This window comes from Rhipicephalus microplus, chromosome 4 (assembly GCF_043290135.1).
Source record: "Rhipicephalus microplus isolate Deutch F79 chromosome 4, USDA_Rmic, whole genome shotgun sequence".
NCBI lineage: Eukaryota > Metazoa > Arthropoda > Arachnida > Ixodida > Ixodidae > Rhipicephalus > Rhipicephalus microplus.
Genome location: NC_134703.1, coordinates 6,443,393 through 6,515,481, shown reverse-complemented (window position 1 = coordinate 6,515,481; position 72,089 = coordinate 6,443,393). Strand labels below are relative to the sequence as shown.

General features: G+C 44.6%; 1 protein-coding gene across 1 annotated transcript; it reads left to right on the top strand.

Annotated features, from left to right (window-relative positions):
* Positions 1-21,477: 21,477 nt before the first annotated feature.
* LOC119171356 (uncharacterized) lies at positions 21,478-50,771 on the top strand. The gene is made up of 5 exons (XM_075892126.1): positions 21,478-21,599; positions 28,149-28,233; positions 31,877-31,987; positions 48,676-48,795; positions 50,342-50,771. Exons 1-5 carry the CDS (start codon positions 21,507-21,509, stop codon positions 50,431-50,433), a joined length of 501 nt encoding a protein of 166 aa, XP_075748241.1. The 5' UTR covers positions 21,478-21,506; the 3' UTR covers positions 50,434-50,771.
* Positions 50,772-72,089: the final 21,318 nt, after the last annotated feature.

The window sequence follows — 72,089 nt, the reverse complement described above, 5'->3', positions numbered from 1 at the left end:
TTTTCAGCATTGCCTACCACATAGCACAACGACCACGCGTCGCCAGATTATCACGACTTGGCAACGCACGCTGATGTGTTCATCTCTCACGCATACATTGTCACGTGGAGAGGGGAGGGGGGGGAAGACGCTCACGCGTGGGCACGCTTATATCTCGCGGTGAGAATCGTTTGTCTTGGGCTTTTACCGGAATGATTCTGTTGTAGTTACCGGGCACAAAAATGTCACTGCACTCACTGCACAGTCTCCGTTTGCGATAAGGGCGCGCTTAGAGCGAAATATCAACTGAGACGCCTATTCACGTTCATCTGTGCTTGTGAGCACGTTTAGTGCGCCATTTGTGCGTGAGCAACGTGGGGCATGTTTCAATGTACTTGCCATTCTTTGTTTGACATTCCAGTTTGTTGTTATTGTATTCATTGCTCCACCTTTGTGGCAGAGCTGTGGCATTTTACATATCGTGTATTTCTGTTGTTCAGTCTCAGTGTTGTTCAGTGTTAATTTTAACGAAACACCACTTGGATAACTTTTGATGAACACTTGTTCCAAGACGCCAATAGGAGAATGCTCGTCACTGTTGAAGCATACGCTACAATAACATACAAAGGCAAAGCATGCTGAAAGAGCCAACAATCGAGAGAGAGAATAAATAGACAAAATGCACTATGGTTATCTATATTGCGTCTGGTTTGCTACTGTAAACGTGGGAGGTAAGACATAATTAGGGAGCAAATGAAAGAGATATAAATAGAGGCACATATCATAACACGCACACACTGTACCGTATCACAGGTGGTCACTCAATTGTGTTGCGTTCAGGAACTACAGGGCTTTCTGGGATGCTGTGCTTTTAGACTAGGCTCCCTATATCTTTTTTTCCCAGTAAAATGCCTATAATCGAGTCTTCTGAAGGCACCTTCGATAGCTTAGCGATACTGTTCAAATTGGAGACAATGACCCAAGAGATGATCAATAGTCCTTCCACAGTTGCAGTTATTGCGCATCGATGAATCCACCGTATCAGTGCAACAGCTTAATGAATAATTTAACGCTACAAACCGAGCCCGAGGATGCCGTTGAGCATGAAGCTTTGAACGTGACGATGGTCGATCGAGATGGTACCACGAAGCCGCCCACCGAACTTCCCGAGACGGAACCATTCGTGTAAACATGATTTTGGTTAGCAAACCACATATGCAAAACGTTCAATTAGATCTGTTTGAGAGCTGCAGATGACAGGCTAGCCTTCTTTGGATATCCCCGACACTGCATGGCACACAATTGGTCTTTTCAGGCACCACTTCGGAAATAGCGGTGTGGTTGCGGACGACGTCTCCACGAGATGAAAAGCTGATTGTCCGCTTAAACTTTGCAAGGTTCAGCTTTCAGTCTTTCTTGCGGTAAGCTGGTGAGGAGATGGCCAGGCACGTTGAATGACTCACGAATATGCGACCAATGTGAGACGACAGTTATACACAACGAAATGGGCGGGGCTTTGACGATGACGATCATAGCTACATGGCGCACTTTGACAACCCAAACCTAGTGCGAATGACTTGGCGTTGAATGTTGCGCAGGACCCGGATGTTAGTTCCTTTACGTTGGAAAGCACTGACTTACCCCAAGATGACTTGGACGTGTTCCACGTTTTACCAGCGATAAGTCTCATTACGTGTTAGATAAAGGTGAGCCTCTTCGTCAAGTGCGAGATGTGAGTACTCCATGAAAGCACTCCGTCGTTAATTACGCCCAGAAATTGGTGCCATCTCGTATTCGAAATCCTTACGCAATCATCGACTGAAATGGAATACCGCAGATTCTAGGATTAACAAACACAACATTATAGTACCCTGCGAATGTGGGCGCTGATTTATGTGACGAAGACTCATGGCGGTGGAGCTTACACAGCCCGGGCTTGGATTTACAACTACTGGGTGTCCGGAGGGCGTCGGTCATCGCGGAAGGTTTTCACCTTTCTGAGCCGACCTGGGTGGCGCCGCCGACTACGCGGTTGAGAGGGCCTTAGAACCTCGTTAAACTAGTCTCTCTGGTGTTCAAATAAACTTCTTTGGATGCATGTACACGCTATCTCAGCAGCCAACTCTTTTTCTCGGTAGCGGTGTAAATGTTTGGGATCGGTGCGATCGTAGACAAATATTCTTAGAAATCTGTCCCTTTTTTTAGCAGGAACAATGATCGAATTCGAGAGAATGTGTCTATAAAAAAAAACTGCGGCTAAACGAAGTACGAAGGTACTCGGCTGCTGACCCGCATGTCGCGGGATCAAATCCCGACTGTGGCGGCTGCAATTTCGGTGGAGGCAAAAATGCTGTAGACCCGTGTGCTCAGATTTGAGCTGGCGTTAAAGAACTCCAGGTGGGCGAACTTTCCGGTGCCTTCCACTACGGCGTCTCCCATAATCATATGTTTGTTTTGGGACGCTAAACTTTAAATATTATCAATGAAGCGTGATATGATGTTGCTATGTATGTCCGGTAATCCATTATTCCGCTAACGCCATTACATTATTTCAAGTACCAGACTCGCTAAAACAATTCGCATGCGCCCGCTTCTGTTCGTCCTTTTCAGCCCAGTATCTTCTTTTGTTCTTTTCCCGTCGGCGCTGAGCTAGCTACCGCGTAACGGCGGTTGAAGTGAACTCTATCGCGAAAGCACGCTCTTCCCCAGCCATGGTACCAGCTTTGAGCGCTAAGCCTCTTACTTAAGTGCCGTCTTATGAAGGCTTCGAGAGCTTTGCTACTGAAACTGCAGTTCCTCATCTAGACGTCGGAAGACTTCTAATAGTGGCTCGTCGGAACTGCATGCGATATGCGAAGAAAGCTGAAAAATATAGCAAAATAATGTCGAAAAATAAAACTACGCAGTGGGTATTTCTAAAGAGCCTGGGGGGAGTCATAACTCATTTATATGTCGCACTTTCCTTAGGCGCAGTATTGAATATTACAATGGGTTATGGCGGTCAGCACTACTCCTCCCGTAATGATCGATGCAGTGAGACTGTGCGCTTTTAATTTTATAACTTGGTGAACCTGAAAGGAAAGAAGCTATAGAACGACAGTCAACCATAGCTCATGTGCATACTGATGCATGCACTTAGGCGGAAGCATGGGGGTGCGTTTACTTAACTGTAAGCAGGTGGTACGCATAAAGTATAATAAAAAAGTGAGAGAATGCGTGTTTTTTTTATTTGGTTAGCTAAAAGAACGTCGCACAGTGCAGCAGAAAGGGAAATAAAGAATGATCATTTACTTGTGACGCTTGCAGCCATTGGCACGTACTTTTAAGGTGTCGCAGCACAGTGCGCTTAGTACTATCCTATTTCCATGCTCTACAAAATCTAATTGATTGAGCACACCTCTGAAACTTTTTTTAAACAGAACTTATAAATAAATGCGCTTGTACACTTTCGAACACATGCTCGAGAAGTGTATCGCGAAAGCTGTATTCTTTCGATAAACAGGCATTTGAGAGCACACACAGTAGCACGCTTCAACGCGGTAGCGGTAAAGAGCTAGTTTCGCAGAAAATATGGTGTCGGCACGCGCGTCAATGTTTGTGAGCGAAAAATCACCATTTTATGCATGACCAAAAAGTCGAGTGATGCAAATAAAATGAATAATCGGTAAAAAAAAACCCTGGAGAAGAGTGGGTACTGAACCAGGGTTGTTTCCGTGACATGCGAATGTTCTGCAACAAGGCCACGACTCTGCTTGTGCGATCAGTTAAAACGAGTTCCTTTGCTTGTAAAAGCAGTGAAAGCTGCTCTCATGCTTCACAAACACACGCGTCCTGTGTGCATGCTTCACAATTCAACATGAAATATTCAAGTAATAATGCGCAGTACAAGCATCCACTGCCAACGGGCGTCAGAATGTGTGATTATCATAATGTTGAAAGCCGGTACCCCACAAACAAAAGGCACACACACTACTGCGCCATTTATAGTGGGTGCATAGCAAATTTTGAAAAGGTTCCATGCACCAAGTATTTGAAATAGGAACATGATCTCGCTATCACGTTCAATTTCTAAAGGCGAAGCTTCAGGGTCGCCTAATTTTTTTATCCTCACTCATTGGACAAGTTTGATCTTGAAAGTGACATATCGGTGCACGTAAAACTGCATACTGTAATACTTCGGAGCAGTTTTGTACGAAATTTATTGTGAATGCTTAAATTAACGACACATATTTCTGAGCACGCCTCTTAGGTCCACAAATATGAGCAGAGTACAATTTTCGCTGCTCCAAAGAAATCAACTACGAATGTCGTGAACCGAACGAATGTATAGAATTAACACGAGTGACATAATTATTTGCAACACGTTTTATTAGAACGTCAACAAAATATTGATTTTGTAACATATTACGTTTTCTATTACAGTGGCGCAGCACTATGGCATCGCAATGCCGAGGAAGCTCGCTTACATTTTCGTGCGCGTTAGAGAACACAAAGTGGTCGAAATTTTCGAAGCCCTCCAGTGCTACGTCTCTCATAATTATTGCGAGGCTTTGGGACATCAAAATGAAGAGTAAATAGTAACAGCTGAAGAAAAGAATGGTTGGCTCGTGAAAGAAGGTGCTGTTCTAAAAGAGCAGGCATAAAACTAACGAAGAAAAGAACCTAATTTTTTTACTAAAAAATTCTATAACAAGAACTGCAAAAAAGTTCTTTATTTATGTGCAAACTATTACGGCAATTAAGTATTCACAGCGTGAACATAGTGCCTTAATTTCGAAGCGCATCAGGATTACTCATGAACTCTCGGTATGTTTGGACTGGTGACAAATTACACAAAGTGTCATAGAAACCAGTACAATAAAAGCAAGAACAATAAACAAATTTTATAGAACAATTATGGCGTAAATAATCGACTTATTGTTTACGAGACAAATTGCAGGTGGTTGTTGCTGAAAACTGATTGATTGATCGATATAAGGGTTCAACGTCCCAAAACTACTATATGATTATGAGAGACGCCGTAATGGAGGGCTCCGGAAAATTCGACCGCCTGGGGTTCTGTAACGTGCACCCAAATCAGAGTACACAGGCCTACAACATTTCCGCCTCCATCGGAAATGCAGCCGCCGCAGCCGGGATTCGATCCCGCGACCTGCGGGTCAGCAGCCGACTACCTTAGCCCCTAGACCACCACGGCGGGGCTCTTGCTGAAAACTGGACATCTTATTTTGAACGCTACATGTTCCACAAATCTGTAAGCGTCATTTTTGTCTGGGTGTGCAAGCTTTATTGTCGCGTAGAATTGCCTGGGAAAGGTTTCAGTACAACTTAGTGACTTCAATGTATTTAAATTAAGACGGTTGCTTAATCTTGCTTGTGGTATTATGAAGCCTCCTTCACCGAAGGATTTAAGTTTCTAAGTTCCGCAGCAGTTCGTCACAGCTGCTCCAATTCAGGCGTTATTCAAACGGCAAATATTACGTAAGCCAAAAGAAGACATCTAAAACACATGTTGATTTAAAAAACAGAGTAAAGAATACAAAGTTAAATACATCGGTAAGGCAAAGAGACGAGATCTGAGCGAGTATAGAAAGTCATGGTCCCAAGAAATCACAGTATACTTCGTTAGTCAGTGCATCACTGTGAAACACGCTGTACTGTCGACAATTTATTTCATTACCTAAACGCTTTTAGTTCCTCCTTTGTTGCTCAACCCACTCAATCATCGTCACACTCGAATACTAAGGCAAACATTATTGTAGCGTACATTCACCTTCATCCATCATCTCTTGCCTCGTTTTCCAAACGACCAAGTCTTCGATAGTTTTGTGGCATGACAGCTGCTCAACTTTATACAGGGTGTTTCAAGAAATGTGTCAAAAATCATTTAAAACCACAGAAAGAAGGTACTTGCCGGCTACATGCGGTGTTCGCTTTACTTGGACAGAAGGCATCTTCAGATGTGTACAAACATTATATAGAGTAGTAATATACAGTGATTAAGACATCTAACATTTAAACCAAAGAAAATAGTTGATCAAGTCTAATCTGCGAAACTAAGTAGTTTCTACGAATAGTCCACAGCCACTGTAAACTTCTGGAAAGGCGCCCACTGGTAATCACCGCGCAGTGATGAGTTCTGACCGATTTAGCTGGCACAACCAACACCAACGCCCCTAAGAGCGCATTTACCATGCACTTCGAGAACGCCCTCAATGACGACACTGTTTCCCTCGCCGTTATCAACCATCAATTTATACACTTCGCTTCGTGGCCACTTATCGACGCTCGCTTATTATTCTCCCTTAATGCGAAGGAAGCAGTTTCATCATTGGAGGCATTGCCGAAGTGAATGGTAAATGCGCTCTTTGGGGCGTCGGTTTTGGTTTCCTGTGTTCCGTGTGCTAATATATATTTTTTCCTTCCCCAAACTGCTAATATATGTTTTGAACCTGTGTTCGAAACATAAATTAGCAGTTTGGGGATGGAAAAAGAAAGAAACAGCTCGACAAGAGACTACACGAGAGAATTTGCTATTCGAGAAACGCTTTTTCTAAAAAATATTTGCTAATACAGCTTCGAAACTTCTTGTTTTCATGTTGGGCTTTTTCGTGTTAGTTGCTTTCTAGACCTTTCAACCACAAGCACAGTCTCCGACCACAACGCAGCCTTTTGACGTCGGTAGTGGCACGTTTAGAAATAACTTGCATAGTAACATCGTTTAATTTCAGCTGGTTGGTACATCTACCGCGCGATTGAAGATGCACTGGTAGTGAATCTTCAATCGCGCATATAATTTGTCGTGCACATTTTAAGTACAACGTTTTTTTTTTCTTGAAGTTACCATATGGGACGGGTGCCTGCTGTTACTTCTAAAAACCTGTGATTTCCTTGGCGGCAAACGAGAGCTCTTTGTAATTCAGTTTATTATGTTGTTGTACCCTTGATGCAGAGCTTGGCTTCATTCGTTCATCATTTTGTATTTTTAAAGCATCCTGCAACTAATAAATATTTAAAAATAACTTTTTCTACCTCTTTTACATCATAGCAAGGTACTTCTTTATCGAATTGGGCATCTGGAACTACATTTCTAAAGAATTCTTCGTTCAGTATATCGAAGGGCATTGCAGATATATTGTAATTTAAGTAACTTATTTACGACCTATAACATCACGGGAGGTAAGATGGTTTACTCCATTAGCATAGTATACGAGTATTGTTGTAACAAAATATTTAAGCTTCCATGAAAAAGAAAATTAAACCATGTACGTCCACATGAAGAAAATTCAATATTCAAGTACTCGTGAAACTTTATTCTTTCACACATTCTTCCCTTCGCTTGTTTTCACTCTCGACCTTGATTCGGGGTGACTTAGGTGAAAGCAACATCTAGAATTTAGTTGGAGCTTTACGCTACGGAAAGCAACAAAATGTCGCCTTGCGGGTTACAAGAGACAGCAAGGGGTTGTGCTACCGAGTTTGGCCAAGCTTAGTAGATGTGACGGCATGTGAAGGGACAGAAAAAAAAAAACCCTCATTGAACTGAAGCAGGCAGCCACGCAACAGCTGACAGGTCTCCAACCTTTGTGTCAGGAAATGGATGTACACCCGCTTTTACAGCAGGAAATTAACTGGAGTGACTTAGTAACTGGGATGAGCGAGCCTTACGAACGGGGAACTTGATTTGTCTTCGTTTCTGTCTTTCGGATGAAATTGTTCAAGATGGACAGGCGTTCTACACTCGTATAAACATACCAGCAGTTCTCATACGTTGCACTTTTATTTCTTCATGCTCAGGGTAACCAATGAAAGCCTATGGATAATTCCGACACAAAATCACTCAAGTTTGAAGCTTACAGGTTTACTTGGGACAGTTTTGCACCACAGTCAAAATTTGAAGAACGCTAAATTTAGAATCAAACGTTCTCTAAAAACTTACCGTCGTGCAACAACTCGTCAGATAGAGGCAAAGAGGATTTGTAGGCATCTCGCATTATAGAAGAGGAGTGCTTATATAGGATTCGCTAAGAAGTGCTCACACAATAGCATTTGCTGAAGGTCCTTTCTATTAAACACGTAAACCTGGGAAGCTTCGAAAAACTAAGAAATTCAGACAGTGCGAAAGCATGAAATAAAAAAAGAGGGTTGGGCAATTGTCACGCCCATAGTGATAAATTAGGTGGTCTAAAGGTCACAAGACGTGGCAGAAGGGCCACAAAACCAGTGTAGCTGCGTCATTTAAAATTAAGAAGTGCCGTTTAAGATGCAGCTGCAGAGACCGACGGATACCTTTTTTCTGACGGAATTGAAGAAAACGCATTAAGAAGCTTCGTACCTGGCTATGGTTATCGGATTTCCGGTCATGAATACGGACAACAGATGCACCAAGACACAGAAAGTACATCTGGGACTCTGGGACACATGCACTATCGCTGCATGAGGCTTATCTCTATTAAGTAGTACTCGATAGAACGATTTGGCATTCTCTTCTCTTATGGGCAATAAATAAGAAGAAAATGATCGCTATTGGATGTAAACAATACAACAGTATAATTGGATGTAAACAATACAACCCTTACACTACCACCAATACCCAATACCGACACACACACACACACACACACACACACACACACACACACACACACACACACACACACACACACACACACACACACACACACACACACACACACACACACACACACACACACACATGCGCACACGCACACACGCACACACACACACGCACAGACAGACAGACAGACAGACAGACATGCATGTATTCACACAATAAAAAGAGAGACATAGTTTTGATTGCTTTTGTTTATTTTTAAGGAGTATATCGCACTCGTCGCGTCGCTGAACGTGACAGGCCACCTTATCTTTCGGGATTGTCGCCAGAACATGCAGTGACATTCTTCGTAAACCCAGGGTGGCACCGCAGGCCCTTTTCGGCAGGGAGCCATTGAAGTTCGCTTAGAAGAACGACGCTCGCGGGCTCGCTGGATGCGTCGTGTTATTCGCATCAGAACACAAATGGAAACACTGCTTGGCGCTCACTCGCATAGCATTGAAGTCAGCGCGACGTGCGGCACGAGTGACAGCCTTGCACGGGGCCATGACGTTCTTTCCGAGAATCTTGAAGTAGTCTGCGACGCGTCCCTTGATGTTGCGGTGCACCATAGTCGTTTCTTCGATGGCGAGGAGAAAAAAAAAAGCCTTCGTTTTTCTTTCGTGTCCTTTCATGTTGGTGGAGGCCATGGTGTGGAATGCCCAAAGAAGCCATCGAAGAAATGGAGCGCAGTCTTGCTGGAATCTTCTCTCCTGGTGACAGTTTGAACGAATTCGGGAAAAGGAACACACGAAAGTTAGAACTTAGACATCATGGCAAACAGACCAATATAGGCAGTCCAAAGTGACAGTCAAGTGACCTGCGGAAATGAACGTGGTGACGGGTATACTGTCAGGTGGAGTGCTTGTCTGTCTAGAGGTAAGGATTCAGCCAATAATATTTTTTATTGATCTTATTTTTTTTCCTACTCTTTCACATTCGTATTGCTGTGAAGAGCTGGAACTCGGAACTTGTTCCTATCGCGCACTTGTGGGTGAAAGCCAAGAAGTGCGTGCTAGAAGCAATGCTAAAACCAGCGCTGTATATGTGATCCCTGTCGCCGTAACGTTTCCCTAACGCGCTTTTTCGTCAAGATACACAAATATCAAGTATATATGCAGCTCTGGTATTTGGATACATATTGCAGTCTAGTTGACGCTGCAAAGCGCGATGTACGTTATCAAAGAACACTGCAGGTTTTCTGTAACGGTCATGGAAGTGTGGTTTATAAAAAAACCATGTAGCATCATCGCATCAGCCGTATCGAATACTTATAAAATAAATAAATAAAGCGTATAGATACAACAAAACAAAATGTCTTCCCTAATATATATATATAATAAAGAAGTGAAAAGGTACTACACAGAATTCTTGAAAGCTTGTTTCTCTTTGTTTCCCATGAGCTATACAGTTGTGCAAATGACGTTATTTTTACATATATTTATTAGTAGCATATACAAAAGAGCAAATAAGCTGCAAAAACGGAAATCCTAGCTTTATTTCTAGAAGAAAACGAGTGTCCACATTTGTGGACAGTAGGAACACCAGTTACACAAGGTGAAACTGCTCAAAGCAGTTTGTGGGCCTATTTACCTCAATGCACAGGTAGACTTTGCATTTCTTGCACTGCATACGGGTTTTTCGTTTGCACTGTGACATTTTGCAGCGTTGAGCGTTCGGTTGGGCGATTTTCACAGGTATGTGATTTGCACAGTCGTACCGCACTGCACCAGGAATGTCCGAGGCTCGATTGGAGAGTGAGGTGGAGCTGACGTCTCTTTCTTCTTCAACATCCTCCGCTGCCTGCGCAGCTTTCATCAAGCCCAATGCAATCTGCAGCTTTAAGTGAGCCAGTTGCATCACTGATCCCTTTGTGGCACGATACAATAGCCAACTGTTTACGACGGCTAGATCGAGCAGGCGAAAAATGATTCTCTTATACCATTTTTTCGTCTTCAGGTCGTTCCTGTAGAAGGCAAGCAGCTGGTCTGCCCTGTCTACACCACCCATACTTTGGTTGTAGACTTTCACAAGGCTGGGTCTCTGGACATCAACGAAGGATTTCTTCTTTCGGTCATACCTCCGACAAGACCCCACAGGGTTCACACTGTGCTTGTTTGATCCAATCGTTACAGTTCGGTTGTCATACCACTGACAGATCACAATTACACTGTCTTTTTCGTGGCGGAAATCAAATGAGCCACGCCCATTTGTTTTGAGCTCCTTTTCATTTTGCAGGGGACAGCGACTAGTCCTCCCGCTTCTGAGAGTTGAAGTGCATCCCAGATCACGCTGTTTCATTTCAGCAAGGAGTTCAGCAGACGCGAAGAAGTTGTCGCAGAACACTTCTTTTCCTTGGCAGCCTTCTGTCAGACGCACCACTATCTTCCCACTTTCGCCAATTGCATGATGAAGGTCCGCCGGCTCAGAGAAAAGGTTGTCACCATACAGCTCGAACCGGTACACGTAACCTGACCTACCAGCTAACGTCCATACTTTGTAGCCCCATTTTCTTGGGTTTTTCTGCATGTAGACTTTCAGGCTGTGCCTACCCTTGAAAGGAATCATCATTTCGTCCACCGCCAAACATAACTCCATTTCTGCGGCAGCCAAGAAGTTTCTGTTTAGGCGTGTGAGAACGGGGCGCACTCTGTACAAGCGGTCATACCCATCCTCTCCTTTCTTCTTCTCGTCGTCTTTGTTTGCGGCGTGGAAAAGAGAAATGATTTCATCAAACCGGTTGCGAGACATACATTCTGCAACGTGGGTTTGACGCAGGAGTCGCGACCAATACATCCGCCTGAAAGGTAGGCACACAACTGACATGTACAGAACTATTCCTAGAAATTTCCGGATTTCATCCACTCTTACAGGCTTCACCTTCGTTTTGTTGTTCTGAACCCGGAACCGATTGGTCTCAAATGTTAGGTGCTCAACTAAACCATCGTCTACGAGCTTCGAGAACATATGGAGGGGTGTTTTAGCCTCTTCCGGGGTAACCGGCGGCACAAGTTCACTCTCGGGAAAGCCTTCGTTGATAGGGACGTCTTTTTTCACCCAATGCCAAATCTTCTTCACCTTGTTTTTACTGTGGACGATTGCTGCAGTTCTAAGTCTTCATCGTCCGATGAGTCCTCTATGTACTCGTCGATGGGGCCTTTGCTTGATGGCTCTGCTTCAACGCGTTCATCATCGGAGCTGTCCAAATCAGAACACTCGCTTCCACTGGGCCACTCGAAAAGGATAGCTTGTATGTCTTCATCGCTTAGCCCACGTCTGAAATAAAGTAGATAAAGTCTAAGTCGAACTTATAAATACCGTAGTTCACCCCATTACAGATAAAAGTTTGTTAGAGTCGCGATGTAGCGAGGCGCACTCCAGTACCGTGCGGCGTTCTATCAACATTTCGCGCAACTCGCTTTACAAAAGATCTACCGCTTGTACTGCAACAAAACTTGGACATAAACAAGATACACGCTTCCGTTTTCTGTTTATTACCAAATATTTCACAAATTCTTAGGAATTTAGAGGTAATATACCAAAAAAGTAGAGGTACCCACCTTGCGGCGCGGCTAGAGGAGGACGCCATGTTCCTGTGTGCATTTGCTGCTGTTTCTTGACAGCTACCGCCATCTGGCGGTGTTTTTATAAAACGCCCGATTGGCGCGAACATTTGAACTCGATTTTGCGGTGAGGCGTTCGCTACAACAGCGAAAATTCACTGATATGTTTTGTCCACATATGTGGACGCTGGGATACAAAGGGCCACAATTCTTTAACGCAGTTCTTGTACACAAAAGAAGTACGCCCTTGCAATTCTTGGAGTGCTAGATATGGTAGCTTTCTACCATATTAGCTTTCTACACCTCCTACCCTTATCTACCATATTAATACCATATATATATATATATATATATATATATATATATATATATATATATATATATATATATATATATATATATATATATATATATATGTAACGGATGAGACATGGCGTCAGTCAGAACACCAGTTTATTCTGACCCTTCGTCTTCCTCCTCTTTCTTCCCCACATTCACTTGTGAAGCGTCACACGTTTCCCCCTCCCCCCGAGAGAGCGTCAACTTATTGGGACAATAGTAGCGACGCAGTTTGTTGACGTGCACAATATCAGTAGTTCTGCTTAACGGAGCTACACATCGGTCGATCTCATAGTTCACAGGAGAGACTCTGCGAAGAATTGTGTAAGGTCCTTCCATGACTGAACTGAGCTTTCCTTTGTTCGGGTGCCAAGGTGTTTCGTAGAGGTGTTTCGTAGAAATTTTTTGTCGTAGATTATCTTGTTCTTCTCATGATAGGCAAGCTTGTTCTTGATTGCACTTTTCCTTGCTTCTTGCACACTCTCCATTGGTGCGTCTAAAATTGTGTCGTATGAAGGAATTCCATACATTAGGTACGATGGTGGATATCGTGTTACTTCATGTGGGGTTCTGTTGTATTCATCGACAACATCCGAAAGATGTTTGACCCAAGACTTCTGTGGCTGCTCATTCATTTTGCACTTTAGCCGGGTTACAATAGTCTGATTTGTACGTTCGTTCATGCCATTACATTCAGGGTGTTGGGAGGATGTGAACAATTGGTGGACACCATTGCGTTTTAGAAACTGCTTGAATTTTCCAGCTGTGAAAGCTGGTCCACGATCAGATAGGAACTTCCTGGGTTTTCCTGCTGCAAAGATGGCGGTGATGCACGAAATGTATGCGTCACAAGTTTCGTTCTTGTGGGGAAACGCCCAGACATACCGCGTAGCGTGGTCGATCGCCAAGTGAATAAACTTCTTTGTCGAGCCATATCCTGAAAAGCCACCTATAGTGTCCATTGCTAAAAGATCGAAGGGTTGTTCTGCAGGTGGTAGTGACTCGAGAGATCCGAATCTCTTGGTTTTCGGCTTCTTGCAACGCTGACATATGTCACAGTGGCGGACGTAGGATGAAACGTCTGTGATGATTTCCGGCCAATAGTAGGATGATGACAACAAGCCCAGAGTTTTCTTTACTCCGACGTGTCCGAACTGACAGTGTGCTTTCTGCAGAAGGCCCAGTCGAAGCTTGAGAGGAACGTACACTTTGCGAATTCCCTTACGTGTCACGATAGTGACCCCGTTTTCCGTTGTGTACTTGCAGCGAGGGTGGTCATCCTGGTAAGTTTGAAGTTCTGGTAATGAAAGGAGTTGAACCATAGGTCTTCGCGAAAATGCGTCCGCCTCGATGTTTTCGCTGCCTTTTTGATGTCGAATGTTAACGTCATACATCGACAGCTTCAAAGACCATCGAAAAAGCCGGCCATGTGGGATTTTTTATGTTTCTGAGCCATTGTAAAGCAGCAAGATCGGTGACAACAGTGAATGGTCGTCCATGTAAGTAGCAGTGCCACTTGTCAACAGCGTCAATTATAGCGAGGCATTCGAGCTCTGTAATGGCATAATTTAATTCGTGCGCGAGTAGCTTACGCGAGTGATAGGCAACGGGGTGTTCTTTACCATCATGATCTCTTTGCTTCAGAACTGCACCTACGCCTATGTTAGATGCGTCGCAATAAAGAATGCATGGTTTCTCGCAAGAAAAAATTCGTAAAATGGGTTCTTTGGTCAGACAGTATTTCATGTTCTCAAAGGCTTGTTCACATGAGGAATCCCATTCCCATGGTGTGTCCTTCTTCAACAGCTTCGTAAGTGGGAAAACTATGTCACTGAAGTGCGGTATAAACTGGCGGTAAACGTTGGTGGTGCCTAAAAAACGCTGAAGCTCTTTCGGGGATTTCGGTCTTGGGAATCGCAAAACAGCTTCTATGTTTCTTCGTATAGGCGACACTGTACCGTGCGACACTCTGTGACCCAGATATTCAATAGAATCTTGGGCAAAATGGCATTTCTTCAATTTAAGTTTTATATTCTCCATTTTTAGGGCATGCAAGAGAGCTTGGAGGTGCTGTAGGTGCTCAGTAAATGTGTCGGAGAAGACTACGATATCATCAAAATAATTAACGACATTCTTTAAGTTATGTTTTCTGATAACTGATTTCACAGCTCTTTCGAATGTAGCAGGAGCATTTTTCAAACCGAAAGGCATAACAAGCCACTCATAATGGCCATTCGGCGTGACAAAAGCTGTTTTTGGGATGTCCTCTGGGTTCATTTTGACATGCCAATAGCCTGATGTGATATCCAATGTCGAAAAATATTTCGATTTTCCCAGGTAGTCTAGAACATCGTCTATACGCGGAATAGGTTGGTAGTCAGGCACAGTGACAGAGTTAAGCTTTCGATAATCAATGCATAAACGTGTGCGTCCTTCACCTTTTTTCTCTGCAAGAATGACTGGAGCCGCGTATGGGGAAAAAGATGGACGCACTACACCTTGCTTGAGAAGTAAGTCCACTTGCTTGACAATTTCCTCTTTGTCTGCCAGGGAGCATCGATACGGTGGTCTGTGGATAGGCACGTTGTTGCTGAGGGCAATGCAGTGTCGTTCCTCCGCGATACATCCGAAGTCCACCTGAGACTTTGAGAAAATGTCTCCGTAATTGTGAAGCACCTCTCTCAAAGCAGCTTGTTGCGATGGTGGAAGGTGCGTGACATCAACGGCTTGGAGAGGGGTTGTATCGGCGCTGAAGACACACTTTTGTGTTTGAAAGGAATTCTGCAAAGCTTTGTTGTCTTGAAACAAAGTCATTGTGTTTAAATCCAGTGATAGGTTGAAAAAGGAGGCGTTGTCCAGGCCTAGCAAGAATTCAGTCTTCATGCCTGGTAGAACGTGTGCTTGGACTGCCCGCTTTAACTTCCCTATTTCCAACTGTATGCGTACGCGGCCCAAAGTTTTTGTGGTTGAGGTGACTTGTTGGACACTAATGCATGAATCCTTGAGCAACTGCAGCTTGAGTTTTTTGAACACAACTTCATTGATACAGTTAATAGTCGCTCCTGTATCCAGAGTTGCGTTCACCATGTGTCCGTTGACAAGTGCACCAAAACGTATTAATGAGCCTTTGGGCCGCCCTCTTCGTTTCCCTGGTTGTCAGTTAGAGCAGACACCATTTCACGACGAGGGCACTCATTGTACCAGTGAAACTGATTCGGCAAACCAGCAGATGCACAATGTCGGCACTCACTGTGAGGGGTGCGCATCAATCTTGTAGGGCACCATGGTCGCGTAGAATGAGGCTCTCGACGCATGAGCTGCCGTTTTGACGAGTGTTAGGAAGCATCTCTGTGGACAGAGTCTTCCGCTTGAAGCGCAGCAGCAAGCCACTTGGCTGGGGTGGTGAGCGTCAATCCAGCGAGGCGCCTTTCGATCTCTTCAGGTACACCATCAGTCAATCCTGATACTATGTGAACGTCTTTTAAGTCTGCGAGGCGACCAAGGTGTGTCTTCTCTTCGTAGTAGTGCCTGATGCGCTGTTCTCTTTTGAGCCTGCAGTGTATGAATTGGCGGAAAGGCTCGCTAACAGGTGTAGAAAATCGTGATATCATGCTTGTTTTGGTGCCTTCCCACGTATCTTCTGCGTCGAAAATCTCGGTGAGGTACCAGCGGAATGCCTCACCTTCCAGGTACTCGCTGATGCAGTCGATGCGATCTCGTTCGGACCAGCTGACGTTGCTCGCCTTCGTTTCGAAGAGGTGCAACCACTTGTCAACAGGGACGTCGTCTTCAGCTCCGGTGTATTTCGGCAGGCTGATCATCTTCTTTGGTGGGCTCATGATGTTGCTGCGGTAGATCCTGTCGACTTAGTGTAACGAATGAGACATGGCGTCAGTCAGAACACCAGTTTATTCTGACCCTTCGTCTTCCTCCTCTTTCTTCCCCACATTCACTTGTGAAGCGTCACACACACACACACACACACACACACACACACACACACACACACACACACACACACACACACACACACACACACACACACATATATATATATATATATATATATATATATATATATATATATATACATTTGACTCCTTTTTTCCAACAAACAACAGTTGTGAGTCAGTGCCGTCTTTTCTTTCTCTTTTGCTCCTTCCTTGTCCTGTGTTTTCCGGTGTTGCACTATAAATAACTCCGGAGTTTTATCGGCTTTTTTCATTATTTCGTCAATTCTTTCGTAACTTTGCGTCCATAATGGCCCCATTAACACATCTACTTTCTGACAGCCAATGCATTTCGGTGTGGTCTACAGCTTGCGATAAAGCATTCGTGAAACTACGTCATCTGCCTAAATCTTTCCTGATTCTCCACACTTCGATTTAGTTGCCCCTACCGATATCCACAACAAAGCTAGCGGAGTCGGCCTCGGCGCTATTCTTTGTCAACGCAAATCTGAATTCGACGAGTACGCAGGTTTTTATCACAGTCGCACTCTTAATAGGGCTGAAGAGAATTATTCAGTCACAGAAAAAGAATGTTTGGCCATCGCTTGGGCAATCACAAACTTTTGACCTTACGTATATGGCCATCCATTTGATGTCGTGACTATTCACCACGCTCTTTGCTTGTTATCATTATTTATAGACCCATCTAGTCGTCTGGCTCATTGGGCATTACGTTTCCAAGACTATGATATTCGTATCGTCTATAGGTCCGGCCGTAGACACTCAGATGCCGACACTCTTTCCCCCCTATAATTCCCCATGAATATGGAACTACCTCTGCTTCCAGCTCCAGTACTGTGGTACTTTCATACACTGACATGCCTTCTGGGCAGCGCCAAGACGCTTGGATGGCCTTTATAATAGAGTTCCTGTTTCAGCCGCCCCAAGGTACCGCCACTCATTCACTGCGGCGCACAGCTCAACATTTTACCATCCGCGATGGAGTCCTATATCGTCGCAACTACCTTTCTGATAGCCGCAAGTGGTTGCTAGTGATCCATCTCCACCTACGGGTCGTTATCTGCGCTTCCTTTCCCGCAGATTCCCAACGAAACCATGCTGGCGTGACAAAAACGTATGCACGCCTCTGGCTGTGGTATACTGGCGCGGAATGCACTGGTTTTTCAGACAGCACTTACGTTCTTGTTCAAAATGTCAACGTAGAAAGAACCCACCGCACCTAGTTATTGTGCAACTGCAACCGTTGCCTTGCCCCTCCCAGCTATTTGACCCATCGGAACTGACTTATACGAGCCCTTTCCCTACACACCTGACGGGAACCGCTGGAGGATTGTCGCTGTTGATCACTTGACGCGGTATGCTTAATCTGCCGCGGTGCCAGAGGCCTCGTCACGTGAAGTGGGCCTATTTATGCTTCACAAGCTTGTTTTTCGTCATGGTTCATCTCGTGAGTTACTCAGCGACCACGGACGTACATTTCTCTCCAAAGCTGTAGAAGCCTTTCTTCGTGAATGTAACGGTGTGCATCGGACAATCGGCCCGTACCATCCGCAAACGAACTGAATGACCAAGCACTTCAAGCGCACATTGTGCGACATGTTATCTATGTACGTGTCTGCTGACCACACAGACTCGGACCACTACTACCGCTTTTACTTACGCTTACAACAGCGCCACCCAGTCCAAGACAGGATTCTTTGCGTTCTTTCTTCTCTACGGGCGCGAACCTTCCTCATTCATGGACACCATTCTTTTGCATCACCCGGACTTTTCCGAATCCCCTACTCTATCTGTAGTCACTGCTTATGCGGAAGAATGCAGGCAACTGGCATGTTTCTTAATCACACAATATCGAGCGTACCAGAAGGACCACCACAATGAAAACCTGCATTCCCAGTTATATTCACCTGAAACTTTGGTATGGCTACGCATCCCCTCTTGTTTTCCTGGCCATTACACAAAGCTACTGCCGAAGTACAAAAGCCCCTATCGAGTGATAAGTGAAGCTTCTCCGGACAACTATATTGTCTAACTGGTTCAATTACCGACAGACGGACGCCGTCATGGCCGTGGGACTGTTCATGCTCATGTTAATCGCTTGAAGCTGCACTACGACCCACCCGTCCTACCCAGTTCATAGGTAGCCTTGACGGCTCTTTTTCTGTGGGGGGAGGGGTGATTTGTAGCATGGATAAATTGCACAACCAGGAGCTCTAGCGAAAAAAAAGGACTGTTGTGGTTGCTGCTTGCGCTTTGAAAGTGTGCATCACAAAATTTTGATGCCGAAATCCGCCTATTATTTTCTAAATATACAGGTCTGGTCTGGCGCCATTTCCCCTTTGCTCTTGTATACTGTCCAGAGCCAAAAAACATCGATCATTTTTTTATTTGCCGACATTTCACGAGTCACAGGAAGAAAAATTTAGAAACTATATTCAGGAAATGAAACATTATCTTTAATTCTGAAAATATTCTTTTCCTTGGGGCTTCTTTTCTGGGCCACAGAAACAGGAGCGTATGCGTTGCAGTTTGTGAATTTCTCAGACACTCAAGAAGGTCGGCTTGATAAATTTTTTTTTTCTCTTTTTTAAACTAATGAATTTTTAGTCCTTAGAAATGAACATCTATTTATTCCTTTCAAATATTAGTTGTTTACCTACTTTATTCATTAGTCACCTTATCATCCACTCCTATATTTTCCAGATGACAATAATTATTTTTTCTTCTTGAAATTTTAACAATTTCTTTTCCCCATAACAATAACCGCCGGTTAACTTGGCCAATACACCATAGTAGGTACGAGCTAAAGCATATAGATTGATGGATAGATATGTGGGGTTTAACGTCCCAAAACCACCATGATTATGAGAAGCTGTAATAGAGAGCGCAGAAATTTCGACCACCTGGGGTTCCTTACCGTGCACCCAAATCTGAACACACGGGCCTACAACATTTCCGCCTCCATCGAAGATGCAGCCGCCGCAGCCGGGATTCGATCCTGCGACCTGCGGGTCAGCAGCCGAGTACCTTAGCTGCTAGACCACCGCTGAAGGACGCTAAAGCATATAAAAACAAGGAAACGCTCGCTCTGCTTGACAGCTGGTTGGTTCTAGACCTCTGCAATTTCTTTAATAAACGTCTCTCTGGCTTCCCGCTGAAATCGTGCTATATATTGGGACATTGTTATACTCACCAGTACTTTTTGTATGAATTATAGAGCTGGAATTACCACGTATATAGTGTCAGAAAGAAAAGCGGTTCATACTTGTGTTGTGTGGGTAATGTTTCCATTGCATTTTCGCTTCAAATGAGGGGGCTAATATGAAAACTCCCATTAGGCGTACACAACATTAGCCAACATTAGTGTGGATAGCAATGAAGCAGCCGTGCGTGCCGTTATAAAGACGCTTGAGGTAAGCAGCATGTGCGTCAAAGCTCACGGACAAGATCGGTGATGTAATGAAAACGCACGCACTGATTTTCATTGTCGATGGTTTCTTCACATTTCTTTCGACAGTTGCTTGAAGCCGGCTGTAAAAATTTGGTGGGTACAAAAAGCTACCATCACCATAAACGAGTATTTGCCACAGAATATGGCCAAACAGCACTATTTGCCGCTGGTGCACTAAAATGAAGAATGAAGTAGACCGTCAGCGATTGATTGATTTGATTGATTTGTGGGGTGTAACGTCCCAAAACCACCATATGAATATGAGAGACGCCGTAGTGGAGGGCTCCGGAAATTTCGACCACCTGGGGTTCTTTAACGTGCACCCAAATCTGAGTACACGGGCCTACAACATTTCCGCCTCCACCGGAAATGCCGCCGTCACAGCCGGGATTTGAACCCGCGACCTGCGGGTCAGCAGCCGAGTACCTTAGCCACTAGACCCCCGTGGCGGGGCTAGACGGTCAGCGAATGCCGATGAAGATATCTACGCTGATGTAATCAGCAATTGAGAAAAGCTTTATTAACCTTTGGGCATTAACCGAGGAATGAACACCTTAGCCGTATATTAGAGCTTCACTAAATCATCTGTACGGAGTGTTTGGGCGGCACATGCAAGCAGATAGTAAATAGGGATGTCAATAGGAATGAGTTGTCTGGCATTGCACTCGAACCTCTCTGTGCTTAGAAATAACCTAGCCTGCCATGGCTAAACGTCGGCAACAACTTGGAAGAAAACTATACTTTGTAAGTCATCCAGCTTGGCTGTTTCATGGCTTGGGTGATTTCGTGCTAGAGTCGCCCTTTTCTTCTCTCCTGAAGTTTAACATGCCGGTGCACGGGGGACAATCACCATGAAAAGGAACAGCTGTCAGTGGTAGTGGCTAGGAGGGCGACACTGTTGCAACACAGCATGCGTTCACAAATTTGTCGTAAAATCAGCAACCTCCCTTAAAAAAAAAAAACGCAGACACGTAGCGTGACCCAGGCGTCGACATTTAAATTGGCATCATTGTATAGCTGGACAATGTGGAGTCATGCATAATCAAGTGTAAGACATGAACCATGTAGTAATAAGTATGCAATAAAGGCCAGTTGGTGAAGTTCAGTGCATCCAAGCATCAACGTGAACCAAATATGTTCACGGTCAAGTGCTCACCGTTATCATACTAAAAAAAAACACATTATGCGGAATTATGTTGACACACTAGACGACAAGGTTTTCAGGCGTTTGACCGTAATTGAAGTAGCGCCCATGACACGTTTCTCAGAACTTATCACGTGACCACAGGGTAAGTGTGTTCCTGCAAAACTTATATAAAAAATCCGTCAGGTGTACAAAAAAAAAAAGAAGGGAGGAAAACGAACGGAAAACGAGAGAGTGCCCGAAGCGGGACGTATTTGTTCTACGCTCGCTGTGTAGAGTGTCCGTGCGAAATCGAGCCACCGCAGATGGCGTTTGCAGCTGCGACAAGTGCAAATAGAGAGTGCAGAGGCGAGGCTCCTGTTGTGTAGCTGTCGAGACAAGTGGACTGGTGACGCGAATCGGTTGGCGACCTTTGTATTTAAAGGCGACACCCGGCAAGCTAACAATGCGACCGCAGCCGAAGAAGAAACACCGGGAAGGCTTCAGGCGAGTCGATAGACACATCGACGCCAGCGAGGGCGCCGCTCATCTTTCAGAGGTGAGCGTGACGCTAAGAGGAACCAGGACACACGCGCCGAACACACCGGCGTGGTAGGCGTGTCCTGCGCAACATAAACGCCGCGCCCTTTCGCTTATGAGGCTTAAGCGCTCTAGCTCGTATGTGAGCGCCTGTCTATGTACATTGTGTGCTTTAACGGTGCTTCGAATGATGGGCTAAAGTGGCTCGCGTGGAGCTGACGGGCTACTTTTTGTAGCAGACAATGAGAGACACGCGTTCGCACAGCAGCAATTTGGACAGCGAAGTAACGTGATATCGCAAATACCGTAAAACATAATGTCAAAAAAATAAAACCAACTGACTAAACGTCCAAAATATGTCGAGGGAAATGCACGTTCATTGACAAAGCTATAGTGGAAGGATAGGTGGGCTCTAAGAACACGTACTTCCATGCCAGCACCCCTTGTGTGGCGTAACCTCTCTGCGTCATGCGCTGCACACGCTGTTGACACGAAAGGCAGCTGTTGGCGACATTACTGCGTATGAAGGTGCGCCTGAGCCACATGCAATGTGACATCCGTTTACCTTTTTAGATGAAAGCAGGGCGTTAACGTTGTTCCACAGAAATGTGTGCTATATAAAGCAGGTGCCAGAGAGCCGAGGACAAAACGGTTCATCACAATACCCGTTTTTCGTGGCGTCGCCGAGGCTAACGTTAATGTCAAGCCAATCTGTGCAGCATGCGTTGCAGAACTGAATCACAGAACTTAGTCGTGTGTCGTTTGTTAAACTACCCTTCAATGATCTAAGCGGGGTCCGATACTGAGCTGTGATGGTGTGCTCTAATGCTGTATTCGGGTGGTCGTTTTAGAGCGCTCTAGAGCACTCCGGAAAGCGACTCCGTGTTCGGGTGGTCGAAATCGAGCGCTAGACGTATGTTCGGTTGGTCGTCTCAGAGCGTCGTACTCCACTCCGAGCGCCTCCGACTGCTCCGGCTCCCAAGTTGGAGTGCCGCCGAAATCTGGAGGCGATCGGGTCACGTGACCACCCCGGCCGCCGCGGCTCGCCCCGCTCGCCTGCCCAGTCGGTGGCGTTCGCTGAGGCCTAACCGGCGGTTAGTTGTGGAAGTGTTTCGACGATTTTGCTTCTCGTGCTATTCTCCGCATCATTCTCCGCATCAAAATCACGATTTTGCTTCTCGTGATATTCTCCACATCAAAAAGCTGGGATTACTATTCAGAGCTCATGCTACAACTTACCTTCAATTATAGCGAATAACAGGCGCTCGGCTGATATCGGGGAACTTCGGCTGGGAGCTAACGCGTCCGATCCGGAGGCCGCCATTTGTTGAGACACCTGGGCCGGCCTGGCTGTTTGCAGTTACCGTTTTGGCCGCGCCGCGGCGCCACGGTCGCGTGCTACTCCAAAATCGGGTACGCGTTCGGTTGGGGAGCGGTGACTCTTGCTCGGAGTGGGGGAAGCGGCGCATCGGCGTACTCCGAGTCGGAGTATCAGAGCGACCACCCGAATACAACATTACAAACCCGACGTGCGCGTGGTGGAGCCGTCCACTTGGCGTAGCTTTAGCCGACAATCTCTTCGTGAAGCCAGCCTTTCTGTACGAAGCAATGCATATATGCCTTATCTTCCTGCGTGTTAATAAAGACCGAACGAGCACATCAAGTGGTCGCTTAAGTTAAGACATGTTGCGCAACACAGAGACGCTGATTTGTCTGTGGTATTCGCGACGATGCGTTTGACGGTCACTTCCAATTGCGTAGGCTTGGAACAAAATAACGTAAATGTAGCAGCGTGACGACAGCTAACCCTGTACAATAACGAAGATTTTTTGTGAAGTAACAGGATCCTCCATCATTATGTTCGACTAAACACTGTATTTGGTATACTAAATGGCTCTTTGCGGTATTCGTTACTTTCAATGTTGCACCTACTAGAAACACTCGACTTTTCTTTAGCATGCTAGCTTTGGTGTTTTTGCACTAACTAACCAGTAAGAGGGTCGTCGTGCAGATATATAAAAACACAACGGTAGATTATCTTGAACGCTACATCGTTATTTTCATTGTAATTGGCCCTGGCATATGAAGAATGACTACTGAAGTTTCTTTTTTTAATGCCTTTGTTTCCCGTGGTGCACGCTCAGTGGACAATTTCAGGACTGACTTATGAACTCTTCTGGCTGTTTAAATTTTTCTTTTTTTATGTAACAATATAGTAAAGAAACATCAGAATTCAACGCTTCAAAATATGTGACACTGCCGCGCGCGACAATGTAATTACTGAATGCACACAAATCTCAAATTTATTACTTCAGTTCATCCATACCAGCATCAATATAAACGGTTCAGCATATCAATCTATCAACGAACAGGTGATTTTTTTTGCCCATTGTCTTATGGAGAAATAGCACCCCTTGAAGAGTGCCCGCGTTTTCCCAACACTGATTGTTCCCACAAGAATTTTCAAATTTTCTTCGTGCAAGCTAGCATATTTTTCACAGTGCTGGCGTATAGACATGACAACAATGCCTAAATGTATCTGATAAATGTTCTCTCATTTTCGCTGAGCCAGTCGATTGATGAAGAGTTCCAATATATCGTCATTTTTTGGGCTAGCTAGTTAGTTCAAAATCTTGCTTAGTGAAGCACTGATATGGTTAGGAAAAGAAAACATGACCAAGACGATGCCCACTATCCCGTCGTGTGCTCTTTTTTTAACCATATAGGCGCTTTCCTTAGGAAGATGGTGAAAACATACTCCGTCTTTTTACGTGAAACATCTTCTAATACTATACTTTGTATATAAGACAACCATTTTTGGTATTAGAAAATTAAAAACTTAACGAAGGCTTTCTTGCTCTGTATTGACAAGATGCTACCATACGAATTGCTCGACATTCAAAGCTCAAATATTTCACTCAGGTGCATCAAGTTGTAGCCTCTCTAAAAGAAAGTTTAACAAAATTTTCAATCACTCTGGTTGGTTTGCGTCTTTTAGCACTGAGCCCGTCACTGTACCCGCCGGAAGCATTCATGTAGTACAGATACTCGATAAATTGATGAACGCCGCGTAAAAACGCTTCATTTCGTGCTCTAAAAACGATGTCCCCAATCGAGCATGATAGCCAGAAATCACTGCTTACACACGCCACTAACTTTACTTATTTGAAGAACCACAAAGACAGGATGGTAACTACAGTTACAAGAGGGTAATGTCGCACGTTTAAGAACCCCAGGTGGTCGAAACTTTTGGAGCCCCGCACTACGGCGTCCCTGACAATCATATGGTTGTTTTGGGACGTTAAACCCCACATATCAATAAATCAAGAAGGTAATGTAAAAAAATTAAGTAAGTTTAATATTAGTTATTATTATCCACTATATTTACTTATTTTAGGAACCAAAAACACTGGATGATTACTACAGTTACAAGAAGGTAATGTCGACAAATAAGTAAGTTTACTAATACTTATTATTTTCAAGGCATGATGAGAAACACAGTATCACTACACACACTGAAAGCAATAACTTTATTGGCATGAAGTGCCTTGTAGTTAACAGGCGTGCATCCTATCATTCTTTGCATCTGGCCTTGTTCTCCCTCAGTTCGTTTGCCTGAGCTAATAAGTGAGAAGCAGCTTCATTAAAAAAGTGTGCACGCATGATTGTAGGTTAATTACTCGAGTTACAGCGTTACTAGGTACAATTTTGTAATTTCATTCTATAAAGCAGCAGTTTATTAAGAGTTAGCCCAATTGTATTTTAGGTTATTCATATTCATTACCTAAGTTTCACTTGCACGAGCTGGGCTTAATCAGAATGACTCTGAGTGGAATGCTTTCGTGTGTGTGCATGTGTGTGACTGCGATTTTTTTCCTCAGCACTACTCACTTTCACTCCGCCCTTTCTCTTGTTCAAGCCCCATTTCCCAACCCCAGGGCAGAACAGGATACCAGATGCTACGTGCTGGTTAGCCTTCCTCTTTATCTCTATGTCACTGCAGTGCGTAACTCGACTGAGTGATAGGAATGTTCATCTTGAAAAAAAATGCAATCTCCCGCTAAAGGGAACCACGTGTGGATTCGAAGCAGCGGGTAGACGGTGAACGACACGTAAAAAAGCTCGTCTACGTCACCTTAAGCAGGTGCGCCAACATTCAGAACCTCTACGCTGCCAGTCACCATGACTTGATGCCGGTCACTGCTGCCGTTCACTGTTGCCGGTTATTTTGTTATAGCACTGTTAAACATCTGCTGCCTCAACGCACACGCCAGAGATATCGAGCGTGATCCCATGCTAACCAAAGAAGACATGCGCTGTCTGATGCAAACGCGGAACACCGCCAGACCGATGAACAACTGCTACGAAGCGATCGTATGTACTATAAGGAAGCGTTTCGTTGCCTTCACCGCGCACCCTGGAGAAAGAGACGGGAGGGAGGGGGAGGTGTGAGAGAGGAGATAAGCATGCACAGGGGGGGTGTGGACGCCACGGGAAGGGAAGCCCTGCCATAAGCTGCTTTTCATCTAAAGCTTGGAACCGGTACTACATTTAGCTCCGTCTTATGTCGGGCATATCTAAAGCCAAGAAGACGCTCCTACGTTTCCTGTGTCTTGTAGTGGCCTTCACGAATGTCTCCTCATGGCGGATAAGAATGGCCAGCAACCCTTCATGTACTAACAGTATCTTGAGAGAGAGAGAAAAAAAAACTTTATTATATTTATATACAGGGAGTATGTGGAAGGTGGCCAGGTGTGAGCCACCCCTCACAAACACTAAGTGGGCGGTGAGGAAGCAATCACCAGCCTTCTCTGTTATTGTCCTCGTTTCAGCGTGCCCAGAAAACAATTTTCGAGAGTATTGGACGGGCTTGTAAATCGCCCATTGTCGGAGGAAAGCACTTTGGGACAAAATTCTCAGCAGAGCAGGATTTGAGAGCGTTGTCGCGTTTCTTGCACACAACTGGTCTTTAAAATGAAGTAATAATAACGTAGCTTATGGCGCGAAAATAAAAAAAACACGAGAGAAGAGAAGCGCGAACTACCAACTTCTCTCGAGTTTTTTTTTTTTTTCGCGCCATAAGCTACGTTAAGAATGAACGAACTCGCCCAACAAGTTGCTCCGCTCAAATAATATTGGCCCGCAATTTTATTCAACTGGGTTGTTTCCCCGTTTCTTCTTTTTATCTTTGATTTACTATTTCTTTTTTTTTTGTAAAATCTCTTCTCTACAATTTTTATTACCTTTACCTCTTACTTAACAGAGGCTTGACAGCTGGTTTTGGAACTGGCTAACCTCCCTGCTGTCCTTCTGTCTTCCTCTTCCTCCTCTATTCTGAAGGAGGCGCGACTTCCCGTACGAGGCTTAGCGTATATACAGTATTTGAAAGCACGGATATATGCGGATAGTCTGCCCTTGTTAAAAGTAATGAGAGGCGTGTGCTCTTTCTTTTTTTCTTTTTTTATGATGCTTGGGACTCGCTCGCTATACCGAGCTGGTGCGCATGAAAACAGAGAATGTAAGTCAGGTATGTCAACACTGTTTCTGAACTCAGACATTGAACCAGGGAAATGGTTTTTCTTTCGTTCCAACTAAGGCCTTGTAGCTTTACAAGAACAGAACTCTTGGGTCAGACGGCCATGCTTTCGGGCGAAAATGCCGTGGGGCACGCAAACAGCCAGAGAAGATTGTGCCACTCTGGCCCTGCGTCAGCACCCAACTATTCCGGAAATTCAGGCTAACTGGCCTGAATTACTCGCATGCGAAGAAAGAAAAAATGAAGATGAAGCATGTGGCGTTTGCGATGCTCCTGTCAACTCTCGCTTTATCGAAATCTCTTGCTGTGTCAGCTGATGTTAAGGTTGCTTTCAAGAGACTATAATATGGAATAAAATGAACACATATTTTCACAGGCACCCACTACAGACACTGGGGCAGTAGTGTCTGTAACGGGAGCTTGCGAAACCAGGCAGTAATAATAAACGCTTTGCCTGATTACATACATGGTTTGGGGGAAAGAAGAGGTTGGAAACTCGTTAAGACAGCAAACTCAAATGCTCATGACTGACTAGAACAACCGGTGCAATGGAACCCCTGAGAATTAACCTGTGGTGATTTCATCACAAATATTTCATGTGTGGCTCAGTGTAGGCCGAGATTTCGCATGCCGTCATCGTCGTATGCTACCGCAACCCAGGAAAAACCCCATGTAGCAACGACATTTGAGCACGCACTCATGCCAAAGAGAAGTCTTCCTCTTGCAATGCGTTTATGATGATATTAAAGAAGACAGAGCCATATATGTGTAATAAAATTTCAAGCACGTGCTCTCACCGAAAAGCTTTCTTCCATTTGTTCTTTGAGGGCCTCGGTGTTCAAAGAAATAAATAAAAATAAACAGAAAAACGCAGGAAAGACTACAAAAGAGAAAAAAAAAACAATGAGGAAATAAATAGAAGGCTGCCTGGCTCCTCGTTCTTGGTGCCATTATTTCAAGTTACTTTAATTTCGTTTTTTAATCATTGCTGCAGTTGAAACAGTGTTACAGTCACGTTCTTTGAATGTGCAGATGGCGCTGCTACTGCGAGCGGCCTGCACAGGCCTCTCCCTTTTCCTTTGCTCCGCTGTTCCTTTGGTGATGTCACCTTCAAAGTGTAAGTGGCCCCAAAAAGTTTAAGCACCTTGATTGAGCATTCATGTGACAGGATTGAACTGCGTCTTGCGAATGATAGGCCATTAGCATGCAATTGCTCATGCACCGATAAATGTTAAAAATGAAAGCCGGTGTGGTTATACTACGCTTTATCTTTCTGTTAGTCGGGCGCAGCATTCTGCTGGAAGGAAAGCGGCCTTGTAATAGCTACAAGCACATTAAAAGAACATTTCAATATATTTCTGGCTATGATAGACCCGTTGGCATTGGCAGATGTGAAACTGTTGCACGAAATGACGCATACATAAAGAAGCGCTGCCTGTTGGCCACTCTCCGGCGGTGTTTAAGTAGGTCGCTACAGCGTCTATAGCGTATACTGTAATCTTTGAGCTGTTGCGAGTACACTTGTGCACCTAACTTTAGGCGCACAGAAAGAACCACAGGTGTTCAAAGTTGATTCACAGTGCCCCAAGCGTTCATGCATTACAATCATACCCTGATTTCTGCACTAGATTTTTAAAATTTAGTTATTATTTCCCTAATTATAGTTGAAATTGTTCTTTTTGTTTCTGGTCACGCAGAGCAATGTATATATCCTATGCAATAAAGTAAACGAGCGTAGGGGTGATATAGTAGGATATTGGTTGACTAAAAACTCTCAACTCAAGCATTTTAGGAGAACCTCTACGTAGGAGAACCTTTACGATGCATAAATGTGAAGTCTCCCGTGAATAGATCAGTCTCGTCAGGTATGATAACCGCGAATAGCGCACATCGGGTCACCATTGTAGGCAAAAAGGTTCGTCGAAACAAGCTTCAGATTTCATGAGCCCCTTCGAATGCAGTGGTGCTCTGGGTATATGGTGCGAATGAATGACCTAATTTTTATATTAATACTCGAAAACACTTGAATGATGTAAGCTCACAGAATAAAAACATAAAACAATAATGTAAAAGGCCATATAAGGGAAAATTCTACTTCATACCACAAAGCGCAAAAACGAACACGAGAGAAGAATTAGACCGGACAAACGCCCACATTGAAGTAAGGTTTTATTTCAGATCCTGAACCTATAGAGACTCTTATTCGAAGCTGCAAAAAAGAAACAGGGTAAATGAACACGCATCGTCTATGCCAAACAATCAAGCGGTTTCTCTATTTTTTTAGATAACGGGAAATAAGTCACGACACATTCGTTTCCCAGCCTCGCTATCTCCCACGCATCTCTCTTTTTTTATAACTGTCTTGTCACAATAGCGATATATAACTGCAGTGGGACTAAAGTGGACGGGAGGCACGGTGGATATGCATCACATTTCTTGAAATGCACAACAAGTGCACCATACTCATTTATTCATTTATTTACTTATTTAGTTGTTTGTTTATTATTTATCTACTTGTTTATTTATTTTTATTACCTTCAAGGCCAAAAGGCAAAAAGGAGTGGGTAAATACATGAAAGATACAAATAAAACAGCGCAATAGCTAAAAATAGAACACTATAACAAGAAGACACAGTTAACACCAATATTTCTCCAGTATATACAAAATAGAAGTTGTTTGAAGAAAAGAAATAAAATTAAACAGTAGCATAAGTACAGATAACAGATTTTCCTGGTTATGCAATGTTAGCTAATGTTTCGTGAAAACATATGCAACCAGTGATGATTGCGACACTTGAGAGAAGGTGGTTCCAATCTTGAGATGCGCGACGAATAAACGACATAAAAAAATACTTAGTGTGACATGATGCGATTCCTTCCGGGTGATTCCATGAGAGATCGACACGGGTCCAAAAGTTGATATTTTAGATTTCATTGAGTATTTTATATTTCGTGCACCTCTCACCAGGTAGCCCGAAAGTCAACTTCGTTTTATGATTAACGGCATAACTTACGAGAAAAAAAAAAATGTCAAACTTCACCAACACGGAGGCACCAATTTCGTCACCTGTCATTTTCGAAAATTGCAGATGCTATAGAAAGACAAATATTTTTATTTCAAGGGAGATATTTTTTACCTGAAATGCATGTCTAATGAAAAATGAATTCATACGGTTTCAAATTTGTAGACTTTAAGAAAATAGCTTTTTAAAATGTCTAATTTTGCGACAGTGTAAAATAAGTTGCGTATTCCCCATTTTTTGTCTCCGAAAGTAATGCAAGCAGCGTTTTCAAACTTGACACGTTTTAAGGATATAGTATGTTCATTATGTACATGAATTATTGCTGCCGTAGGGCAAATGTACATTTTTATATATTACCTCAAAAGTCTCTTATTGACAAAAGTGTACTCCACTGAAATTTGAATAATAAAAAAAACACCACCCTTAATTTTTCTTAAAATCTCGTAAATAGACAACCGAAGGCCATCCTACAGTAATATAGAAAAACATGTTGCATTATTTTCTTTTTAGCGACAATATTTGTGGTACAAATCAGAGCTTTTCGAGAATGCGCTGATAAGTTAAGAAATCTAGACATCGGAACGGAAAAGCGGCAATAAGCTTCAAACGCGAGTAAACGTGACCGCATTTGGTGAAGAAAGGCTGTTTTAGCAGATAGGAGTAACTATTTTGAACGCGGTATTCTACAGTATCTGAATTCACTCTTATACGTAGAGCACTGAGACTTCTAATATGTGGTGCCTCTCCATTACTGACACACAGATGGAGCTGCTGTGACGGCCATGTGTTTGCAAAACGTTGGGTAAGAGAATTGAACGTTGAATGAGTTCGTAAACAATTCATAACAAAATTTTATTATTTGGGGCACGAAGACTGCCGCATGAGACTGAAGAACACGCTTTAGGGCAAGTTGTCATCCGTCGTCTGCTCTACAAATGAATTGCTGTGCGCCACATCTCGGAGGCAACGCTTTAGATCATATGGTTCAAAGTAGGGACAAAGATTACGCCTCCCGTAATTTTATCGACAAAAACATTGTGAAATTCATTTTAACGTACTATACCTCAGTTTTGCATTCGAACTGTGGATACTTGTGCGCAACCGTGACTGTTGGTTGGACATTTAACGCTGCCGAGTACGTCCAAATTTCATTACGTGCCGAGTATGTCCAAATATGACAAACAATGCAATGCAGCCATATATAAGTATCAAATTATTATTTGAATAATAATAATAATAATAATAATAATAATAATAATAATAATAATAATGCTTTCATGAACCCCAATGCAAATTTGCAGGAAGGAGTGAGAATAAAAGTGTCTCTATACTTGCCTTTGTTACCAGCACCTACATACTCCCGAATTTCCTAACGTTCTGCAATGAATAAAATATTTTTTCCCCAATGTGATGCATACATGACACAATGTTCCCCCTAGCACCCCCCTATGCTTTCTTTGTTTCTTTGGCTTCATTATCTGCTGGTTTGCATAGCCAGTATTGTCAGAATGCCAGATAATGAGCAGTGATGGCCATTAGGAAAGCTAAATATTAAAAAAAAACAAAGATATTTAAAAGCTCGCTTTATCGGCGCAACAATCAGAAATGTTGGCGTCTCTGGGCAAGCGACTTTCACAGTCGCAACCGCTGGCGTGTGAAACGTTCTTTGTTCGTCACTGGAGAGTGCTAAGGTTTGTGCAATCAAGTGTTTTCTACAAAAAAGATTGCGCTATGCAGATGCCCGGAGCCTGGACACTCGAACACTTCACAACGGCAGCGTCCAACGTGAGAAGAGGCAGCTCTCGGAAGTCGTGTATGCGCTGAGTTCGGGAGCAAGGCTCATCATTGGTACGTCGTTTTTATTCGTGAAGAGGCAGTTTGTGCGCAGATAATGTTTTAGTTTTACTCCATGAGTAGGTTGAGTTAGGACATTCGCGGAATATCATCATGGTCCACTTTTTGTGGGACTAACGTAACATTGGGCTACGGTTAGTTAAGCTCACACACACGTGTCTATCTATCTATCTATCTATCTATCTATCTATCTATCTATCTATCTATCTATCTATCTATCTATCTATCTATCTATCTATCTATCTATCTATCTATCTATCTATCTATCTATCTATCTATCTATCTATCTATCTATCTATCTATCTATCTATCTATCTATCTATCTATCTATCTATCTATCTATCTATCTATCTATCTATCTATCTATCTATCTATCTATCTATCTGTCTATCTGTCTATCTGTCTATCTATCTATCTATCTATCTATCTATCTATCTATCTATCTATCTATCTATCTATCTATCTATCTATCTATCTATCTATCTATCTATCTATCTATATCTTTGTGTGGTATGAGCTGGCGACTTCTCTTTTAACTGATAAACAAGAACATATTTTTACGGAATATTCTCAGGTCAACTCTGTTGGTTGGATACTTAATGCTGCGTAATTGCCTAATAATTTCATGACGTGCCCAGTACGTACAAATAGGACAAAAAGTTGAAAGTAGCCTTATATTTCTATCAGATTATTAATTATTAGGTGATTAATAATAATTATATATATATATATATATATATATATATATATATCCTGATGAAGGCCAGACTCTAGGCCGAAACATCAAAACAAACCACGTTGTGACCGCTCACGGAGGATCTACTTGACTATCTGCAACGCTACTGCACTCAACCACCATGATTTCCTATATATATATATATATATATATATATATATATATATATATATATGTCTTGAATCCAGTGATAAATAGAAATCGGCTTGAGCGGACAAACATACGAAAACATTTATTACTGCTACGTTTCGGCCGGGGTCCGGCCTTCGTCAGGGAATACATTGCAAACGTCAACGTGCTGCTTATATACATTGGGGGCCCCCAACACGTGTCTATTTAATATCAAATGTCACATATATGACAGTGGCACACAAATCAACATGCGAAACAGCACGATGTGATAATGACAGGACTATATCACGAAATGATAATATACGGTGAAGTCTGTGCAGCAAAAAAGGGCGTTTTTCACAGTCACGGAAAGGATCAATATAACAAGGGTGGTTATATACCGCGAATGCATTTAACAGTATTGCGTTAGAAGAACTCGATGAACTAACAAGAAACATAAATAAATAACCAGCAACAATGCGCTAAAAGAATTAACAAAAACAGGTGTAAAGCAACGAGAACAGCAATACGGAGGAGGAAGAAAGTTTAGGCGGAAAGACAGGGAGGTTAGCCAGTTCTTAGACCGGCTGGCTACCCTGTGCTGGGGAAAGGGGTGAGGAGAATGATAGATGTTAAAAAGAAATGCTGCGAAGAGAAGGAGAAATTAAAAAAAAAAAACTGCGACAGAGGAAAGGCAACATCAAAGAGTATAAGACACTAAAGTCTGTCTCTGAGGCCAGTTGTCCGCAAAAAGCGCAGCAAAGCTTTCAAAGCCTTCTGGGCTGAGGATGGGCTTGGCCAATGACCCAGAATCCTTTGTTCCGACAAAGGCCGATTGTCTAGTCTATCCAGAATACAAAGAAAACACAGGTGAATTATGTGGCAATAGTGGTTTGAAAAAAAAAGAAAAGAAAAACGTAGGTAAAAGTGAGATACATGGCATTCATGAGAATGAAATATAACAGAATTGTATGTAACAGGCTGAATACTGATGAAAGCGGCAGGCATGTGATAGGGAATTTAGCCTTCTCCGTGACATAGTGATCCCGTTGCTGAACGCGCGCCCAGGAACGTGAGCTTTCCTGCGCTTTAGTTAATGCCGAATGACAGTGCTTTAAATTTGTAGATGAGAAATGATTCGCGTGCTTCCTGTTCGTGGTGAGAATTAAAACCAGATTCTAATATGGTTGCTGTTAGGTCATCGAGTGAATGTCCTGTCGCATTCAGGTGCTTAGATAAGGGTAGGTTAGGAAAAGTTGTGACATGCGCCTTGTGGTTATTAAACCACAGTCTGAATGGTGTCGCTGTCTGGCCTAAGTACTGAAGCTTACAGACTGAGCACTCAAGTAGGTACACACAGTTACTTGTATCGCAATCGTAATCACCATTAATTTTCATTGTGAAATTTAACGCCGAACTGTGGGCTGAAATAGAGGTGGTCATGTGTACGCAAACCTTGCAACGTGGTTTGCCACAAGGGTGGCAACCTGAATAGGCAGGATGAGTTAGTACAGATGAAGTCAGCATATTGTGCAATTTTCTCGACCGGCGATAGACTACACGTGGCGATTCCGAAAATATGTTTTTGAGACAGTCGCTCTGCATAAGAATGTTGTGGTGCCTTCGTAGGATGTGGTTGATAGTGTTGACATGTCCGTGTGGATAGTGTGACATGTCCGAGAAGCAGGGATTAGGGGTGCTTTGTCTTTCTGCGCAAAGTCGAATACAGAGACGTGCTTCGAAAGTACACTGACCAAAGTTCGGCGTTCACTTGTGCTCAGCGACTTATTGACCATTGACAGAAGAGCAGTTTCAAAACTGTGACTACGATGTTCTTCCGGCGCATCTCTAAGCTCGGTCACCAGTAAGGCTTCGTGTTGTCCACTGACGACGGCTAACTTTAGACCATCTGGTAACATCACGGGTTCTGTTGAGCAATTGACAGTCCATAAACCAGCGCGTCCACGTCTGATCGACACCACACAATGTGGAATCAACACATTCTTTTTCATGCAGTTGGTGTACACTGGTTCTACGTTGGCATCAAAGTTGGCGGAATAGCTGTCGCTGCAACCAACAGGTACACGAACGGTTGATAACGGTGGTATGATAGTGTCACCACAGACACACAATGCCGTCTCACCATCCACAGGGTTTTCCAAGAGTGCTGGCGGAACGTGATCACTCAATACTATTGTCCCTGTGCGGCAGTCGACAGTCGCACCACACTCCCTCAAAAAGTCTATACCCAAAATAACATCATGTGTCGCGTGCGGAATAATCACAAACTCCGTTGGGATAACGCAGCCTCCGAGAAACACGTCAGCTTGACACACACCAACAGGATGCAGTGCTTCACCACTCACTCCGCAAAACTTCGAAGCTTGATTCCACTTAAATGAAACCTTCCGCCCCAAGGTATCTTTAAAACACGCACTCATGACCGAAATGGTTGCCCCCGTATCCACCAAAGCCATCAAAGGCACATCGTCAACATAAACACGTACTTTGTTCTTGAGCATCAACACAGGAGGTATTTCTGATATTAGCACGTCTCCGGCGACCTCACCTCCATCGGCTGCGCTTGCTAGTTTTCCTGTGGCAAAGGAAACGTGTTGCGACGCCGTGGTGAAGGAGAACGGGGAACACGAGGCGGTGGAGGCGTCAAGCTCCTGTCAGATGTAGGGGAGTGGTTCCGGAAGCTGCGTGTCCAGTAGTCGTCGCGAGGCAGCAGGTGTGTTGCCTTAGGGTCGTCGTACGGTCGATCAGACGATCGTGTGGAGTGTTGTGGTGGGCCATAGTACGTTGCTCGCGGGTCATCGCGAAGTCGTTCGGAAGGCCGTGCAAAGTGTGGTGGGTAGCCATGCCGTGGGGCTACACGTCGACGGTTGCAAAATCGCAAAATATGTCCTGGTACACCACAGGAGTAGCAGACTGTGAGAGGTCAAAACTCTCCTTGTTCGTCGATGATACGAACATCGTCTTCCCTGGCGAAGTTGGTCGGTTCGTTCCGTATATCATAGGGATAGACTGGGCGTCGCGAAGAAGGCGGACGCTGGGGGCGTCGGTCATGGCGAGGAGCTGGCAAGCGTGGTGCTTCTCCTTGGCTGTGGGGGTGCGCTATACTCAACAGCTGCTGCACTAACCATCGATGGCCAAGGGGTCCTAGAAGGCGGCGGCGCAGTCACAGCCTCACGTGGCACATATACGTGGTGCTCTCCTTGGCTGTGGGGGTGCGCTATACTCAACAGCTGCTGCACTAACCATCGATGGCCAAGGGGTCCTAGAAGGCGGCGGCGCAGTCACAGCCTCACGTGGCACATATACCGAATGTTGGTCGTTTACAGAATGGTGATCAACTGCTGAATGCGTCTGTTCTCTATAGCGAAAAAGTTCTTCGCGAACAATCTCTCGAATCGTCGAGGACAGGTCTGGGCAGGTGCTCGTGTCGATGCTGGCAACCGTTGTAACATTTGTGAGCCAGCCGAACTTTGGAGCAATCCTGCGCATTTTCAGCTGTTCGAAAGTTCGGCAATGCTTATAGACATCTTTGGCTATGCCTTTCAGCAAATGTCCTACTTTGTCGTCTTCTGACATCTGATCATTGACCACCTTGCAGAGCTTCAGCACATCCTCTATATACGTGGTACATGTCTCACCTGGAAGCTGCGCGCGTTGAGACAATGTCTGCTCTGCCCGCTTCCTTTTGACGCTCGAGTCGCCGAAACACGCTTTCAGCTCTGCAACAAAAACGTCCCACGTCGTCAGTGTGTCCTCGTGGTTTTCGTACCACACGAGCGCAGTATCCGTAAGGCAAAAGACCGCATTGCTGAGCCGAACGGCGGCATCCCAGCCGTTGGACTTGCTGACTCGCTTGTACTGGACGAGCCACGCGTCGACATCCTGTCCCGATTTTCCTCCGAAGGTTGGCGGGACTCAGTAGTAGGGCACGGAACCCATTGGAGTCGGCCTTGAAGCGTTAGATGGCTGATCTTGGGCCATTACGATCGGCGCAGGCGGGAGTCCGGCAAGGCGGCGGCTGCGGCGTAGTTCAGGTAGTGAAGCTCCCGTCGTCGGGCTTGTCTTACCCAGCACGCTTCCACCAATCTGTTACGCACAAGGAGGACCAGGACGTATACGGCTGAAGGGGGCCGTTTATTTTGGTCGCAAAGAGAAGTGCCGGAGCGGCCAACAGGTTGATGATCGCAGTGTCGTCGTCTTCCTTTTTTCCTCTAGCTTGGGGCAGCCAGCATGTTCACCCATCTTCGTTTTCTTCCCAGGCAATGCGTAACAATATTAAATAGACACGTGTTGGGGGCCCCCAATGTATATAAGCAGCACGTTGACGTTTGCAATGTATTCCCTGATGAAGGCCGGACCCCTGCCGAAACGTAGGAGTAATGAAAGTTTTCGTACGTTTGTCCGCTCAAGCCGATTTATATATATATATATATATATATATATATATATATATATATATATATATATATATATATATATGTTCCAGGCCTGACATATTAGCGACATGTAGTTTCTGTATACTTTTTAACGTTACTTGGTTACCGGAATACTGGAGTGCATTTAAAATGTTACTGGGACGCCTGTTCCAGAAAAGATTTAGCTCCCCATTCGTAAACGTTTAAGTACTACGAAAACGTAAACCTTTAGGTTTGATCGATTGATATGTGGGGTTTAACATTCCGAAAACACCATATGATTATGAGAGACGCTGTAGTGGGTGGGCTCCGGAAATTTAGACCACCTGGGGTTCTTCAACGTGAACCCAAATCTGAGCACACGGGCCTACAGCATTTTCACCTTCATGGAAAATGCAGCCGCCGCTGCCTGGATTCGATCCCGCGACCTGCGGGTCCGCTGCAGAGTACCTTAGCCACAAGACCACAGCGGTGGGGCGTACCTTTAGGTTTGCGCAAGCACCTAAATGGTGGTGACAGCTGCCTTTAAACTATATTTGATTTAAATAAGAATGAATAATAGCTCCTGCCGACTAATAAGAAATGTTGTTAGGGTTTACAGTTTGCCGGTATACGCAAAGGGGTGCGAAAATTTTGTGTTACTGGGTGATTGTGTCGACATGCTTGTGATGCTTCGTGCAACCACAGTCATCGTTTGTTATCGCCAAGATTTTTTGAGGGAAAAATAATAAAAAAAGATTCACTCGTAATTATTCCTCACAAGAAATTTACATAAGAATTCAAATGTACATGGTTAACCTCTCCAGCTTCCCATTTAAATAATTCTGTCTGTACATGGTTATGAAATAACAATATTGTGCTTACCTGGTTAATTTTGACCCCATTAGATTGCGTCATCTATCTAGTCTTGCAAAGCATGTCTATGCATGACTATGAGCATGCAAAGGGGCAAAGCTGCTGGTGAGGATCAGGTAACATCAGACCTGCTGAAAGATGGAGGACAGATTGTGTTAGAAAAACTAGCCACCCTGTTTACGAGGTGTCTCCTGAAGGGAAGGGTACCAGAGTCTTGGAACAACGCTAACATCATCTTAATACATAAGAAAGGAGATGACAAGGACTTGAAGAATTACAGGCCGATCAGCTTGCTCTCTGTAGTATACAAGCTATTTACAAAGGTAATTGCTAACAGAGTAAAGAAAACATTAGAATTCAATCAACCAAAGGAACAAGCAGGATTTCGAACAGGCTACTCAACAATTGACCACATTGATACTATCAATCAGGTAATAGAGAAATGCTCAGAGTATAACCAACCACTAAACACAGCCTTCATAGATTACGAGAAGGCGTTTGATTCAGTAGAAATATCAGCCGTCATGCAGACACTGCGGAATCAGGGCGTAGATGAAGTATATATAAACATTCTGGAAGAAATCCACAGGGGATCAACTGCTACCATAGTGCTTCATAAAGAGAGCAACAGAATACCAATCAAGAAGGGTGTAAGGCAGGGGGACAAAATCTCCCCAATGCTATTTACCGCGTGCTTACAGGAGGTTTTCAGAAGCCTAGAATGGGAACAGTTAGGGATAAGAGTTAATGGAGAATACCTTAGTAACTTGCGCTTTGCCGATGACATTGCATTGCTGAGTAACTCAGGGGACGAATTGCAACTCATGATTACGGAGTTAGACAAGGAGAGCAGAAAGGTGGGTCTTAAAATTAATCTGCAAAAAACGAAAGTAATGTACAACAACCTCGGTAAGGAGCAGCGCTTCGAGATAGGTGATAGTGCACTTGAAGTTGTAAAAGACTATGTCTACTTAGGGCAGGTAATAACCGCAGAGCCTAACCACGAGATTGAAGTAACAAGAAGAATAAGAATGGGGTGGAGCACATTCGGCAAGCACTCTCAAATTATGACAGGTAGATTGCCACTATCCCTCAAGAGGAAGGTATATAACAGCTGTATCTTGCCGGTACTTAGCTACGGAGCAGAAACCCGGAGACTTACAAAGAGGGTTCAGCTTAAATTGAGGACGACGCAGCGAGCAATGGAAAGAAAAATGGTAGGTGTAACCTTAAGAGACAAGATGAGAGCAGAGTGGATTAGGGGACAAACGGGGGCTAAGGATATCATAGTTGAAATAAAGAAGAGGAAATGGACATGGGCCGGGCATGTAGCGCGTAGACAGGATAACCGCTGGTCATTAAGGGTAACTAACTGTATTCCCAGAGAAGGGAAGCGGGTTAGGGGGAGACAGAAGGTTAGGTGGGCAGATGAGATTAAGAAGTTTGCGGGTATAAATTGGCAGCAGCAAGCACAGGACCGGGTTAACTGGCGGAACATGGGAGAGGCCTTTGTCCTGCAGTGGACGTAGTCAGGCTGATGATGATGATGATGATGATGATGATGAGGATCTATCTAGTCTGCCGAGGTCTTTAGGCCTTTCACATTTACGGCTTCGATAATATAGGTCACTCTAGCTTCGGTAGGCCAGCTTAGACAAGGTAGTCGTAAATCACACTCGCACGTCTTGTGTCCTGTTTAGTTTCGCAACTCGCGATGGTTTCTATGTCTTCCTATGCTACGGTCTTTCAGCAAATTAGAGAGTACGATACGCAAATTCGGTACGGCACTTCGGTAGCGTTCCTCCTTTCTACTGACAGTGTGTCCCTCGGATGACAGGTACCTCATTAACAAAGTGTATGCTGATGGGGCAGAATGAGGCGAGACAACTCCAAAAAAGCATTTACTACTGTTGTTGGGGCGCCTTCACAAGTAAAACGTCAATGGGCGTAAGAGGAACAGTGGCACGGTAATACCATATTGCATTTACGTACCACATTTCGGTAATTTGCTAAAAGATTGTAACACTCGTAGGCTGGAATCTCCGCAAAGTGAATATCATGCGTAGCCATGAACCGAGATGGACTCGCGGCATAGCGCTGTAAGCGTAAAACCTATCCGACACGTAGTTTACGTTCTATAAAGTACCACACATGCGCAATGTTTTCGGCGTCTGGTAACTTGGTACCGTAAAGAAGTATACGTGCAAGATAAAAGGCTATGTTGTTTCGCAGTGCGAGGGGCAGGTGAATCATCGCACGCACATCAAGGCACACTTCGCAAGGCACACATCAAACACCAAGGTACGCAGCAACCCTATAGTTAGCCATAGGGTGTAACTGATGCGCGCACCTAAGACTCATGTTTTATTGCCATGGCGCAGCGAGTTCACACGATGCAATAGTTCAACCATGTGCATTGCTACTGCTTCGCGGAACTCCTGCGTTAACAGCACGATACACTCTGAGATACATCGGTGAGCCGAGGAGGCCATACGTACATAGCTGCCTGTACTTTTTTTTCTTTTTATGCGTTGCACACACTCCATTCCTTGTCTGTTGCGCAGCACTTTGTAGTTGCAGAATGTTCTAGTATAGAGTCCGAGCAGCCCTCGGGATAACGTGATTTCATGCGAGCGTTTTATGATGTATGTTTCAGTAAATAACATAATTAATAGAAATTCACCTTTGCCTGCTGATCTTTTTTCAATTCCTAAACGCAATACGCGACATGCTTCGAATGGTAATTTCAATCTGCCCAAATGTTTTAATGTTTACGGAGAAAGACTGATACAGTTTAGTGGAACAAAAATATGGAACACGGTCCCCCTAGAGATTAAAACGGCACGTAATTTCAGCATGGCATGTAAATCATTTTTTCTGTGGAGTCAAGACATGTAAGCATGTGTGTGTGATTCGATTTTCATTGTATTTTTTTAATAAGTGCCTATGTATAGAAACTAGCTGCAAGCTAATAAGTATGCATATCTGCAAGAAAAAATGTATTACTGTGTTATCTGTATCACATGATTGTTTTTTTTTTATGTTGTTACCTCAGAGCTGACCTGTACACTTTTTTATGTTGCACATTGTATTGGACCGTCCACTAGCCACTTTAGGCTATCGGTCCAAATAATTCCTGTAATTGCATATATCTATTTATGAAAATAAAGCTTCATTGATTGATTGATTGATTGATTGATGATAGGCGAGCTCTGGTAACGCTTGCACGTATACATCGGAGGGGCGCGGCGAAAAGAGATTCTACAGACTACACATGGAGACTAGGCGCATCAAATTGTCGTTCGTTTTCTTAATGCTCAGCGCCTTCTCGAAACCCGCAGTCTTGGTGCAAGAAAGAACAATGCTTTGGCCACGGTTGAGCTCGAAGGCTGGAGTTATAGAGGCACTGAACTGCCAGTGGTCCAAACTCAATAAAGGCAGTCTCTAAATACCAGCCTGCATTGAAACGGCTCTAAGTATACGGTGAGTGTTGTATGTAGAGGCTATGATCATAACCGCACACTTCTGAATATGAAGACGGCATAAACACAAATTAACGCAGCTTGGACTGAGTCGTGCAAGGATATGATGGGCATGTTTCATCTTTTCTTAATCACCATCTGTAAGGAATGCTTGGGTGGTCACTGCAGAAGCGCTTGCAGGTTCATAGAGATTCATATTGTTCTATACAGGTAACGCGGCGAACTTCGACTATAACAAGCGTACTGTAAAAGAGGGAATAGCGGAAGTAACAACGCAAAAACGTAGTGGAATACTTCATACTCTACATGCACAGTAATTTCAGACAATATTCGTAAAATGTATGGAAGCAACTTGACAGGCGGATTTGTGTTTGCTCCAGTGATTAAGAGCTCCCTTTTATGTTCTTATATTGCACAAGGGTTATACAACGCACATGTTTCAATAGCTGAACAAGTCTATTCGAAAGTGTTCTAGGCGTACATTAGTTCTGGCGCTATTGTCAAACATTGCCCCGCCACGGTGGTCTAGTGGCTAAGGTACTCAGCTGCTGACCCGCAGGTCGCGGGTTCGAATCCCGGCTGCGGCGGCTGCATTTCCGATGGAGGCGGAAATGGTGTAGGCCCGTGTGCTCAAATTCGGGTGCACGTTAAAGAACCCCAGGTGGTCGAAATTTCCGGAGCCCTCCACTACGGCGTCTCTCATAATTATATGGTGGTTTTGGGACGTTAAACCCCATATATCAATCAATTATTGTCAAACATTTCTTCTAACAGCAACAGTTTATTAACTCCTGAAGGGAGGGTTGTTTACTTACAGCGGGCGTGCATACGAAGGTATATACACTGCATACATAGTGAGTACTATACACTAATACGCTTACCTGCAAGGTTGAACGCGTAGCACACGTAACGTTGACATTGTTCTTTAGGATAGCCAGACACTTAGAAAAAATGGTTTCTTACATGCACCTGTGGTTGAAATAAAGCTGCACAGCTTGAATCTTTTCGTCAGCGAGCGCAAATAGATGTAAGTAAAAGGACGACCATATATTTAAACTTAATCCTTAGCTACAATTCTGAACTGTGGGTTCTCGAGGCTAATTAATTCGGTAGATAAAATTTTATTTGATTAATTACGCAATGTTTGGGTGCCTTATAGTGATCCGCGCTTTTTAAATTTGTTCGCTTCTCTTCATAATAATTTCTTTTTCAATTATGATCTTTAAATAAGTCCACAGATACCACGTACCTTGGGAATCGATGTTATATGCGAAGCATGCAGGTAAAAGGTGGCTGTATTGTAATCTTTTTAGAGGCGAAGCTCCTTAAGGCATGGGTCTGTCCTTGCCTTGTATTTGTGTAGTAGTACGTAGCCACCGGTGGCACATACGCGTCCTAGAGCGGGTATGTGCCACAGGGGATGCGAGATAGGAAGTGGCGGTACTTAGAGCGTTCACTTGATGGAGCACGGACGGACGAACAGACAGACTAGCAGACGGATGAGCGGATGGATAGACGCGTGGACGCACCGACGGATGGACGCATGGACAGACGGACGGATGCATGGATGGACGCATGGATGGTCGCGCGGACGTATGGAAGCAAGAACGAACGGATGGTCGGAAGCACGGACGGGTTGACGGACGCTTCGCCCCACTCATCATCATTCGCTCCGTGGATATGCTGCGATTTTTGTATTCAGAAAAACATTACGAAGTGGCGCTAAAAACATGTACAAATGCACGCAAAGACATACGCTTAACAGCCGCAGATCTTCTGTATAACCAGTTGTTCGCAGTTGCGCAACGATGCCAACAGCAACATGGCGTAAGGGCGAAAATGAGGGAAGTGTCTGAGAGGTTTAATGGGAGAAAACTGAGGAAAAGGTATTGTTTAGTACAATAGCGACCTCCGTTTTAGCAACGGTGCAATGATGAGAGTAGATTAAAAAATACTTTCTGTTTCTTCGTGTTCAGTAGTTTTACAGAACTGTTTAGGACTGTTGTGCAGCAATGAATGTAACGTGGTACAGTAAAATTAACTTTTGGCTTGGGTGATTGAGGTTACATAATCCTTAGCTGCAATGAAGCACCTCGCCTAAATTGGAACACATAGCAGCTTTGAATAATATTTTTTTTCTTATTGTTGAGGGTCTTTAGTTTATCGTTAAACCACGGGGACTGTGCTCGCTCTTTAACAATAACGGGGGGGGGGGATATATTTTGCGATTAGACGTAACATCTCATTTTGAAACATTGACTAGTTAGTTTGAATGGAGCATGATTGATAATGATTTTCGCATTCATCACAAAAGACAGCAGGTTCATCAGTCATAGAAGCGCCGTCACCTCTGTCATACAACACAGAAGTTTTTATAGTTTTCTTGGTTCTAAATATATGACTAGACACGGTACCCTGAACAATACAGTGATCACACAGTGGTGGAAGATAAGTTAATGAGGAACAAATGACGGTGTTTGGTGTAAAAAGTAGGCCGAGAATGTTTGAAGAATGAGTTGAAATGCGTGTTTGTTTAGTGACATGTTGAGATAAACCGAATGTAAGGCATGTGTTCCGGAACTCACTTTCGATGCTATTTATTGACAGCGTGACTGCATGGTTAGTCCAGTCGATCAAAGGAAAGTTGAAATCACCGGAGAGTTCCTTTATTGTTTGCAAGCATACATCAAAGCTTTCTTTGAAAGAGCTATTAGGTGGTCGATAACAGATACCGATAAGCATACGCGGCAATGTAGCATTACAGCATATCGATAAGAATTCAAGATTCGACAATTCGTTTCTGAAGTGCAAAGCAGTGATCGGTTAGTAGCAATAAGAACGTGACAAGAATGTCACATTATTCATGTCATGACCAGTGAGTCGTATTAGTGAAACCATCTTACCCACCTATGGTAATTTGGTTCACGCCAAGTTGAGAGGGTGACCATGAGAGTACCCAAACGTAAGCGGCTAGATGGATAGATAGATAGATGGATAGATAGATAGATGGATAGATAGATAGATAGATAGATAGATAATGTAAACAGACGCTCCAAGTGCCTGCAGTAGGTAAATAAATGCTTAGAATTTAAAAATTTCTTTTCAGAGGGCAAGTGGGCCGTCTTAGGGTGTGCTTGCGTATTGGACTCATGATGCACTTCAGCGTGGAACCATGCCGTCAGCCATCATTCTATCAGTAAGCATCGTACACGAAAACAGGCTTTTAGATGTGCACTCTATCTTTGAGACTATACCTGTCTCTTTGAAACCAGCCTTGCAAGGATGCCGTAGTCAGGCGCTCCTAGTGAATTAGGAATGCTGTCGGTGGTTGTTGCGAACCGACTCAAAGGCCCTTTGAAGTCGGGAGTCTCTTGCGAAGGCAGGGTTAACATTTTAGAATATTCCTGTCCACGGAAGCCTGAGACATAGCTTCTGTGTTCCCTTTGGTGACCTGTCACCAGATGTCAAATTGTCGAGTCGACAGGAGGACGACTTCAATCCTAAAGCCTAACTGTTTATTCCACTACCGAAATCACCGTGCGTGCATTTCGATGCTATGCTCGTCTGGGTAGCGAAGCAGAGTCCGTTTCTTCCAAGCTAGGCAGCTTGATTTTGCAACCCCGCCAGTGGCGTGATGCTGCAGTGACACTGCCGTGCCGCTGTCGTTTATCAGAGACTATGTGCACTGTGCAGCCGCATCATCCTGGGCTAGAAGAGGATAAGAAGGATATTGCACGAATTTACGGGCACAGTGTGGCGCCACATCGTGAAGCGATGGATTAAGTTGCATTTTTAGATGAGACGTATCTTATGGTAGAGCTCAATCCGGTGTGCGGCGTGGCCACACTTTCTGCGCATGCGCGTCCTCTCCCGCACTCATCTTTTGCTCACCCTCTCTCTAGGTATCCCTCCATGGGGTGCTGACACCCCGATTGTGCATGCGCCCCTCTCCTCCTCATATGCTGTGCTCCACCCTCTCACGCCTTGCAACGTTAGCGCCGGCAGCGTCTGCTAGCCTAGATGCTCGCTCCCTCTCTCTCTCTCTCTCCTCCAGGCATCCCTTCATGCGCGCCCCCTCCTTCTCCTCTAATACGCTCCCCCATCTTCTCGCCTAGCAACTTCGATTCAGGCAGTGCCTAGCGAGTTTCTGAATTGAAAAAAAAAACGACTGCTCGAGCTGCGCAACCATTACAGGCCATCCCGAATATACGCACTGGATTTTCACCTCAAAGGTAGTGCCGATGGGAGATTTATTCTGCGAATTGTTAGACACAACAACAACAAAAACACATTCGCTGCGTGCTCGTTATTTTAAGGTGGATTGCGGGTATCTGTGTCCAAGTAGAGTCTTCAGTCTCTCATTGCCCATTAGCAGAGATTGGCATGTTCCAGTAGGAAACACTGGTCGATTACTGCGTGATTGGATATTGGTCCATCACTGGTCTATCACGGCGTGCTGTGGATGTTGACAGAGGATTATTAATCAATAAGCCATCCTGGTCAGCGAACATAGCTTAGGAAAGAAGAGAGGCTTGGGCCGTACGGCTCAGTCTTCATGCGAGCAGCAGTGTTCCGTGGTAGGTCACTGACTCCGCGTCCATGTGGTGACGGCTCTGATAGACAAGGATGTTGCTCAAACAAGATAGATCTTGTTTCTTATCTCTGCGGGCAGGTCGTATTCCTGGTATAGCAGCGCATCAAACAGCAGTGGTGTCAGGATTTCGGTTTGTCCGAATGATGCTGAAATTGAGTGTTGGGACTGTAATGCGGCTTCTAGCTGTGGTGGATTTACGTCGGATACCATCGCAGTGTCCGAAGCTTGATGAGAATAACTGCAGTGCATAGCTGCAGCATCGGGAAGGAACTCCTCTTGCGCTCCATCTTCGGTGAAGGTCGTGTTGGACTCGCTGGAGGCACAGATAATTTGGCCGAAAGCGGCAGTCAGGGCTGCACTCCATTCCGCCCAGGAATGCTGCCTCGACGCTTCATACTTGTACCACGCCATGACACCATCTCGAAGTTGTTTAATTTCCAAACCTAATTTCCACTGGTCCGACGAAGCCTCGCGAAATCCAACAGCGTTGATGGTCGCCACCCAATCTTCGGCTTGCTCGTAAAAGCAGATAAGCTCCGATATTGCGCAGGTGGCTTTTGATGATGGCACTGCATGTGAAAAGTAACAGAGTGCCGACGCGAAGCCACCCAGTGGGTCCTCAAGCTGCACAAGGACACCACGGAGCTCTCCGCGTTACTTGGATGTGCTCGCCTCCAGGTTGTGTGAGGCGGCTACGTCTAGCATACGTCTAGGTGGTGCTCAATGCCGAAAAATGGCGAGGAAGATGGCGGTGCTCGTCGCCATCATGGCGTTGACCATGACGCGGAGTCACGCGATTATACACCGGAGGACCGCAGCACTATCCGGTGATTCGCACCCGGAGCCCATGGTGGTGTTCGAGGAGTAGGAGATGATCCTTGTATTCACTTGAATGGGACCCTTGTCAGGTGGAGTTGTGGTAGCACCCTTCAGGAGCTCCGGTGTCGAAAATGCCCTGAGCGGGAGGTTGTCACCTCTGTAGGCATGAACAGCGTTCCCAGGAAACAGGAGACTGTGCGCTGTCTCCGCGACGCCAACGTACGCCAAGGAAGTCTCCACGGCGTCCCCTGGATGCGCACAACTTTCGGTCAAGTCGTACATTGGAACCACCGAAGAGGCATTGACGCCGTCCGTGGTTGATTCAGTGGGTGGCTGCAGCACTAATCGGTTGGTGAAGTTCATGGCCGAGGAAGCGCTCATGGCGTTCCTATGATAGAGAGACCCGCGCTGCCGACGGCCCACGAGGCTACAAACAAGTGGCTTGAGCCGCAAGGTGGAATGGTTGGCTGTGCCATTGCAAGGACTGAAACGGAGAGAATCAAAAGACAACACCCGTATGCTAGGCAGGCTGTCTCCCTCGCGTTCCTCTACCTCGCTCGTCTAACATACATGCAACATGTCAGCGCTCTTTCTGTCTACCCTGTCCTTTTTCCTTTGTTCGCGCGCTGAAACATCTTGCAAATATGACATGCAACATGTGCGTCTGTGCCAGAGTGCCAGTGTCAGTTTTTCGTCCTCAAGATATATATATATATATATATATATATATATATATATATATATATATATATATATATATATATATATATATATATATATATATATATATATATATGCAGAAGAATAACTTCGGTTGCCGCAAGGTTATAAATATGAAAGTAGATGCGCTTTCACATAACAACTGTTTATTGTGCCGACGTTTCGACAGGAACCCTGTCTTTTTCAAGGCATAATACTATCTACACATGTTCCGTGCCTTTTTATATCCTGTCGAGACAGGAGGGGAGGGGTCAAATGAGAAAGAGAGAGAGAAAAAAAAGAAGGAAGGAAGAAACAGCGAAACGGGAGGACAAACAATAAATAAAATATAGAAAATCTAGGAGAAGAAGCTAGACCGACATGGCGTAATTAGAAAGGGGCAGCATTTCAACAGAGTAGGGCAGAGGTAGATGAGGAGTGTCATCTTGCTTCTTCTCCTAGATTTTCTATATTTTATTTATTGTTTGTCCTCCCGTTTCGCTGTTTCTTCCTTCCTTCTTTTTTTTCTCTCTCTCTTTCTCATTTGACCCCTCCCCTCCTGTCTCGACAGGATATAAAAAGGCATGGAACATGTGTAGATAGTATTATGCCTTGAAAAAGACAGGGTTCCTGTCGAAACGTCGGCACAATAAACAGTTGTTATGTGAAAGCGCATCTACTTTCATATTTATATATATATATATATATATATATATATATATATATATATATATATATATACGACTGATTGATATGCCCCGCCGTGGTGGTATAGTGGCGGCTACATGTAGCCTCCGCAGCTGCGATTCAATCCCGCGCCCTGCGGGTCAGCAGCCGAGTACCTTAGCCACTAGACCACCGCGGCGGGGCATATGTATATCTCGCACTCCTATTTTGTATGCTGAAACATTATGCTGACATTCTTTTTTCGATCAACTTTGTGCACCAAGGAGCTGGCGTGGGCTTGCTGCAGTCCGTTGGCAGAATAGGAAGGAACGTAGTTGGTGAACCTGACGGTGGTCTCCTGGGCTTGCTCAGTTCGCTCTTCAGCGGCTTTAATGTCAGCTTAGGTGAGTTCTGTTCTGTTCTGTTCTGTTTTAACTGTTGGGCTGTGGAGAGGTTGAGGTGCCTATTGCCTCGGCTACTCCATATCACAAAGTTCTGCAGCCAAAAATAAAATAATAATACAGAACGGTACCCCAAATTTAACAATATGGGAAAGAAAAAAAAACATAATAGCACACTCAAACCAGTACAAATATCATGCCAATACACAGTTTTCTTAGCGCAGTTCACACAGTCATAAACTATTTACACGCACACCTTACTCTTCTACTGTCAGCTTAGGTGAGTGTTATTATTGTGCGGTATTCCTTAGAAAAGCATTACGATAAGCTTTAAATAATACACGGGTAGGCTAAAGGGCCCCTAAACAACCCCGAGTTCAAAGACGAGAAAGTGATTTATTTGTCGCTTTCACTACGTTCTTACAGGCACTATCCCCTCCTCTTTATTTATTTATTGATAAGATACATGTACAAGGCCAAGAGTAAGCGTTTGACTTAAGTTTTTGTCTTTTCGTCTACAAGCTCCCGCTTCCGCCTGCGCAGACAGGAGTGTACGAAATGTAGTGAAACCAAACGATCGCGCATGGTACATGCGCGAGACCAAGCAGAATGAGCCAATGAGTGCATGGGGAAAGTAGGGGAGATTTCACAGCTATTATCGTTGTATATAGACTAATCAAAAGCTTCTTTCCTTATGACGTCATGTTAACAAGCTGGAAACGTCATGAACGGTGGCGGAAGACGGGAAGTACAAGGAGCGAATAACGCACTAGTTTCTTTTTTTTTCTAATTTTTATAGGTTCTTATGAGTCTTTCGATTCCGCATTGTTCCGCACCACAATCAACACGATGGTTTTAAACAAGAACAACCACAGGCGTTTTTGGGCGGCGTATTAGCCTCTTTCTGCGTTGCTTTTGCGGCACCTAAGAGGCTAACACAGCACACACGAATCAAATCGATACACTGTGAATAAGCAGAATACGCTTCATGGGGCGCAAAGTTATCGCGATCATGTGTGCGAATACTGTGTTTATCGCAAAAGCATAACATCATAGTGGTGAGCCTTGAAAGTTTTATCTTATCTGAGCAGGCATATAAGATGGAACTTAAACGAACTGCGTTTTGGTGGACGTTGCTTTTTACTCGCCGTAATTGCTTAGCGGCTATCGTTTCTTGTTGCTAATTGCGAATATGCGGGTTGGATTTCGGGCCATGCATGGCACTTGCATTAGAATGCAAAGCAGAAACTCACCTGTACCTAAATTTAGATGCATGTTAAAATACTTCATGTTGTCGGAAATCATCTCGTGCATTCTGTACGGTGTGGTTTTTATTCATGTCTACTATTAGCATGTAATTGTTTAAAGCTTAATTTCCAACATTTACCAAGTTCATTAAATTCCCCAAAAGATCCTTTTGAAGACATTTCACTGATTGATAACGAAAAGACAAGTGGCTTGGCAGTTGCATTTTCACACTGAGTAAAATGTTGATTATTGTTAAATAAAGGACCAGCGAACATTGAGTGCACCAAATTTGACTTTCCAGACCTTACAAGAAATGTTTTACTGGCTGTGCTTGGGACCAAGGATATCCTTCTCGGCACGCCTTCAAAGGATGCGCTGACGACCAATCCTTAGGCCAACACGAACAAGTACGAAGAAGGAAGCTGCTGAGAGGTCGCTGGATCTCGCCTATACGGTGAAAACGATCACGTGTACACGCCAGCCAAGAACGTGTCCTCCGGGCTCTGTGTTGTGTCCTTAGACTTTCGGAGTGGACTGAAATGGAAAAACTGTATTCAAGTCCTGGACACCTATAATAATATATGGGAATCCACATAACTTAATTGAAACATTTTAAAGAATACAAAAACTCAGAAGCTTCGGTATTTTGGTAGCTATCATCGCCGAAGAAAGTCGCACAGACAAGGACACAATGTAATACAGATGTGTGAATAAAACGACGCATTTTCAAATTCTTCACTCAGCCTATATTTTTTATATGATGTATCAGAACAACTACGCCAAGTTATGTCACGTTACCCAAATATCTATAAAAATATACTACAGATTGTTCGGCGTTGTTTAGAATGAAGTCCGGCAAATTGGTGAAGAAAAAAGGAACTCTTTTGACGGAGCAGTTAAACACGCTAACGAGCTCTCGACCAATTGGCGAATTTTCATACAGGACGCGCTGTCAATGCTCACACCACATGCCGACGAATCCCGCTTTCTCTGACTCTCTGTGGACACAGAGCTCTGTACCTTGGTTGACGACCGGGTTCTATTTACGCCGTAATGAAGCGGGACGACCACGTGGCGTAGTGTACATCGAGCAGCGTATACTTCGGGACAATTATACAACGTCGAACATCGGCGATGATAAGCTGTTACACGTGCCGCAGAAGAATTTCTCGCGCGCTTTAAAAGTGTTTGTAACCATATACTTTTTTCCTACGGCCTCTGTCTTCTGTCATTAGCTGCGCCATCGTTATCACCCGGCGGTATCTGGTATTCGGTTCATAGGATACTAGAAACAGAGATTAAATTCGATCGTTACGAATGAGAAGTCCCAGTATATATCGACTTCTCGGCACACTGAGCAGTAAGAAAGGCATAGGAAATGAACTTCAAAAGCCCCTGAATTCTGCTCTGCCCAGAGTTTCAGACGATCGATTTGTCGCTCTGCTTGTCAACCTTCGTGAAACAAGCCTGCGTGATTACGTGCACGCCCAGCAGCACTGCGTAGGCCGGCGACGCGCGGTGTGTGTGAAATGAGAAGTTTTGAAGGAATAACAGTGACCCGTGGACACGCAAAAGTGAGTATAGAAAAGAACTGTAACTGCCCTACACGAGGCGACAGGAAAGATTCATTATTGCTCGCAGCTCCGAGTGTCATCTCGCCGATGACTGCGCGACGAAGAGGCTCTAGACGAAGCTAGAAATGGCGCACTACATGCGTCGTTATATCTAGTTGTTTTAAAAATGTGCTGCCTTGCAAGAATTCGAGAGTAACTCAAATTACCGGGCTTGAATATTGGTGTCCCACTATGTATTGAGAGGGGCTTTGGTGTCTCGGAATCGCGTATAACGACAGCTTCGTTAGAGTGTCAATTTTATCTTCACAGTACCTAAAGAATGCTGCTTTATTCTGTCCTTTTGTTTTGTGCACTTGCTTTCTCTTTGCATCTTTATCGCCCACATTATGTTGACACAAACTTTGCTTCTAAATCAACATGTTGTTGATTGGAAATACACATTTCCCTGAAAACGTTTGTCCCATTTCTCTCACTAGTATACCTTGTAAAATCATGGAGCACGTCATATACTCTCATCTCGTCTCTTTCTTAGAATCGAATTCTTTTTTCACTATAGCCCAGCACGGATTCCGTAAGTCATTTTCATGCGAAACCCAACTCATATGTTTCGCGCATGACCTTCATTGCATCCTAGATCACGGATCTCAGACAGACTGTATATATTTGGATTTTTCGAAAGCCTTTGACAAAGTTTCGCATGAACTTCTACTTCTTAAACTACGTAATCTTAACATTGACCCTAATGTACTTGCATGGTTCATCTGTTTTCTTTCAAACCGCTCACAATTCGTAACAGCAAACAACTTTGACTCACATCCTTTACCTGTCCCTTCTGGTGTACCTCAGGGGTCCATTCTCGGGCCCCTTCTGTTTAAAATCTATATAATTGACTTACCGACTAATATTGCTTCTTCAATTAATCTTTTTGCAGATGATTGTGTTATTTATCGCGAAACTAACGATAATAACGATGTCTCTTGCCTTCAATCCGACATTAGCAAGGTCTTGGACTGGTGCAACACTTGGAACATGAAACTAAACATTAATAAGTGTAAGCACATGCATATTTCTCGAAATTCTAGCCCAGCTTCCACTCACCACATTAACAATGTCTTTCTTGGAACTGTACTCTCTTATAAGTACAAAGGTGTTCACATTTCTTCTAACCCGTCTTGGAAAACTCATATTCATTATATCATAAATAACGCCGACCGCATGCTTGGGTATATTCGCAGGACCTTCTCTCATTCATCCAGTTCAATAAAACTATTATTTTATAAAACACTGGTTCGCTCAAAATTAGAGTATTCTGCATCTTCCTGGAGCCCTGGCATTGAATCACTCATTGCCGATTTAGAAGCTGTGCAGAACCGTGCCTGCCGTTTTATACTCTCCAACTATCACCGAACAAGCAGCGAAACCACCATGAAATTAAGTTTGTCCCTCCCTGCTCTTTCTCATCGCAGGTCAGTAGCTTCATTATGACTTTTTCAGAAAAGTTATTACAACAGCTATCTGAAACAGAAATTATTAACAAGGCCATCATACATATCAGCTCGAATTGATCACCGCAATAAAGTTGGAGTTCCATCATGTCACACCAAATGTTTTCATGACTCATTCATACCCAGAACTTCTTACTTCTTGTGTCAGTTGGAATGATCTTCCCCATGATATCGCTTATATAACTGATAAAAATATGTTTCGTAAAGTTATAAATCTAGTTATAAATCTTCTCTAAATGTTTGTATATATATATATATATATATATATATATATATATATATATATAATATATATATATATATATATATATATATATATATATATATATATATATATATATATATATATATATATATATATATATATATATATATATATATATATAAATGTAGTAGATATGTGTGTATATATAAGGTTACTATTGTTAGTATACGTTTTTACTTATCAAATTGTTGTCATTTATGCCTACGTTATTTCATTTACTTATCTGCTGTGAGTTTTTTCCTTGCTGTTTTACATTGCTTCCGTTATGTAGATCTCCACTCCTCTCTGTAATGCCCTCGGGCCCTGGGGGTACAATAAATGAACAATAAATAAATAAATAAATAAATAAATAAATAAATAAATAAATAAATAAATAAATAAATAAATAAATAAACATGTTTCAGTAGCGCTTGTCAGTGCCCGGGTGACGGTAATAGGCGGACAGGACTGACGAGAGGAAAAGTACGCCTGCTGTTTCCACGTGGTTGCAGTCACATTAGCAATGGGATGTGAACTATATACCGCCGCCCATAGCCTCCTATATTTTTTTGTGCCCGCGCATTAGCGCTAAATACATACGCGCCATCCGTCCCTTATAGTTTTGGCGCTCGCCGCCAGATGCCGCACCGATCCCATAATAACAGCAGACGACGCGGCCTATGCACGCTTGCGTTTATGCGAAGTTCAGAAAAAGTGGGCGGAGAAACTTCACGAGCACAACCTCCAAAAGTTTTTTATGATGTCCCGGGGTCGAGCACTTGAGTTTGTCACGTTTCTGTAGTATTTGCGCGGCGTTGTCAACGGCAGCCTTCAGTGGCTGATTCATCTTTCTCGCTCTTGCGAGGAAAACTTCCGCGTAATTCTTTAGAGAATTTAGAACCATTACGAGCTCAGTTGACGGATACAGGAGTACACCTGGGTGGATATCTCCACATTCAATCAGAACATGCTCCGCCGTTTCCTTATCTTTCCCGCAGCATGTGCATTGTTCTTCTTCTTTACTGAATCTTGCTTTATAACTACGCGTTCTAAGGCAACCCGATCTCGCTTCAAACAGTAAAGCGCTTCCCCTTGAATTATCGTAAAATGCCTCCCTCCTTATTTCATTTTTGCCCTTTCGGTAGTTACTCAAAGCCGGTTTTTTCTCCATAGCTGCCATCCATTCTCTCGTTTTGCGCCTCGGCGCTCCGCCAGGAGCGCTCGCATCCCATAATAGCTCGGGGGACGGCGCTGAGGGACCGACCGCTCGGGCACAAAGTTATAGAGGAGGCTATGCGCCGCCACATCTTGTTCAGTTGTGGTGAGACGCTGTGCGGACGTGCTTCGCATGAGCTCCGGTCCGGTGACCGTCTATCGGCAGACGCGCGTTGTTCTGGACTTGCTCTTAGTGGGCTCGTCTGCAGGAGGTTGCCCTGTGCCTACGGACACCACTCGTATAGGCAAGTTTGTCGCCGTTTTAGGAGTTTTAAAGATTTTTCTATCAACCCCGTGGTGGCAAGGCCAGGCCTATCTGCTATGCCAAGCCTGGGCCGCGACGCCGGGCGTCTGTCTTGCGCCTGGTGACCGTGGGCCTTTTTAGGCTGAAGATGGAATACTACGTCGAAGGGAAGACTATGACACCCGACGATTTCGAAGCGGGAGAGTGGGCTCCAGTGCTGAAGGCACAGGACCGATTTAAGAAGACTCTGCACGGTGACAACGCCAAGAGAAAGCCTTGCGAGACGCCGGCCGGAAGCGAAGGGTGCAAGATGCACGGAGCGCCGCAAGTCAAGCGGGGGAAAGTGCCGCTGTGGAAGGAACGCAGACTGTTTCTGAAGATGCCAGCCACGGATTTCAAGGTTGTGTACAGGCCCCAGAACTAGGACTGAAGTGTAGTGACAGCGAGAGAACTCGAACGTTCACTGAGAGCAGCAGTGCGTCTAACGAATGCGATTGCCGCGGAAGAAGACAATGTGCGGGTTAATGACACAACCAACACGTTGATAGTGAGCACACCGTGTATGAATCGCAGTGGGGCATATGCGACTGTGAAGACGCTTAAGCTGGGTCATCGTGACCTGCCGGTTTCGGCGTTCGTGGCGCCGTTGGAGAACTCCGTGCGGGGAGTGATTTACAATGCTTATGATGGATGCTCAGTGGAAGAAGTTAGGGTGAAATTATTGAAGAAGAATGAAGGCACAGATATTGTGGACGCGAGACCTCTGGGAAAGTCGAAGGCGATTAAGAATACGTTCGGGGGAAAACGCATACCCAAGCAGGTTACTTGCTGGAACTGTCTGTACGCTGTGATCCCGTATAGAAATTTAGTCGAGACGTGCTACAACTGCAGACGAGTTGGACATCGAGCAGACGTTTGCTATCGTCCAACGAGTAACCTATGTCACCGTTGCGGGAAGAACCATCCTGCCCCGCCAGAAGGAGAGCCACTCACGTGCACGCTGGACTGCATCGTGTGCCATGGTGCGCATCACACAGGGAGCCGTACCTGCAAGTTTCGCCTGGATCGCAAGCCACCGACAGGCCGGCAGCAGAGCATCGAGAGAGAGAGCGAAGCTGGCAACGATGAGCGGTCCTCGAGGGCCACGGAGCGGTAATCGAGGGGTTAAGAAGGCACAAGCAAAAGCACGAACCGATCGACTTCCCGCCATTGCCAGGGCGTGGGGGCGGCCAAGATGGCGGACGATCATCCAGTCCCAACAGCTACACACGCGACACCAACAAAAAAGTGAGCTTGTCAGGCACGTCCTCCCAGGACGAAACTGCTCGAAAGAGGGAGTTAGCAGCGCTCGTTCAGCGGTAGCGAGATTCGATTAAAAGAATCGAAAATGGAATTGCAGAGATGGAATGCGCACTTAAAAACGACCAACGACAAATGACACAGGCACCAGCAAAGCAAAACCTACAGAAAGCGACGCAAGAGGCGTCTGCTGGCGTACAGGAGAGTGCAGCTATGGAAGTGAAGAATTAGAAAACAGTGAAGAGACCACTGCTGGTGGATGAGGAAACTAACGCAAAACGATTAGCCGAAACGTCACCAGTACACATGCCACAGCCTGCTTTTTAAGGTCACTAGTCTTAAGCCGCATGTGACTACCCTTGCGGATAAAGTAGACAAACAAGGGGAAGGACAGGATAGGTTGGAGACTCGAGTCGAAAAAATCGAAGCCAGATTAGACACTATAGAGGAGCGTATCAGCATGCTCTCCAGTGAATTTGAAGCTTCCCAAAGCCAGGTCATGGGCATGTTTCGGCAGCTTCATACTCTATTGGAGGTAATACTGCCTCCCGTGGGTGGCCAAGTGCCATTACTAAACCTGGTGCCTCATCATGGCGCCTCGCCAGCAAACTTAGGTTCAGCAGTGGAACTGCAGGGATTTTCGTCACAAGTGGGGTAACCTGCAATTGCACATACAAAATCTGGATATTAAACTGGACATGATACCCTACAGGAGGCTAGTGGTTCCGTAAAATTACTCGGATTTAAGACATTTACAGCGCCAGGGATTGATTAAAGGGGTGTATCATGCGTCTTCACAGCTGTCCAAGTCCATCGCAACATCACTGTCATTCAGCATTCCGTAGATAGCAACAGGGAAGACTACGTCCTGCTAGAGATTTTACCTAAACGAAAGTATGAAAAGAGTCTGTTTTTACTTAATGTGCAGAGTTCTCCAAAAGATAAACGATTGGGCTTGCCACAACTCCTGATTCAAACTCAACGGTTAGCAGCTGGCGCTCAGCTTAGAGTAGTAGGCGATTTCAATGCGCCTCAACCAGAGTGGGGTTATATTCGAGCCAGCCCAAAAGGCAATCGGCTTTGGCAAGTTGCCCGGGATCTGCGATGGGCGCTGTGAAACAATCCGCAAGACCATAGGAGCATAGGCAACAGCGTAGGCAAGAATAACTTTCCAGACCTTACGTTTTTAGAGCTATGAGTAATGCAAAGTGGATGAACACGGGACAATCACTAGGAAGTGATCACTATATCCTTTCCACGTTGTTTAGCGCTGCAAAGCATAAAAACAAAATGAAGGGATTTTCACATTACGGATTGGGGCAGATTTAGGAAAAACAGAGCAGACACTGTGAACAGGAAAATAAATACTTGGACGCATGGTTAGAGGCGCTCAAGCAGCATGTAAAGAGTACCACGGTAGAAGGGCCAGTCGAGCAGGAGGAGGTTATGGCGGACTCAAGACTATTACACATGTGGGAAGCGCACGCGAACCTCTTGAGAAGATGGAAGAATCAAAAACTTAATGGCATCCTTCGCAGAAGGACTGGCAAGTTAGAACGTAAAATAAAAAAGTATACAATTGAGTTGCAAGCCAAGCCGTCGGGCCAGATTTGTGAACGCATGAATGGACAGTTTGGATGCAAAAAGACATGGCAGCTGTTGAGGCATCTTTTGGATCCGGCAGCAACCAATCAGCGCAACAGACAAAAGACTCGATTAATGCATCAATATGAAGGTGCAATTGGCGAGTTTATACAAAAACTCCGGTATCGGTGCATAACTGATGAAGTAGACGTTTGCTTACCACACCACTTGGGGGTAGAAAACTCGGAACTATTATTTATTTATTTCGACATACTGCCAATCCCATCAGGGATTTTAGCAGGAAGGGCGTGAACATAAAAATTCGAATAAGTACACAATAAAGAGATACATCGCGATAAAGTACAGAATGAAACTAACAGAATCGGATCACTTAACAATTTCAGATCAAAGAAGGCATAAAACATTAGTGTAAAGAAAAGTTGTCAGAGGAAAATAAATGCAGCGACTTGGTTGACACATTGGTTGACATATTGGCATATGCATCAAGAAACACAACAAGAAATCACAGCAATAAGAAACTACCCTACAATATGGCGAAGTATTTCAAGGAAGGGCAAATTTATACACACTGAAAAACAGAAACATGTTCAAGAATCAACAGAGTGATTTCTCTTCACCTGGATTCAGTACTAAAAATTGCTTAAAGAAAAAATATGATGACATGATACTTCGCTCGTACAATGTTCACACGAACACACATATTAAAATCAACCAGGTGATTCCGTTTGCATAATACAAAGTTCATTTTCGACAAGGGTTAGAAATTTTGCTAATTCGGTAGTGCTGGAGATACTCGGATCCAGTTTATTCCATTCATTAGTGGCTAACGGAAAGAATGAGTACATAAAGCAGTTTGTGTTGAAGGAGTATTCGTTAAGTCTCATTGGGTGTTTTTGGTGTGTGGTTCTAGTTTGATCAAACGTAAGATAGGCGGATACATCAATGTTTAAATGACCATGTATTAATTCATGTATGAATTTTGCACGCGCTAATCTTGTTCTATTCATTAGAGTAAGTAATCCAGCTTTTTTCATTAGTTTAGTCGGAGAATCTGTATGTCTGTACTTGTTGTAAATGAACCTCATAGCTTTCCTTTGTATTCCTTCCAGTTTCGTGATTTGCTGTTTTGTGAATGGTGACCAAATAATATTACCGTATTCAAGTAATGATCGCACAAGGGAAGTGTATGCAAGCAGTTTTAGAGAAGGCGGGGCCTGGCGAAGCCGGTATCTGAGTGTAAACAAGCGGCGTAGTGCAGCTGAAGTAACGTAACTTATGTGTGCATCCCATCTTAGATCTTCAGTTATAATAATTCCAAGATATTTATGCTGACTTACTCTAGTTATGGAAATGTCATTAATGGTGTAAAGAAAATTTGACCTAGTTTTTTTTCGACTTACTGATAAAATTGTACACTTGTTTACATTAAGTGACATCTGCCATTTACGGCACCAGCAGGAAACATCTTGTAAAGCACTATTTAAAGCTACATGGTCCTCCGTTGAGTTTATTTCTCGATATAGCACGCAGTCATCCGCGAATAATTTGATTTTTTCATTAATATTTGTAGGCAAATCATTAATAAAGAGAAGAAACAAAATTGGCGCCAGCACACAGCCCTGCGGAACTCCAGATGTGACGGAGGTGATAGCAGAGGTTTCATCGTTAAATTCCACATACTGTGTACGATCAGTAAGGTAATTTTTGATCCAGTTAAGAACAGTAAAATTTCCTAAGGTGGCCTCAAGTTTTTGAAGTAGTTTCTTGTGTGATACCTTGTCGAATGCTTTGGCAAAATTGAGGAAGATTAGATCAGTTTGTTTTTGGTTGTCAATACTCTGGGATACCTCATGTGTTAATTCCACTAATTGGGTTATGGTTGAAAGACCTCGGCGAAAGCCATGCTGATAGGGAGATAATATACGTTTTTCTTCTAGGAAAACAGTTATTTGTTTAAGAATTATGTGCTCCAGGATTTTACAGATTGTACATGTCAGGGATATAGGTCTAAAGTTAGATATATCATTTCCGCATCCTCCTTTATGCACAGGAACAACTTTGGCCTTTTTCCACTCCAGAGGTAAAGAGCACGTTGATAGTGATTTGTTAAACATGACGCACAGATATTTAGCTAGCACCTCTGCATATCTTACAAGAAAGATGTTAGGAATGTTGTCAGGCCCTGCTCCTTTTTTTGTGTCCAAGTTTAACAAGAGATTTATGACACCAGCCTCATTGACAATAATCGGTTCCAGGGTACCTTCCGCACTAGTGTCGATGTGTGGAATGTTTCCGTCATCGACAGTGAATACAGACTTGAAATAGTTGTTCATTTTGTCTGCAGTGATCGGGTTATCTTTTTCCGGGGGTGTGTTGCTTTTGTTGTTTTTTGCAGGTTTCAGGTAGCTCCAAAACTTGCTGGGGGAATTTTTTAGAAAATTTGGCAACGTTTTTGTGAAATTGTTGCTCTTCGCTGTTTTGATTTTTGTTTTTAGGTCACTCACTGCAGCAGTCAAATTATTTACTGTTACTGCTCCGGGTTTTCGTTTCATTCTCTTTCGTATTCGCTTTACTTTGCGTTTCGCATGTATTACCTCACGTGTTATCCACGGGTTGTGTTTCTTAATTTTTTTCACTCTAAGAGGTACAAAGGTATTAATACAGTGGTGCATAATTTCTTTTAACTGAGACCATAATATTTCAATGGTCGTGGAACTATCATTCGACAATTCTTCGAAGGACGGAAACTTTATAATTAGATAATTTAGTATGCTGGTGTCGTCAGCATATTTAAAATCCGGGTAAGTAATTTTTATGTTCGTTGGTTCTATTTTATCACAAAAGGGGACAGTGCACAAAGTGAGCTTGTGATCAGATATGCCATCCATAACTTCAATCTTTGTTTCATCGGCTGGGAAGTGGTTACTCAAGAATATAAGGTCAAGAATATTTGAAGTTTCTCCCTGGACACGTGTTGGTTGGTTGACTACTTGGTGAAGATTAAATCGCAGCATTGTGTCGATAAGGACATCTGAGCATGCGGAATGAAATTTCATGCAACTAGATGAAGAGTTTACATTTATGCAGGTGGAGTTTGCCATGGGGCAGCTGCGTACTACGTCTGCCGTAGGTCCGGATGGGGTTACTAGTGAAATGCTCAGAAACCTAGATTTCAAATCGGTCGGGGCTATCACTCACTTCACAAATAAGTATTGGGTCGCCGGGGAGATCCCAGCACAATGGAAGTATGCTAGGATAATATTTATTTTTAAGCCAGGAAAGAAACTCTGCTTGGAGAACCTGCGCCCCATATCGCTGACATCATGTGTGAGCAAATTGATGGAGCACGTGGTTCTCAACAGGCTTCAGGGTTATCCAGAGGACAAGGCCCTCTTTCCCCCAACTATGATAGGTTTCAGAGCCCATTTGTCCACGCAGGATGTCATGATGCAGTTGAAACATGATGTAGTCAATCCTGGGCATGGCATGGGCACCAAAGCTGTATTGGGGCTTGACCTGAATAAAGCTTTCGACAATGTTTCGCATGAAGCGATATTGAATAACCTATTAGAAATTGGCCCAGGGGATAGGACATTCCGCTACATGAGATCATTCTTTGAGGGCCGAACCGCAGAAATTGCAATGGGATATATATCAAATCAGATTTCTTCGTGTTTGAATGCAAATGGACGCCACAAGGTTCAGTTCTGACGCCATTTTTGTTTAACCACGCCTTAATTGAAATACCGCCGAGACTGGAGGAGATACCCGGACTGAAAAACACATTTTATGCAGATGATATTACTCTATGGGTAACCAGGGGTAGTAACGCGCATCCGGAAGAAACACTACAACAGGCAGTGACTATTGTCGAAGAGTTGGCAGGGAAGGCAGAAATTTCATGCTCTCAGCCCAAGTCCGAGCTCTTCGTGGTTCGGGACAAACTCAGAGGGCTAAATGCAAGACACTATATTCCACCTCCGCCGTTGGAGGTAAAGTAGGGGGTAGGCCGATAGCTGAAGCTCAAACGATTAGAATTCTTGGCCTATATATGCAAACTAACAGGAAGAATAGGGTGGCCCTTGAAAAACTTAAGATCATGGTCGATGCTACTGTCAGGCTAACCAGGTGAATCGCTAACCGTACGAGTGGGGTTAAAGAAAAAGAACTCTGTAAGCTGGTACGGGCATTTTTGCTCAGCAGCATTACTTACGCGAAACCTTATATCAAGTTGAATGCTGCAGAAAAAGGCAAGGTCAAGGCTATCGTCCGACAAGCTTATAAGGCAGCGCTTGGGTCGCGTACCAACGCGCCTACAGAAAGACTCTGTTAAAACTATAGGGGTGCACAACAACCTGGACGAATTATGGGAGGCGCATCTGGTGATGCCGCACTCTAGGCTTTCGAAAACCAAAGCGGGCAGGATCATATTGGAAAGGATTGGCATTGGAGCTGAGGCTGCCACTGGGGACACTAAAATTCAGGTGCGGGGAGAGTTAAACAAGGCCCTGTACATGATACCTTTGCAAAAAAATATGCATCCGACTCACCATAAGCAGCGTAGGCAGGCAAGAGCCAGAGATTTACACGTTGATTGATTGATTGATATGTGGGGTTTAACGTCCCAAAACCACTATATGATTACGAGAGACGCCGTAGTGGAGGGCTCCGGAAATTTAGACCACCTGGGGTTCTTTAACGTGCACCCAAATCTGAGCACACGGGCCTACAACATTTCCGCCTCCATCGGAAATGCAGCCGCCGCAGCCGGGATTCGAACCCGCGCCCTGCGGGTCAGCAGCCGAGTGCCTTAGCCACTAGACCACCGCGGCGGGGCAGAGATTTACACGTTGAGTACGGCGAGTACAAAGCGGCAGTCTATATAGATGTCACGGAATATAAGGACAAAGACGCTAATTGTGATTGTGGTGGTGGACAGGCGGGGACGCTTGGTCACCTCTGGATCGGTCAAAACCCACTTCTCAGAAACTGCAGAGGAAGCGTCAATAGCGCTAGCTCTAAATAATTCGCAGTCGGACTTTATTCTCAGTGATTCAAAGACAGCCATCCGAAATCTGGCGAGTAGCAGAATATCGGCGATTACCGCACGATTTCTGCATGGGGCCACGAGACGAGAAATCCGAGAAATAGAAATTGTCTGGGTACCAGCACACTCTGGGAATTCTGGGAATGAGGCGGCTCACCTGAATGCTCCAGGTTTCGTCAGCCGGGTAGGTGAGCCGACGTTCCGGTGATGTCCGCGAGATATGGGCTGGTGTCCTTTCACGACAAAACAAATCATTATAAACTAGAGCGCAGGTGTTATCCGCCCCCGCACAAGCGGTTGACTAAGGCGTAGAAATGCGTCTGGAGAAAACTGCAGACGCGACCTTTTCCCAACCCTTACGTGTTGAACAAAATATACCCGAAGGAGATAAAGCTACAAAGCAAATGGTGCCAGGCTGTGGTAACATATGATAACATATTTTGGGAATGTAGCATAGTGCCGCCGCCGGTAGATATTATGCGTGATCCCTCGCTTGAGAACTGGGAGGCCTTGTTGACCAGCTCAGACCCATTCGTCCAATTAAGGGTCATGGAGTGGGCCCCGCAGGTTGCCGCCAACTTTGGGTTGACGGCCATCTAACACAGAATCGTCCGCAGTTGCTTTGTGGCGAAATAAAGTTTTACCATCCATCCATTGTTCAGTTGTTGCTGTCAGCACGTGTCACGCGAACGCTAAATGTGGAGGCTAAAATAATGAAGAAAAAAACAACTTTACTATTATTGCCGCTGATTTCAGGCAGAGCACGCCTTAAAAGAAGCAAGGAAACCAAGATATAACTGTCATCGATCTAAGCAGAGCACGTGTAATGAATTTCAGACGAATGATCTGCCAAAGAAATCACAAACGTAACAATATCATAAGCAGCACTCTAGCGTCGTCGACTTCACATAGTTTCCGATTTCATTTTATTCATGCAACCGTGAGACTAGTTATCTGAAGCAAATTAAACCACCCAAAGTTTTCAGACGTACCTACTTATGATTCCTGCGCTGGCTAAATGCTGGCAGACTTCCGACTTTTGCAATTCCGTGAGGGCGCCTGTATCTTGATGAAACCAAGCTCGTTTGAATTCACTGCGCACAAATTGTGGTCTACCAACAACTAAAATTGCACATTAGGGGAACCATAACGTCTTATCATTTCTTGAACATAAAGTCCGCATACTTGGGGCAACGAATGTGTCTGGGAAACTTTTTTTAAAAAATTCACATTGTTACCGCTAGCCCCAGTTTTTCTCGCGATTTAGTCGCAACCGTGTCAAGCAATCACGCTTTCTTGCATTTTCGATCCCTGTCTGGTTGCCCGTCGGCAAAAATTCAACGCAACATCGGAGACTTCTCACGCCTGTCGTCATTTATTCAACGCCTGCGAGATCATTAGTCGTGCTGCCATCGACAGACTGGCTCGAGGGCTCAGCGTGCACCATGGCCTCGGGGGGTGCCCGTTGTCAATGAAGGAGTAATCAATACTGGCGCTTCTGTACGAGCTGAACCAGATGCTTCCCGCTTCAGCCTGGACGTAATAGTGTCGGGTAGGAAGTTTTTCAAAAGTGTGGTGCTGAAGCGACGAGAGAAATCGTTCAAATTCTACGAAATTGAAAACAGAAGAAGGGTAAACCTTAACGCAAAAGTCATGCTGCAACAAATTAAATTCGCATGAAGCTAACTGTTAACAAAAGTACGGAAAGCGTATTGAGCTGGCTAGTTTATATTTCTTTTAATTTAGGCGTAGGACTGAGACGCAAAGAGCGACTGACCTGTGGACACGTGCCTGTAAGCAAAAAGCAAGGCCACTTGTAAAGGGTGTGTGTGAAAGAAATCAAGTTGGGAGCTGGATGCGAACCTACGACACGCGCATTAGGTTTTAGTTGCACTACAAGTGTATCTATATGTTCTAGCCCTGTTTACTTTCCCTTTAGTCTTCGTTAACAGAAATAAAAAAAAACAGGCAGACCTTGAAATAAGGCTGTATTATAAGAATTTAAACAGTGAATATGGACAAGTCTAATTAATCATGCGATTGCTTCTAGGTTGTTAATTTCTAGGCCTTAGCTCGGTGGTGCAGGTTGTTTCGAGGTTGCTTCTAGGTTGTTGCTAGGATTAAGCTAGGTGGTGCTATGTAGTTTTCACCTTGATTATCGGTGCAGAAAGGTCCGTGTGAAACCACAGACAGTCACAGCCTCACAGCAACGCACGACAGGGATGCCCGAACTCCAGAGACCAAACCTTGCGCTGAAACCAAGCGTTCGCCCCTTGTGTACACGGGCGAAGGAACGATGATTTTTCGCTCGCAACCAAGGGCGCCGACACAGACTTTACCGAAATTTCTGCGAAACGATCTCTTTACGGCTATCGCGTTAAAAGAGAGTGATAACTTGCGGCACGAAAATGGGAAAGTGTGTCACATACTTTAGGTATTAATTTTAGAATGATAGGAGCATTGGATAGGACAATGTTTCTGTCACACATCTCTGCGGCCATATCGCAACACTCTCGCCCACAATGTGAATAGAAGCGCTTCGCGCGTGGCTAGGCGGGGCATCTTTCCTTACGCACCCTCGGCCATCGTTATGTTGCTGGCATGCAAATAAAGCCTGTTCAAAGACGGCCCGAAAGCCTGGAACACGGGAGTTTTATTTTCTGCATTTTGCTGTGCAAACTTGCTCGAGTGACACGTGAACTTACGCTGCGTATAACTATACTTAAGGGGCTTATTGTAGATCACAGCTTCTTCGACTAATATGTATTTAGATTTACGTAAGTTATATTATGCTGACTCAAAGTGAACACTCTATATCTGTTCACCTGTACCTCTGTCATCAGACGAGTGAAGCAAAAAAAAAAGTCCTTACTCACAGTACTGTGTTTAGAACCCAAGGCCCGAAAGAAAGAAATGAAGGCACAATCTCCTCAAAAAGCCACAGAGGGCGTTCATTGCCACGTACAGTCGGTGCCTCAGACCTCGTGTGCCGCAATATCAGCCGGGTACTCTAACAAACGTATGTCTTTGTGAGGGCAACTCCCCACCAACGACGACAGATGCGAAGTCTAGGTAGAAGTTCCAGTTGAAATTAAGTGTCCAGTTGAAGCAGTCCGGTACGCTTTATGTTTGGTGTGATCCCATCCGCCTGTGAGTGAGTATGTGTCTAACAGCGGAGTGAGTATCTGTGCTTCTGCGTGTGATGGGAAGGTCTCGTTGTCTGCCTAATTATTACCGCAGACCCCGCAACTACCAGTTGCCATGAAAGTCAATTTCACGCAGTTTCGGTAAATTCTAGTACGTCCCCAAATTTAGGTTTCTCGTTATCTAGACGACAATTACACGTGCGATTCCCTTAGTCCCTCGCAGCAGCAAGTTCTCTTTTCATGCACTTTAATTTATCCACAGACATATTACCAAAATAACTAAATTAATATTAAGTAGCAATAATACCACCCCTACATATTTGCTGGCTTGATTTTATATAATTTTTCAATACATTTGCCTCAGTCAAAAATTAATAAAAACGAGCTATCAACATTCACTTCGGTATTCTAATTATATTCCATACACATACATATTGGTGTTGGTTGTGTTAGATAAAGACATAGAAAGTTTCGAGAAAGTGTAGCAAGGGTTGGGACATCAGTATCACAGCCTCCTAAATTATAGGGAACTCTTGCGCTAGTGTCTATGGGAGCTGAGACGCACAGTGCTTCAGCAAGCACGGAAATGATGGGTTTTTCACCAATTTGTCTAATATTCATACTTTCGACTCCGTTTGGCTTAAAATCACTTTGTAACGAAAAGACAATCAGCAAATTCTGAAAAGTTGCCCTTCACCATTGAAACTTTTTAGGCTCACCAATTAAAATCGGCTGACGAAGTTGACTGGGGTGCTGATGTATTTAAAACAAAACTGAAACACAGCAATAACAAAACCACAGGTGTGTTCGGAGCCTGCAAGCACAAAGACTAGACAGATTTGTGTACTACCCATCATTCCCATAGTGGCTGAACGATCACAGCTCCAGAGTTCCCCCTAGTCAACTTTAGCCAACTCCATAACCAGTACAAACAACAAAAATAATACTTCAGCTGTGAAAGACACCTACTAAAGCTTTTTCCGACCGTTATTGAGTATTATCACCATTGAATTTTCTAACAGTGTGCGACCGATCATGACTGCACTCATCCGCATCCCCCCCCACCCCAACAAAAATGGTCCCAGGCGGAGTCAACAATGTCTGATCCACTGTAGTTACGTTTTCTGGTGCTAGGTGTCCTCACTTGTACGCCTTTTTTTTCAAAAGAGTTTCTTGTCACTTCTTGTGCCTCGCCTTTTGATCCATTGTCGCCTCTGATACTGCGCATGTGGTATCTTTGTCCGTAATTAAGAAAAGGAACAAACATATGTTCGTCGAAACAATGTTACCATTTCATTCAGAAGAACGTCCACAGAGAGGAAAAGGAGAAGGAGGAAAGAACTTTATTCAAAGTCTGGTGAGTAGGGGGGGGGGGGGGTGGGTTAATGGCCCCGCCTAGGTTACGGCCAGGAGTCCTTGAATTATGGCGGCTTGTTCGGTCAGCTGGACGGCCCACATGTGATCTTCGAGGACGGGGCTGAGCATCACGGCTTCCCTGCGCGCGCGAAGGCTGTCACCAGAAGGCGCATACTCGTTATGGGCACAAATCCCTCTACTTTTCCCTAATATATGCTCCAAAGTGGCTCTGGAGTCACAAGACTTGCACCTGCCCGTTTTGTATATATCAGGATATATAATGTGCGAGAGTGCAGGGTTCGGATACGTCCTAGTTTGTAACTGCCGCCATTTGACAAACTGTCTTTTAGTTAATTTTGGGTGAGGGGCGAGAATATGCCCCTTTGTAATCTATAATGTTTTGTAAAGTCATTGTATCTGGTCATTCTGTCTTCCCACTCCCACTCGTCTGCCACGCCCGAATTACCGGAAGGTGCTGGGGTGGCACTTGAGAGGGCAGCTCTTTCGGTGAGCCCTCACTCGCTCACTGGTTTCCGTGCCGACGAGTTGTGCCCTCGTGATCTCCGACGTCAGCGTAGCTCTGGCTGACTGGCCTGGCCCTACGTCATCGCCTGACGCCGATCTCCGACGACAGCGTAGCTCTAACCTACCGGAATTGCCCTACGCCATCTACTGACGCCGACAAGAGCTCTCGCAAGTGGTGCCCCGTCGTCGGACTCTTGTGACCGTGTTTCCATCTTTCATCTCTCCTATCCCTCATATGTCCTCGCTCGCTGTCCCAGCGCATCTCTCTCTCTCTCTCTCTTTCTCTCTTTTCTCTATTTCTCTGTACATTTATTTCTATGCTTTTAATCCCTCCACACCCCCATCCCTTGTGAGCTACTGTTGAGGTGTCGCACCCTGATGCAGACAGTTACGGGGCTCACTTTTCTCTTCGTTTCCCTCTTATATAACCACCACTCGGTGAGCCCTCGAGCGGCGTCATGTACAGTCCCATTGTTGCTGTCCCACGCGATGGCGTGAGTAGGTGTCCATATAATGTATGTATTTCTGGGGCTTGTTCCACCCCCTCCATGTAGAATACGTACCACCTCCTGGGAGATGCGGCCATTGGCAAAGTTTCTCACTGCCGTTTGAGAGTCATTAACTATCACGATTACGTATGTCTGAGCAACTTCTGGCTATATGGCTACCTATCCGCTGTTTCGGTACTTGTGGTGCGTATAGTCGAGCACGTCGTACAGCGTTTGTTGCTATCGATTACGGCTGCCGTAAACCCTCGTCTGCGCTTGTATCGAGCAGCGTCTACGAAAAGTGCGTCCTTGTCATTACCAAACTTTTTTTGTATTTGCTTTGCTCTGGTCTCTCGTCTGGCCTTAATGTGTGCGGGGTGCATGTTTTTTTGGCTAAGGGGTATCATCATTGTTTCCCTGGTTTCTCTTGGGATGTCCACTTTAACGCCGTGTTGTGTGTAATATGTTATGCCTAGGCGTTCTAGGATATGCCTTCCTGCTCGCGTTTTAGAGAGACGTTCATATTGCGCCGTACGCTGTGTCTCAATGAGCTCCTCTATGATATTGTGCAGGCCTAGTTGCAGCAGTTTGTCCATGCTTGTGCCAATCAGTAGCCCTACGGCTAGTTAGAATATTTTTTTGAATGAGGCAGTCTAACTTGATCTTTTCAGCGACTTGCCATTTCAAGTACGGCGCTACATATACTGTTCTTCTTATCACGAATGCCTGTATCAACCTTATCGTGTTTTCCTCCCTCATGCCACTGTATTAGTTGCTATCCTTTTTATGAGTCTCATTATTTGGGCTACAGTTGTATGCAGTCGCCTGAGGGTTCCTCCAATGTTGCCTTTGGCTTTGATGAGCAGACCCAGTACCCTGATCCTGTCGACTATGGGTATGGTTTTTCCATCGGCTGTTCTTAACTGTATTTCTTCTCTATCAGCGAGATCTTCCAGGCAGTTGCCTGGTTTGCGACCTCTACGAGTAGGTCGGTACAGCAACAGCTGCAATTTTTCCGCAGAGCTGGCTAGCCCAGTACCTTCCAGATCCCACTAGACCGTTTCGACTGCTGTTTCAAGCGTTTCCTCTATTTACCCATCACTCCCATTTCTCACCCGTAGGGTGATGTCGTCTGCATATATTGTATGATTCAGTCCTTAGATTGCTTGGAGCTTGGTCAGCATTCCAATTAGGGCCAGATTGAATACCATAGGCGATAATACTGAGCCTTGCGGCGTACCTGCACTATCCCTCTCAATTTCCTCCGAAACTAGGCCCCCTATCATGATCTTTGCTTTCCTTCCGTCAGGAAATCACGCACGTAATTGTACGTCCGTTGTCCCAGACCTAGATCGTTTACTCTTTTAAGCACCATTGCATGTGTTACATTATCAAAGGCTTTCTTGAGGTGTAACCCTATAATAGCCTTTGTCACTGTTAACAGGTTATTTAAAATCCAATGTTTTAACTGTAGCATTGCGTCTTGCGTTGAGAGGTTCCTGCCAGCGCCGTAAAAAGCCATCCTCCTTACCAGTTCGATTCCTTCAGCCGATCGACATTCCCACTGAACCTTTTTTTTCGAGTTGGCCTCAACCTGCTTGGCCCAATCCCGATCTCCAGCGCAGGCAACAAATGTATTGCTGTCGCTACTGACTATGCGACACAGTACGCTATCACACGAGCACTTCCGACGAGTTGCGCAACCGATGTGGCGGACTTTCTGGTATATGACATTATTTTATACACGGAACTCCACGCCAACTTCTCACTAACCGGGGCTGGACCTTTCTATCAGCTGTCGTTGATGAAATACTGCGCTCTGGTTCTGCCAAGCACAAGTTTGCACTTCGTACCATCCGAAAAAGAACGGTCTTATGGAGCGCCTCAACCACACCATAACCGACATGCTTTCTAAATACGTAGCGGCCGACCACCAGGACTGGGACGTTCATTTGCCAATTGTGACGTTCGCATATAATTTGTCACGTCACGACACTGCCGGCTATTCGCCATTCTATCTTCTATACGGCCGAGAACCCGCCCTACTCTTTGACACCTTGCTGCCCTCTGTCACTGAGTATGCCGGAAAAGCCATCGCGCGAGCCGAACACACACGCCAGCTCGCCCGCAGCCGTCTGCAGGCCTCACAGGAGCACCAAAGACAGCTCTACGATTCCCATCACCGAAACGTGCACTTTTCACCGGGTTCCCTTGTCCTTCTCTGGTCCCCCACTCGGCGTGTAGGGCTTTCTGAAAAACTGCTGTCACGCTACACTGGACCATACCGCGTCGTTCGACAGGTGACTAACGTTACATACGAGATCGTTCCAGCCGATCCAACGTCATCATCGTCAGCTTCGAGCGACATCGTGCACATAGCTCTAATCAAGCCTTATCACCCTCCTTCTACCGCATCCGAGTAGCTCAAGCACCGATACGGTGCTTCTACCACCGGGGGGTTATGATACACAACAGCCACCACAGCCTTGCTGCATGAAAGAGAAAGACGACGTCGGTTGCTGGTTGTTGATGAACTGTCGCCATCTTGTTCGCCGAGCGCTGTCCATCGTATATAATTTAATAAATAAGTTACCCATTACATTATGAAAGACCCAGTTCCAGAGTGGCTTGAACAACTTGAGCCACTTATCAGCATAAAGAAATTCTAGTCACAATGTAACCATTCTGTTCGTTACCTCTGTATGTACTGTTTATGCACTGTGCTATTATTGTAGGATGTGCAAAAGTTAGTAACACAAAAAGGAAAGCCAGCGTAGCTTACCTGTAGAATGCTCGGCCAGCACGCAGTGCACTCAGGTTCGATTCTATGTCAGCACTTATCGTTGGTGTTCTTGATTTTAAGTTTTTAGATGCGGAAGCATCTTATACTCGCGCCTTGTAGTGCGCCGTCCGCGCCGTCCGCACCGCTTCTCGAACATTCGACAGCTGACGCGCGCGCATGCGCCGTCGCGCCGTCGCCCACCATCTGTGCCGCGCGCGCTTCCCTTCGAGAACATTCGACAGCTGACAGCGCATGCGCCGTCGCGCCGTCGCCATCTGTGCCGCGCGCGCGCTTCTCCTTCGAGAACATTCGACAGCTGACAGCGCATGCGCCGTCGCGCTGTATATATACTCAAGGTCGGCGCTCGCTCGCTCAGTTGCCGCTCGTCCGTTGGTTTGTACGGCGCGTTGACGTCCGAAGTCGCCGTGAAATGAATGCCAACGAATCCACAAACAGAATGATCGACGTCCCTTCGACCAGCGCCGGCCAAACTGTTGGCGGAACCGCTTCCGCATCCTCCTCAGCGTTCCCCCGAGGGAAGCTGCGGGCAATTTTTTTTATTAATTCGTGCGTTAGTGGTTACGGACACCGGTGGCGGTAGCGGACAACTACGTCGCTGCGCGTGACCCATTCTTTGATCTCATAACAGCTTTTGCTGTAAACAACTCAAATAAAAAACGCAGACCTGCGCAGAAGGCACATCAAAGTCACTGCGAAAGCTGGAAGAGCGGCCTTTCTGAGCATTTTCTAAACTATAATTGGGTAACTGCTGCAAACACACTTGCTTGGTATCTTTTACAGCATTATGAATAATAATGTTTTGGTAGTAGGCCGTCACAGGCTGTGCATCGATGAGGAATTATGCCTGAAGTGGATATGTGCCACAGTTAATAGGTGATCAAGAACAATCTCTTGTAATCGGTTGGAGCAAATGGCAACCCGCTTGTTTCGCTTCTCGCATTGTGTGACAACTCGTTCTTCTTTTGTTATTCTGGAACGCTTTATTACTCATATTAACG

What these genes read in the sequence shown, in the direction of transcription:
- LOC119171356 (XM_075892126.1), top strand. Translation starts at nt 21,507, where the DNA reads ATGCGACCGCAGCCGAAGAAGAAACACCGGGAAGGCTTCAGGCGAGTC. An exon ending in GGGAGCAAGGCTCATCATTG is followed by an intron (nt 31,988 to 48,675) that starts GTACGTCGTTTT and finishes TTGTGCACCAAG; the next exon opens with GAGCTGGCGTGGGCTTGCTG. An exon ending in CGGCTTTAATGTCAGCTTAG is followed by an intron (nt 48,796 to 50,341) that starts GTGAGTTCTGTT and finishes TTGACTTTCCAG; the next exon opens with ACCTTACAAGAAATGTTTTA.